Source organism: Rhinoderma darwinii, chromosome 5, assembly GCF_050947455.1.
Source record: "Rhinoderma darwinii isolate aRhiDar2 chromosome 5, aRhiDar2.hap1, whole genome shotgun sequence".
Lineage (NCBI taxonomy): Eukaryota > Metazoa > Chordata > Amphibia > Anura > Rhinodermatidae > Rhinoderma > Rhinoderma darwinii.
Genome location: NC_134691.1, coordinates 342,010,869 through 342,082,957, shown reverse-complemented (window position 1 = coordinate 342,082,957; position 72,089 = coordinate 342,010,869). Strand labels below are relative to the sequence as shown.

General features: G+C 48.4%; 1 protein-coding gene across 1 annotated transcript; it reads right to left on the bottom strand.

Annotated features, from left to right (window-relative positions):
- Positions 1-28,904: 28,904 nt before the first annotated feature.
- LOC142653090 (uncharacterized) lies at positions 28,905-54,939 on the bottom strand. The gene is made up of 5 exons (XM_075828798.1): positions 54,856-54,939; positions 49,725-49,806; positions 32,981-33,182; positions 32,027-32,121; positions 28,905-30,422 (listed from the first exon to the last, which is right to left on the bottom strand). Exons 3-5 carry the CDS (start codon positions 33,162-33,164, stop codon positions 29,307-29,309), a joined length of 1,395 nt encoding a protein of 464 aa, XP_075684913.1. The 5' UTR covers positions 33,165-33,182; positions 49,725-49,806; positions 54,856-54,939; the 3' UTR covers positions 28,905-29,306.
- Between the last annotated feature and the right edge of the window lie 17,150 nt (positions 54,940-72,089).

Genomic DNA, 72,089 nt, shown 5'->3' with positions numbered 1-72,089 from the left:
ATCCTATCATGTGTGATACTGCCTGCTGAGCGGTGTATCTAATCCTATCGTGTGATACTGTCTGCTGAGCTGTGTATCTAATCCTATCATGTGTGATACTGTCTGCTGAGCTGTGTATCTAATCCTATCATGTGTGATACTGTCTCCTGAGCTGTGTATCTAATCCTATCATGTGTGATACTGTCTGCTGAGCTGTGTATCTAATCCTATCATGTGTGATACTGTCTGCTGAGCTGTGTATCTAATCCTATCATGTGTGATACTGTCTGCTGAGCTGTGTATCTAATCCTATCGTGTGATACTGCCTGCTGAGCTGTGTATCTAATCCTATCATGTGTGATACTGTCTGCTGAGCTGTGTATCTAATCCTATCATGTGTGTTACTGTCTGCTGAGCTGTGTATCTAATCCTATCATGTGTGATACTGCCTGCTGAGCGGTGTATCTAATCCTATAGTGTGATACTGTCTGCTGAGCTGTGTATCTAATCCTATCATGTGTGATACTGTCTGCTGAGCTGTGTATCTAATCCTATCATGTGTGATACTGCCTGCTGAGCTGTGTATCTAATCCTATCATGTGTGATACTGTCTGCTGAGCTGTGTATCTAATCCTATCATGTGTGATACTGTCTGCTGAGCTGTGTATCTAATCCTATCATGTGTGATACTGTCTGCTGAGCTGTGTATCTAATCCTATCATGTGTGATACTGTCTGCTGAGCTGTGTATCTAATCCTATCGTGTGATACTGCCTGCTGAGCTGTGTATCTAATCCTATCATGTGTGATACTGTCTGCTGAGCTGTGTATCTAATCCTATCATGTGTGATACTGTCTCCTGAGCTGTGTATCTAATCCTATCATGTGTGATACTGTCTGCTGAGCTGTGTATCTAATCCTATCATGTGTGATACTGCCTGCTGAGCGGTGTATCTAATCCTATCATGTGTGATACTGTCTGCTGAGCTGTGTATCTAATTCTATCATGTGTGATACTGTCTGCTGAGCTGTGTATCTAATCCTATCATGTGTGATACTGTCTGCTGAGCTGTGTATGTAATCCTATCGTGTGATACTGCCTGCTGAGCTCTGTATCTAATCCTATCATGTGTGATACTGTCTGCTGAGCTGTGTATCTAATCCTATCGTGTGAAACTGTCTGCTGAGCTGTGTATCTAATCCTATCAGGGCCGCCATCAGGGGGGTATTAGGGGTACTACTGTAGGGGGCCCGGCCAAACTTAATTGAAAGGGGGGCCCGGCAACTGCCGCGACTTGCCTTTGGTAGAAAAAAACAGGCCCCTGCAATGGGGCCTGTTCTTTTCACCAAAGCAATGTCGTGAGCTGCGGGCCCCCCTCTCGTCAAACACCGGCGTGAGCTGCGGGCCCCCCTCTCTAACGCCGCCGCGAAACATCGCGCTCGTTACCGCAAATGCGCGCTCACGCGCGAACGACCGGACACGCCGGAAAGCAACCCGCTCGTGCCCGCCGCCGAGAGGGATGCGGTGCGCACGCACCAAAAGTACAGCGACCAATCAACTGGGAAGAACAGCCAGGACAGCGGCGCACAGTCTAATTACCTGCTGGCACGCCTCCGACTCCGCCTCGGCCTCCTCGTCCAGCGCCTCCTCGTCCGACTCCGCCTCCTCGTCCGACTCCGCCTCCTCCTCCTTCTCCAGAGCGTAGCTGCGTAAGGAGAGGGGGAGGAGTCCAGTTCTTGCGCGGCGGCAGGAGTTCTTCGATCCCCGCCATTGCCTGGAGGTGAAGGACGACATCTGGACCGAAGACATCGCCTGACGAACACTGGAGTGGGAGCATCTCTTCTGACACAGTGAGTAAAATGTCTCAAAGTGCTGTTTATGTATGGCCCTGTTCACACAGAGTATTTTGCAGGCCGAAAAAATCTGCCTCAAAATTCCTTAAAGAATTTTGAGGCAGATTTTGACCTGCCCACACTATCTTGCCGCGTTTTTTGCTGCGTTTTTTGCCTGCGGCGATTGAGGACAGCAGACAAAAAACGCAGGGAAAAATGCATTTTCTGCCCCCCATTGATTTCGATGGGAGGTCAGAGGCGGAACCGCGGCAAGAAAGGACGTGCTGCTTTTTCTTTTTTCCGCGACTGGCTCCCATTGATTTCAGATTAAATCAATGGGAGGCGGTTTTGGAAGTTGTTTGGTGCTGATTCTGACGCAGTGTCCGAGTCAATATCAAGGCCCAAAAACTCTGTGAACTGGGCCTTATTGTTAGGGCTTATTCAGACGAACGTGTAATACATCCGTGCAACGTGCGTGATTTTCACGCGCCTCGCACGGACCTATGTTACTCTATGGGGCCGTTCAGACTGTCAGTGATTTTCACGCAGCGTGTGTCCGTGTGTCCGCTGCGTAAAACTCACGACATGTCCGATATTTGTGCATTGTTCGCGCATCACGCACCCATTGAAGTCAATGGGTGCGTGAAAATCACGGCCAGCACTTCCCCAGCCGTATAAACTATGAATGAAAACAGAAAAGCACCGCGTGCTACAAACATACAAACAGAGTGTCATAATGATGGCGGCTGCGCGAAAATCACGCAGCCACGCATCATACGCTGCTGACACACGGAGATGTTATGGACCTTTTGCATGCGCAAAACGCCACGTTTTTGCGCACGCAAAAAGCACACGCTCGTGTAAATCCGGCCTTAGGGTAGGAACACACTAGGCATGAACACTGCGGATTTTATGCAACACATTTTATTGTGGATAATCCGCAGCGTATCACAGTCGCAGCAGAGTGGGTCAGATATGAACAAATCTCATCCGCACGCTGCAAAAATAATGGACCTGCCGTGTGGCTTTTTGGCTTTTTAAGCCGCAGCGTGTCAATGTATTCTGTGGAATCGCTGCTCCTCTGTTGCGGAAATGCTGCGGTTCTGCCGCAAAAATCACACATGAGAAAAAATAAGGTACTTTTTTACATTTATAAAAAAGTTTAGACTTGCCCCGGCCGTAGTCCTGGTGACGCGATCCTCTATTCTTAGCACAGCTCGGCCTCCTGTCATGACGTTTCATCCCATGTGACTGCTGCAGCGGTCACATGGTCTACAGCGTCATCCCAGGAGGCGGGGCTACATTCAGAAGAGAGAGATGCGTCGCCAGGACTACGGCCGGGGCAAGTCTAAACTTTTTTTTCCCTGCAGGATTCCCGCAGCGGACACGCCTCACGAAACCTGCGCCACTATTTGGTGCGGTTTTGCTGGCAGAATTCCCTGCGGCTACCGGGGTGGATAAGCTGTGTAGTTTTACTCCGCATATCCGCCTAGTGTGTCCCTTATGATGTCGCTCCTGGAGCTGCTGCCGCTCTCTAAATAGGAAATTGGTCCAGTAGAATTTGAAATTATTTTTTTTTGTGAACCAGCTTAAAAAAAATACAAAACTTTTGTGTTAGGGCCTGTTCACATCACCGTTCGCTTCCGCTCCGGGGTTCCGTCTGAGGTTTCTGTCGGGTGAACCCCGCAACGGAAAGTGAAAGTGACAGCACAGCTTCCGTTTCAGTCACCATTGATCTCAATGGTGACGGAAACATCGCTAATGGTTTCCGTTCGTCACCATTCCGGCTGGTTTTCGGACGGAATCAATAGCGGAGTCGACTGCGCTAATGGTGACGGAAACGGAAGCTGTGCTGTCACTTTCATTTTCCGTTGCGGGGTTCACCCGACAGAAACCTCAGACGGAACCCCGGAGCGGAAGCGAACGGTCATGTGAACAGGCCCTAACACAAAAGTTTTGTATTTTTTTAAGCTGGTTCACAAAAAGAAATAATTCTAAATTCTACTGAACCAACTGCCTATTTAGAGAGCGGCAGCAGCTCCAGGAGCGACATCATAAGGGACACACTAGGCGGATATGCTGAGAAAAACTCCACAGCTTATCCTCCCCGGTAGCCGCAGGGAATTCCGACAGCAAAACCGCACCAAATAGTGGCTCAGGTTTCGTGAGGCGTGTCCGCTGCGGGAATCCTGCAGGGAAAAAAAAGTTTAGACTTGCCCCGGCCGTAGTCCTGGTGACGCATCTCTCTCTTCTGAACGTAGCCCCGCCTCCTGGGATGATGCTGTAGACCATGTGACCGCTGCAGCAGTCACATGGTATGAAACGTCATGACAGGAGGCCGAGCTGCGCTAAGAATAGAGGATCGCGTCACCAGGACTACGGCCGGGGCAAGTCTAAACTTTTTTATAAATTTAAAAAAGTACCTTTTTTTTTTTTTTTTCTCATGTGTGATTTTTGCGGCAGAACCGCAGCATTTCCGCAACAGAGGAGCAGCGATTCCACAGAATACATTGACACGCTGCGGCTTAAAAAGCCAAAAGCCACACTGCAGGTCCATTTTTTTTGCAGCGTGTGAATGAGATTTGTTTAAACCTCATCCACTCTGCTGCGACTGTGATACGCTGCGGATTATCCACAATAAAATGTGTTGCATAAAATCCGCAGTGTTCATGCCTAGTGTGTTCCTACCCTAAGGCCGGATTTACACGAGCGTGTGAATTTTGCGTGCGCAAAAACGTGGCGTTTTGCGCATGCAAAAGGTCCATAACAGCTCCGTGTGTCAGCAGCGTATGATGCGTGGCTGCGTGATTTTCGCGCAGCCGCCATCATTATGACACTCTGTTTGTATGTTTGTAGCACGCGGTGCTTTTCTGTTTTCATTCATAGTTTATACGGCTGCGGAAGTGCTGGGCGTGATTTTCACGCACCCATTGACTTCAATGGGTGCGTGATGCGCGAACAATGCACAAATATCGGACATGTCGTGAGTTTTATGCAGCGGACACACGGACATACGCTACGTGAAAATCACTGACAGTCTGAACGGCCCCATAGAGTAACATAGGTCCGTGCGAGGCGCGTGAAAATCACACACGTTGCACGGACGTATTACACGTTCGTCTGAATAAGCCCTAACAATAAGGCCAAGTTCACAGAGTTTTTGGGCCTTGATATTGACTCGGACACTGCGTCAGAATCAGCACCAAACAACTTCCAAAACCGCCTCCCATTGATGTAATCTGAAATCAATGGGAGCCAGTCGCGGAAAAAAGAAAAAGCAGCACGTCCTTTCTTGCCGCGGTTCCGCCTCTGACCCGCCATCGAAATCAATGGGAGGCAGAAAATGCATTTTTCCCTGCGTTTTTTGTCTGCTGTCCTCAATCGCCGCAGGCAAAAAACGCGGCAAGATAGTGTGGGCAGGTCAAAATCTGCCTCAAAATTCGGTGCGCGGTTCCAGGCGGTCGCGGGTGCGCATGCGCGGGAGTTTGCGGGTGCGCGCGATCGGTCGCACTGGCGGCAGGGTTTGACGGCCCCCATGACGACCCCCATGCCACCCAGGGCCGCCATCAGGGGGGGTATTATGGGTACTGATGTGAAAGGCCCGGCCAAACCTAATTGAAAGGGGGGCCCGCAGCTCACGACATTCTTTTGGTGAAAAAAACAAGCCCCATTGCAGGGGCCTGTTTTTTTTTCTACCAAAGGCAAGTCGCGGCAGTTGCCGGGCCCCCCTTTCAATTAGGTTTGGCCGGGCCTCTCACATCAGTACCCATAATACCCCCCCTGATGGCGGCCCTGAGTACCATGATATAGTGCTGGACGGAGTACCGTTAACAGGCGGTGCCACGGTAGGGGGGCCCAGAAAATTTAGCTGTAGGGGGCCCTGAAATTCCTGATGGCGGCCCTGAATCCTATCATGTGTGATACTGTCTGCTGAGCTGTGTATCTAATCCTATCATGTGTGATACTGTCTGCTGAGCTGTGTATCTAATCCTATCGTGTGATACTGCCTGCTGAGCTCTGTATCTAATCCTATCATGTGTGATACTGTCTGCTGAGCTGTGTATCTAATCCTATCGTGTGAAACTGTCTGCTGAGCTGTGTATCTAATCCTATCATGTGTGATACTGTCTGCTGAGCTGTGTATCTAATCCTATCGTGTGATACTGCCTGCTGAGCTCTGTATCTAATCCTATCATGTGTGATACTGTCTGCTGAGCTGTGTATCTAATCCTATCGTGTGAAACTGTCTGCTGAGCTGTGTATCTAATCCTATCATGTGTGATACTGTCTGCTGAGCTGTGTATCTAATCCTATCGTGTGATACTGCCTGCTGAGCTCTGTATCTAATCCTATCATGTGTGATACTGTCTGCTGAGCTGTGTATCTAATCCTATCGTGTGATACTGCCTGCTGAGCTCTGTATCTAATCCTATCATGTGTGATACTGTTTTAAAAAAACCAACACACAGTTCTACATTCCTTATCATGATAGCGTTTTCCTGTGCTAACCTAGGAACTGTAGCACTGTAAGGGGGCGCCACCGGGAGTACATGCCCCGCGCCATGGCCACTACTCGGGATGCCAGCGGGTCAGGTGCCACTCACTTACTGCACCGACCTCATACTGGCAGCCCCGCACCCCGGACACCGCTCGTCCGCTCACCCTGTCCTGCGTCCTGAATGACGAGACAGGCGTGATGACATCATTCAGGACGCAAGACAGGGAGGAGACACCGAGGGAACATTTTCTCGAGGGCGGCTCCGGCTCCATCAGGTAAGTCACTGACTGAATGTGGGAACTGATGGGGTTCTAAAAAGGGCAATAATGGCAAATGGACAGAGGATTCAGTGCCACCTTGGTGCCCATTTGCCACTTATTGCCCCTTTAGTGTCCTATTCAGTGCCCCCTTGATGCCCATTTGCCATTTGCCATGGATTTTAATTGTGTGTGTCTGCTTTTTCTTAATCATATAGGTACTTGCTATCCCATAGTTTTGACAGCTCCCTGTGATGAGAACTCGTCCTTCCCGATCTGTATGCATTCGGAAAACGGAGGGAGAAGATTCCATGGCTATTCGTAGCCCTATCCTTTATGGAGGATATAACATTTCCCTCAACTATATGTCTACTATCTAAATACCACTTTTGTTTATACAGTGCATGTTATTTGCAATTTGACATATATATTGTTTCTGATTTTTTGTTATTTATCCTACACTTGTAAATTTATGTTATCCAGTATTGATTCTATGTGTCTGTTATGTCACCTTATGGTGTATGTAATTCACTGTCATTATTTATTTTTTATTTTTTATTATTATTTTTTATTTTTTTATTTTTTATTTATTATTTTTCTCATCTTAATCACTGTTTATGGCTACATTATTACTTCCCCTCATATTTTCCATATGGGCGGGTCTTATAAACTCACTTTCACCTTTATATTTTTACTTTTATTTTTGGGTCTGACGCTAATATATATGTCTCTTTTCATTGAGTTTTTGACACTGTATTTGTAATACTGCTTAACAGATATTTGTCTTTTCTCCTTTAAACTTATTGTATTTTCGGTTTATACTAAAGAGATTTTGACATAGTCCACTATAGGCAGTAGGACATTAATATATATCTTTCTTCTCCTCCCGTGCTCACCGTCCAATCAGGTGCGCGCGTCCTCTGCGCGACGCTGTTTTGTGGCCGGCCCTCTTCCTTGCCCCCCACAGCGCACTGCGCATGCCTGGGATCCCTGTACGCGTCGGGGATCTCTGGTGTGCGCTCGAGCGCTGGGGGCTGGAAGTGGGGCATGCCTCACTTCCGGTCTCGGCAGATGACGTGCGCCGGAATCTTTTTGGACTGAGTTTTACTCGATTCACCTGGGGCTTGCGCTACTTATACTCCTCATCTCTTTAGACACTTCACACCCCTTGAGGAAGCACATCGCGAAACGCGCGTTGGGGTTTTTCTACTCACACTAGCTCGACTCTCTGCATTTATCGTTCAGTATGGGTAAGTTGTTATATCAGTGGGTGGACGTTCGGCTTACTTAGGCTGCAGTCTGTGAATCTCCTTTCATCTTATATGACTGATGGTCTGTAACTCCTTCTAGACCTTTGCATGACTGTAGGTCATACATCACCTGTTGTTTATGGTACTGTATTTGTATAAATCTACCCATGACACTATTGTCTTACAGTATTGTTGTATATGACTTGCGTCATGATTATATTGGTCCACTCACTTTAGTCTATGTACTGTACACTGCCCTTCATTCTGCTATATAGAGATATTCCTGCTAGTTGTGTTTTAGTGTAACTATTCAGAGTCTTCAAGTCCAGCTCTGTACCTTTTTATCTTTCATACATGTTTCTATATGTATAATAAAACTATTTTCTTTTAATACTGGCTAGTATGCTCCTTTTTGTCTCTAATGTATACCATTTGCCATTTTGTTGCCCCTTTATTGTTCTTCTGTGACAAAAGATGCTAAAGGCTACAGGGGCAGCAAATGGCCATGAAGGGGCCACCAAACAGAAGGACGCTATAGTGGCAATAGGTGGCACTGAAAGGCACTAAAGTGTTAATAAATGTCAAATGGGCACAGAATCCAGTGCCCTCATAGTGCACATTTACCATTTGTTGCCCTTTTAAACCCTGTTCAGATTACGTGAAATGCTATGTACACCTTTGACATTTTTTTAAAAAAATTTTCTATAAAAATCTGTGTGTTTGGTGCAACTTTGTAATTACATTTAAGGCTCCATTCACATCTGCGTCAGGGCTCCGTTCAGGCTTCCATCTGAGCTTTCCGTCAGAACGGAGCCCTGACTGAAACAAACGTTGCATCGCCATTGATTTCAATGCTGACGGATCCGGTGCAAATGGTTTGCGTTTGTCTCCGTCGTGTGATCGATAACCGGTGGATCCTGCGTGTCAGAGACACAGGACCTGCATACACTGAACCCGTCAGTCCCACTGGCCTGACGGATTCAGGGCTCAGCGCTAGATACGGCTGCTCTGTATACAGAATACAAAGCAGCTGTATCTCAAAAAGTAAAAATAGTTTTTAATAAAAAGTATTTATTTAGAAAGTTACACAAAACACGCTGATTATTTAAAAAAACAAAGCGATTTCATAGGGGGGCATAGCCTTTATAGCGGTTGTCAGGAATACAAATTAAACATTTTGTTGAAGCAGCAGGATGAGTTAAAATAAAAAAAAGAAGTTATACTTACCTCTCTCCTCCCAGACGTTCCTGCGCTGCGGCTCCCGTCAGATCTGTTCTCTGTTTGTATATAGCGGTGACATCATGTTGATCGTACACCATCGCTGCAGCCAGTGGCGTAACTACCGCTGTAGCAGCAGTAGCGGCTGCTACGGGGCCCGCGGCACGAGGGGGCCCGAGTCGCCCGCCGGCACGGGCCCCCACCATGGCCGCAGGCTCCGCTAGCAGCCGCTATGGCTGCTACAGCGCGACGCCACTGAACACTACGGCAGAGCAGGGAGGTATCTCCCCGCTCTGCCATTAAAAAAGACATGTATCCCCTCTCCACAGGACATGTATCCCCCCCCCTCTCCACAGGACATGTATCCCCTCTCCACAGGACATGTATCCCCTCTCCACAGGACATGTATCCCCTCTCCACAGGACATGTATCCCCTCTCCACAGGACATGTATCCCCTCTCCACAGGACATGTATCCCCTCTCCACAGGACATGTATCCCCTCTCCACAGGACATGTATCCCCTCTCCACAGGACATGTATCCCCCCCCCCCTCTCCACAGGACATGTATCCCCCTCTCCACAGGACATGTATCCCCTCTCCACAGGACATGTATCCCCTCTCCACAGGACATGTATCTTCTCTCCACAGGACATGTACCCCCTCTCCACAGGACATGTATCCCCTCTCCACAGGACACGTATCCCCCTCTCCACAGGACACGTATCCCCTCTCCACAGGACATGTATCCCCTCTCCACAGGACATGTATCCCCTCTCCACAGGACATGTATCCCCTCTCCACAGGACATGTATCCCCTCTCCACAGGACATGTATCCCCTCTCCACAGGACATGTATCCCCTCTCCACAGGACATGTATCCCCTCTCCACAGGACATGTATCCCCCCCCCTCTCCACAGGACATGTATCCCCCTCTCCACAGGACATGTATCCCCTCTCCACAGGACATGTATCCCCCCCCCTCTCCACAGGACATGTATCCCCCTCTCCACAGGACATGTATCCCCTCTCCACAGGACATGTATCCCCTCTCCACAGGACATGTATCCCCCCCCCCCTCTCCACAGGACATGTATCTTCTCTCCACAGGACATGTACCCCCTCTCCACAGGACATGTATCCCCTCTCCACAGGACACGTATCCCCTCTCCACAGGACACGTATCCCCTCTCCACAGGACACGTATCCCCTCTCCACAGGACATGTATCCCCTCTCCACAGGACATGTATCCCCTCTCCACAGGACATGTATCCCCTCTCCACAGAACATGTATCCCCTCTCCACAGGACATGTATCCCCTCTCCACAGGACATGTATCCCCTCTCCACAGGACATGTATCCCCCCCCCCTCTCCACAGGACATGTATCCCCCTCTCCACAGGACATGTATCCCCTCTCCACAGGACATGTATCCCCTCTCCACAGGACATGTATCTTCTCTCCACAGGACATGTACCCCCTCTCCACAGGACATGTATCCCCTCTCCACAGGACACGTATCCCCTCTCCACAGGACACGTATCCCCTCTCCACAGGACATGTATCCCCTCTCCACAGGACATGTATCCCCTCTCCACAGGACATGTATCCCCCTCTCCACAGGACATGTATCCCCTCTCCACAGGACATGTATCCCCTCTCCACAGGACATGTATCCCCTCTCCACAGGACATGTATCTTCTCTCCACAGGACAAGTATCCCCCCCCCCCTCTCCACAGGACATGTATCCCCTCTCCACAGGACATGTATCCCCCTCTCCACAGGACATGTATCCCCTCTCCACAGGACATGTATCCCCCTCTCCACAGGACACGTATCCCCTCTCCACAGGACATGTATCCCCTCTCCACAGGACATGTATCCCCTCTCCACAGGACATGTATCCCCTCTCCACAGAACATGTATCCCCTCTCCACAGGACATGTATCCCCTCTCCACAGGACATGTATCCCCCCCCCCCTCTCCACAGGACATGTATCCCCCTCTCCACAGGACATGTATCCCCTCTCCACAGGACATGTATCCCCTCTCCACAGGACATGTATCTTCTCTCCACAGGACATGTACCCCCTCTCCACAGGACATGTATCCCCTCTCCACAGGACACGTATCCCCTCTCCACAGGACACGTATCCCCTCTCCACAGGACATGTATCCCCTCTCCACAGGACATGTATCCCCTCTCCACAGGACATGTATCCCCCTCTCCACAGGACATGTATCCCCTCTCCACAGGACATGTATCCCCTCTCCACAGGACATGTATCCCCTCTCCACAGGACATGTATCCCCTCTCCACAGGACATGTATCCCCTCTCCACAGGACATGTATCCCCTCTCCACAGGACATGTATCTTCTCTCCACAGGACAAGTATCCCCCCCCCCCCCTCTCCACAGGACATGTATCCCCTCTCCACAGGACATGTATCCCCTCTCCACAGGACATGTATCCCCCTCTCCACAGGACATGTATCCCCCTCTCCACAGGACATGTATCCCCTCTCCACAGGACATGTATCCCCCTCTCCACAGGACATGTATCCCCTCTCCACAGGACATGTATCCCCCTCTCCACAGGACATGTATCTTCTCTCCACAGGACATGTACCCCCTCTCCACAGGACATGTACCCCCTCTCCACAGGACATGTATCCCCTCTCCACAGGACATGTATCCCCCTCTCCACAGGACATGTATCCCCTCTCCACAGGATCTCCACAGGACAGGGGATACATGTGTGATCGCTGGCATTGATAGGGAGAACGGGGGACCGAAAGTCCCCCAATGTTTTCCAGACTTCCGGGGTCTGTGTCGGCAGCTCCGTAGAAATGAATGGAGCGCCGGTTGTGCTTGTGCGCATGCGTGACCAGCGCTCCTTTCATTTTTATTGAGCTGCCGACACAGACCCCGGAAGTCCGAGGTTTGTCATGGAGAAGTTCAGGGGACTTTCAGTCCCCCGTTCTCCCTATCGCTGCCGGCGATCACACATGTATCCCCTGTCCTGTTGAGATCCTGTGGATATCCTGTGGAGAGGGGATACATGTCTTTTGTAGGACACACTGTAGGTCGCATTTTTTTGGGAGGGGGGCTGTATGGCGTTCCCTACAGGGGGGGCTGTATGGCGTTCCCTACAGGGGGGGCTGTATGGCGTTCCCTACAGGGGGGGGCTGTATGGCGTTCTCTACAGGGGGGGGCTGTATGGCGTTCCCTACAGGGGGGCTGTATGGCGTTCTCTACATGGGGGCTGTATAGCGTTCCCTACAGGGGGGGCTGTAAGGCGTTCCCTACAGGGGGGGCTGTATGGCGTTATCTACAGGGGGGCTGTATAGCGTTCCCTACAGGGGGGCTGTATGGCGTTATCTACAGGGGGGCTGTATGGCGTTATCTACAGGGGGGCTGTATGGCGTTCTCTACATGGGGGCTGTATAGCGTTCCCTACAGGGGGGGCTGTAAGGCGTTCCCTACAGGGGGGGCTGTATGGCGTTATCTACAGGGGGGCTGTATAGCGTTCCCTACAGGGGGGGCTGTAAGGCGTTCCCTACAGGGGGGCTGTATGGCGTTATCTACAGGGGGGCTGTATGGCGTTATCTACAGGGGAGGGCTGTATGGCGTTCTCTACAGGGGGGCTGTATGGCGTTCCCTACAGGGGGGGCTGTATGGCGTTATCTACAGGGGGGCTGTATAGCATTCCCTACAGGGGGGGCTGTAAGGCGTTCCCTACAGGGGGGGCTGTATGGCGTTATCTACAGGGGGGCTGTATGGCGTTATCTACAGGGGGGCTGTATGGCGTTCCCTACAGGGGGGCTGTAAGGCGTTCCCTACAGGGGGGGATGTATGGCGTTATCTACAGGGGGGCTGTATGGCGTTATCTACAGGGGAGGGCTGTATGGCGTTCTCTACAGGGGGGGCTGTATGGCGTTATCTACAGGGGAGGGCTGTATGGCGTTCTCTACAGGGGGGGCTGTATAGCGTTCCCTACAGGGGGGGCTGTAAGGCGTTCCCTACAGGGGGGGCTGTATGGCGTTATCTACAGGGGAGGGCTGTATGGCGTTCTCTACAGGGGGGGCTGTATGGCGTTATCTACAGGGGGATGTATGGTGTTCTCTACAGGGGGGGGCTGTATGGCGTTCTCTACAGGGGGGGCTGTATGGCGTTATCTACAGGGGGGGCTGTGTGACATTATCTACAGGCGGGCTGTATGGAGTTATCTACAGGGGGGCTGTATGGCGTTATCTACAGGGGGGCTGTATGGCGTTATCTACAGGGGGGCTGTAAAGCGTTCCCTACAGGGGGGGCTGTAAGGCGTTATCTACAGGGGGGGCTGTATGGCGTTATCTACAGGGGAGGGCTGTATGGCGTTATCTACAGGGGAGGGCTGTATGGTGTTCTCTACAGGGGGGGGGGCTGTATGGCGTTCCCTACAGGGGGGGCTGTATGGCGTTCCGTACAGGGGAGGGGCTGTATGGCGTTCTCTACATGGGGGCTGTATAGCGTTCCCTACAGGGGGGGCTGTAAGGCGTTCTCTACAGGGGGGGCTGTATGGCGTTCTCTACAGGGGGGGCTGTATGGCGTTAACTACAGGGGGATGTATGGCGTTATCTACAGGGGGGGCTGTATGGCGTTATCTACAGGGGGGCTGTATGCCGCTATCAACAGGGGGGGGCTGTATGGCGTTATCTACGGGGGGGCTGTATGGCGTTCTCTACATGGGGGCTGTATGGCGTTATCTACAGGGGGGCTGTATGGCGTTATCTACAGGGGGGCTGTATAGCGTTCCCTACAGGGGAGGGGCTGTATGGCGTTATCTACAGGGGGGGCTGTATGGCGTTATCTACAGGGGGGCTGTATGGCGTTCTCTACATGGGGGCTGTATAGAGTTCCCTACAGGGGGGGCTGTATGGCGCTCCCTACAGGGGAGGGGCTGTATGGCGTTCCCTACAGGGGAGGGCTGTATGGCGTTCTCTACGGGGGGGCTGTATGGCGTTATCTACAGGGGGGGCTGTATGGCGTTCCCTACAGGGGGGGCTGTATTGCGTTCTCTACAGGGGGGGCTGTATGGCGTTAACTACAGAGGGATGTATGGCGTTAACTACAGGGGGGGCTGTATGGCGTTATCTACAGGGGGGGCTGTATGGCGTTATCTACAGGGGGGTCTGTATGGCGTTATCTACAGGGGGGTCTGTATGGCGTTATCTACAGGGGGGGCTGTATGGCGTTATCTACAGGGGGGCTGTATGGCGTTGTCTACATGGGGGCTGTATGGCGTTATCTACAGGGGGGCTGTATGGCGTTCTCTACAGGGGAGGGGCTGTATGGCGTTATTTACAGGGGGGCTGTATGGCGTTATCTACAGGGGGGCTGTATGGCGTTCTCTACAGGGGGGCTGTATGGCGTTATCTACAGGGGGCTGTATGGCGCTATCTACAGGGGGGCTGTATGGCGTTCTCTACATGGGGGCTGTAAAAAAGGTACTATCTACAAGGGGGGATTGTGTGACACCCAGGGGAGGGGGGCCCCGGTCAAAAGTTTGCTATGGGGCCCAGTCTTTCCTAGTTACGCCCCTGGCTGCAGCCTATTAATAGCCTCAGTGGTGTTCAGCGGAGACCAGTAATAGGCTGCGGAGCTGATGTAATGTTGGCGTGATGTCACCGCTGCAGTCACTCTGTGTACACACAGAACAGAGGTGACAGAAGCCCCCAGCGCAGGAACGTCTTGGAGGAGAGCAGTAAGTATCAGGGCCGGCTCCAAGTTTATGTGGGCCCTTGGGTGACACAAGACTTAGTAGGCCCCTTTGTAGGGGAACTCATGGCGGCAGTAAAATGGCAGAAAATTTCACATTGTACCCCCATATAGACGTTAGACCCTGTTTATGCCCCCATATAGAAGTTAGGCCCCCAGTTTGTACCCGCATAAGTTTAGCACCCTCCGTAGATAGTGCCACACAGCCCCCCCTCCCAGGTAGTGCCACACAGTCCCCCTCCCAGGTAGTGCCACACAGCCCCCTCTCCCAGGTAGTGCCACACAGCCCCCCTCCAAGGTAGTGCCACACAGCCCCCACCTCCCAGGTAGTGCCACACAGCCCCCACCTCCCAGGTAGTGCCACACAGCCCCCCTCCAAGGTAGTGCCACACAGCCCCTTCCTCCCCGGTAGTGTCACATAGCCCCCCTGCCTGGTAGTGTCACACAGCCCCCCTCCCTGATAGTGTCACAAAGCCCCCCTCCCTGGTAGTTGCTGGCATTGCTGACACTCTGGGTGGGGATTCCGCTTCAGGAGCAGCCCCTCACATCACTGTCCATATATGGACAGTGTTTTCTGAGGCAGCCCCAGAGCCATCGTCCCGGGCAGATCACTACTAGCACTCTGCCCCGGGACTCCTGCTCTGCTCCTGATATCACTGTCCATATATGGACAGTGATGCCGTGACGACGGCAGCGTCAGCACCCGGAGGCTGAGTGGGCCCCCCAAAGGTAGTGGGCCCCGGCACTCGCCTGGGTTCGCTGGGTGATGACGCCGGCCCTGGTAAGTATGGGCTGCTTTTTTATTTGAAGCCCTCCTCTCCTGCTGCAACATAAAAAGTTTAAACCTGGACAATCCCTTTAACCTCTTAACACTATCCGTGTATGTATGGCAGATGTGCATTCCAACAATATTGCATGTGCCACTGTGTGTTATCTGTGGTGTTACGTAGGACTGCAGGTAACACTAATACATTATCTGTAATCAGAGAGTTATCACTGTGTTATCTGTGGTGTTACATAGGACTGCAGGTGACATCTACTACATTATCTGTACTCAGGGATTTATCACTGTGTGTTATCTGTGGTGTTACGTAGGACTGCAGGTAACACTAATACATTATCTGTAATCAGAGAGTTATCACTGTGTTATCTGTGGTGTTACATAGGACTGCAGGTGACATCTACTACATTATCTGTACTCAGAGAGTTATCACTGTGTTATCTGTGGTGTTACATAGGACTGCAGGTAACACTACATTATCTGTACTCAGAGAGTTATCACTGTGTTATCTGTGGTGTTACATAGGACTGCAGGTAACATCTACTACATTATCTGTAATCAGAGAGTTATCACTGTGTTATCTGTGGTGTTACATAGGACTGCAGGTGACATCTACTACATTATCTTTACTCAGGGAGTTATCACTGTGTTATCTGTGGTGTTACATAGGACTGCAGGTAACATCTTCTACATTATCTGTACTCAGAGAGTTATCACTGTGTTATCTGTGATGTTACATAGGACTGCAGGTAACATCTACTACATTATCTGTAATCAGAGAGTTATCACTGTGTTATCTGTGGTGTTACATAGGACTGCAGGTAACATCTTCTACATTATCTGTACTCAGAGAGTTATCACTGTGTTATCTGTGGTGTTACATAGGACTGCAGGTAACATCTACTACATTATCTGTAATCAGAGAGTTATCACTGCGTTATCTGTGGTGTTACATAGGACTGCAGGTAACACTACTACATTATCTGTACTCAGAGAGTTATCACTGTGTTATCTGTGGTGTTACATAGGACTGCAGGTAACATCTACTACATTATCTGTACTCAGAGAGTTATCACTGTGTTATCTGTGGTGTTACATAGGACTGCAGGTAACACTACTACATTATCTGTAATCAGAGAGTTATCACTGTGTTATCTGTGGTGTTACATAGGACTGCAGGTAACATCTACTACATTATCAGTAATCAGAGAGTTATCACTGTGTTATCTGTGGTGTTACATAGGACTGCAGGTGACATCTACTACATTATCTGTACTCAGAGAGTTATCACTGTGTTATCTGTGGTGTTACATAGGACTGCAGGTAACATCTACTACATTATCTGTACTCAGAGAGTTATCACTGTGTTATCTGTGGTGTTACATAGGACTGCAGGTAACACTACTACATTATCTGTAATCAGAGAGTTATCACTGTGTTATCTGTGGTGTTACATAGGACTGCAGGTAACATCTACTACATTATCTGTAATCAGAGAGTTATCACTGCGTTATCTGTGGTGTTACATAGGACTGCAGGTAACACTACTACATTATCTGTAATCAGAGAGTTATCACTGTGTTATCTGTGGTGTTACATAGGACTGCAGGTAACATCTACTACATTATCTGTAATCAGAGAGTTATCACTGCGTTATCTGTGGTGTTACATAGGACTGCAGGTAACTATCTGTTCTGTGTATATATGTGCCTGCGTGGGTATATTTGGGCCTGTATGTCCATATATTTACCTATATGTATTTGTATAAGACCCATTATGTGTGTATACATGCCGTGTGTGTGTGTGTGTGTGTGTGTGTGTGTGTGTGTGTGTGTGTGTGTGTGTGTGTTTGTGTGTGTGTGTGTGTGTGTGTGTGTGTGTGTGTGTGTGTGTGTGTGTGTGTGTGTGTGTGTGTGTGTGTGTGTGTGTGTGTATATGTATATATATATATATAAAAAAGTCCAAATACAATGTCAGCCGCACAGCCTTGTAAATCGTAGGTGGGTGCCGACCTGCCCAGGTCAGGGCTAACAGACCTGCTGTAGTAGAATCCAAAAATCAGGCAGCACTCCAAGGTATAAGCAAGGTAGAAAAAGGTGCTTTATTGGTCCATATTCACACGACGTTTCAGCTCAACACAGGAGCCTCACTTGAGAATATGGACCAATAAAGCACATTTTTCTACCTTGCTTATACCTTGGAGTGCTGCCTGATTTTTGGATTCTATATATATAAAATGTATACTTGCCTGTATGTCCAAATATGTGCCTCTATGTATGTATAGTATATATGTTCCAGTATGTGCGTGTATTATATATATATGTGGTTAATTTTTTTGTTTTGTGGGGGGGCAGCAATAGAGAATCCCGCACAGGGCGCCATCCAACCTAAGGCCGGCACTGGTCTCACGGATAACATGCGGCTACAGAAATATATCACCCGGTCCACAGCTTCCTGCTCTATGTCCTGACTCCACTAGTAAGAAAACCTGAAAACAAATGTACAGTTACATCTAATCTTATAGTAATACTCTCATGGATACTGCACAGTACAACTTCTCCTGTCCTGTATACTGGGTGTAATTCTCAGTATCTGTATTATTCTGTATATATGGACACTGCACAGTACCACTTCTCCTGTCCTGTATACTGGGTGTAATTCTCAGTATCTGTATTATTCTGTATATACACTGCACAGTACCACTGCTCCTGTCCTGTATACTGGGTGTAATTCTCAGTATCTGTATTATTCTGCATATATGGACACTGCACAGCACCACTGCTCCTGTCCTGTATACTGGGTGTAATTCTCAGTATCTGTATTATTCTGTATATATATATACACTGCACAGTACCGCTTCTCCTGTCCTGTATACTGGGTGTAATTCTCAGTATCTGTATTATTCTGTATATATATACACTGCACAGTACCACTTCTCCTGTCCTGTATACTGGGTGTAATTCTCAGTATCTGTATTATTCTGTATATAAGGACACTGCACAGTACCACTTCTCCTGTCCTGTATACTGGGTGTAATTCTCAGTATATGTATTATTCTGTATATATGGACACTGCACAGTACAACTTCTCCTGTCCTGTATACTGGGTGTAATTCTCAGTATCTGTATTATTCTGTATATATATACACTGCACAGTACCACTTCTCCTGTCCTGTATACTGGGTGTAATTCTCAGTATCTGTATTATTCTGTATATATGGACACTGCACAGTACCACTTCTCCTGTCCTGTATACTGGGTGTAATTCTCAGTATCTGTATTATTCTGTATATATACACTGCACAGTACCACTCCTCCTGTCCTGTATACTGGGTGTAATTCTCAGTATCTGTATTATTCTGTATATACACTGCACAGTACCACTTCTGTCCTGTATACTGGGTGTAATTCTCAGTATCTGTATTATTCTGTATATAAGGACACTGCACAGTACCACTTCTCCTGTCCTGTATACTGGGGGTAATTCTCAGTATCTGTATTATTCTGTATATATATACACTGCACAGTACCACTTCTCCTGTCCTGTATACTGGGTGTAATTCTCAGTATCTGTATTATTCTGTATATATGGACACTGCACAGTACCACTTCTCCTGTCCTGTATACTGGGTGTAATTCTCAGTATCTGTATTATTCTGTATATATGGACACTGCACAGTACCACTTCTCCTGTCCTGTATACTGGGTGTAATTCTCAGTATCTGTATTATTCTGTATATATGGACACTGCACAGTACCACTTCTCCTGTCCTGTATACTGGGGGTAATTCTCAGTATCTGTATTATTCTGTATATATATACACTGCACAGTACCACTTCTCCTGTCCTGTATACTGGGTGTAATTCTCAGTATCTGTATTATTCTGTATATATGGACACTGCACAGTACCACTTCTCCTGTCCTGTATACTGGGTGTAATTCTCAGTATCTGTATTATTCTGTATATATGGACACTGCACAGTACCACTTCTCCTGTCCTGTATACTGGGTGTAATTCTCAGTATCTGTATTATTCTGTATATATGGACACTGCACAGTACCACTTCTCCTGTCCTGTATACTGGGTGTAATTCTCAGTATCTGTATTATTCTGTATATATACACTGTGTATGTACACAGTGACTCCACCAGCAGAATAGTGAGTGCAGCTCTGGAGTATAATACTGGATATAACTCAAGATCAGTACAGGATAAGTAATGTATGTATACATACCTCCCAACTGTACAGTGTTCAGCTGGACAGTCCCAAATTTCAGGCTGTGTCCCGGGCAGTCGGTGGTATGTCCCGGACTCCCTGTGTAAACTGTATCTGTTGAACCCAATGCTGAAGCAGGGAACAGTCAGCTCCCTGTTCCAGCTTTCGTACAGAGGACTCCCAGGGCACAGCGCTACTTTAAACACTGAGCCCAGGGAAGCCCTTGACGTCACTGTCCATATATATATACAGTGACGTCAGGGATTACCTTTAGGAACGGAATCGAGGTGGTTGCCACGTATTGGCGTCTCTCCTGGAGCGGAATGGCCCTAACTTTAAGGGGAGGTGCCACACTACATGGGCACTGTGAAACTATCTACAGGGGACACTGTGGTGCTATATACATGGGCACTATCTACGTGGGCACTGGCACAAGGGGCAGCTGCGGGGCATTATACTGTATGGGGCAGCTATGGGGCATTATACTGTATGGGACATTATACTGTATGGGGGCAGCTATGGGGGCATTATGCTGTATAGGGGAAGCTATAGGGACATTATACTGTGGTGGCTGCTGTGGGGGCATTATAGCGTATAGTAGCAGCTAAGGAGTTATCATACAGTATGGGGCAGCTATAGGGCATTATACTGTTTTGGGGCAGCTATTTGGCATTATACTGTGTGGGGCAGCTATGGGGCATTATACTGTATGGGGCAGCTATGGAGGCATTATACTGTGTGGAGGCAGTTATGGGGACATTATACTGTGTGGGGGCAGCTATGGGGGCATTATACTGTGTGGTGGCAGCTATGGGGGCATTATACTGTGTGGGGGCAGCTATGGGGGCATTATACTGTGTGGGGGCAGCTATTGGGGCATTATACTGTGTGGGGGCTGCTATGGGGGCATTATACTGTGTGGGGCAGCTATGGGGGCATTATACTGTGTGGAGGCAGTTATGGGGACATTATACTGTGTGGGGGCAGCTATGGGGGCATTATACTGTGTGGAGGCAGCTATTGGGGCATTATACTGTGTGGAGGCAGCTATGGGGGCATTATACTGTGTGGAGGCAGCTATGGGGGCATTATACTGTGTGGGGCAGCTATGGGGGCATTATACTGTGTGGGGGCAGCTATTGGGGCATTATACTGTGTGGGGGCTGCTATGGGGGCATTATACTGTGTGGGGCAGCTATTGGGGCATTATACTGTGTGGGGGCAGCTATGGGGGCATTATACTGTGTGGGGGCAGCTATGGGGGCATTATACTGTGTGGAGGCAGCTATGGGGGCATTATACTGTGTGGAGGCAGTTATGGGGGCATTATACTGTGTGGGGGCAGCTATTGGGGCATTATACTGTGTGGGGGCTGCTATGGGGGCATTATACTGTGTGGGGCAGCTATGGGGGCATTATACTGTGTGGGGGCAGCTATTGGGGCATTATACTGTGTGGAGGCAGCTATGGGGGCATTATACTGTGTGGAGGCAGTTATGGGGGCATTATACTGTGTGGGGGCAGCTATTGGGGCATTATACTGTGTGGGGGCTGCTATGGGGGCATTATACTGTGTGGGGCAGCTATTGGGGCATTATACTGTGTGGGGGCAGCTATGGGGGCATTATACTGTGTGGGGGGGCAGTTATGGGGGTATTATACTTTGTGGGGGCATTATACTTTATGGGGGCATTATACTGTAACTCTTGGCATGCTGCTGACATTGAGATGAGGGAGAAGGCCGCTCTTACTGCTAAGTCTGACCCCCGGAGGAGTAAGCGGAAGGATGAGCTGGATCAGGACTGAATGACGACCCCTCTGCTACATGCTGATAGGACAGCGGTCAATAAATGGCATGGTTTAGTTTGTGGCCAAGCTCCATATTTTGCATGGGGTCCTGAAGTTTTAAGCGATGCCCCTGGATATTTTGTTTCTTCATCGCTGAGATTATTCTTATGATGTTGGGTGCGTCTTTTCTTCGGCAGCTCGGTGCAGTGTATTGTGGTCTCAGCTGATGTTACACATTACCCGGCCGCCCTGTGTCTGTGCTGCCGGTGATCGCACGCACATAATGATTATAAAAGACAGAATTTAGACATAATCTGCTACGTTTTCCTTGAGCTGGGACAATAAACCAGGCATCGACTCACAGAGCAACAAAACAGCGCCCCAAGTGGTCAAATTGAAATAATTCTAACCTGTGTTTATAGAGAACATGTAATAATAATGAATGACACCACCCGCAATAATCATCATTATGGCCATTATACTAAAACAATCCGACATTTCTTCTAGAATTTTCTTGGCCGCTCCTTCTGCTGCGCTCTACACGTCAAGAGCCGTTGAGCGGCGCTGCATAGAAAACCAGGAGAGCACCATGCAAGCAAATCATGAAACTTGTGATGAAGAAGCTGCCAGATATTCTACCTGGAGGCATAGCTAATAGGTGCAGACAGAGCTGCACCCAATAGCTGGTACCTAAGGGGGCCCCCGACCCTCTGCCATATAAGACCAGCACCTAGTAAGATTTTACATGGGTGCCCATGAACTTCAAGTTACGACTATGGGGGATTCCGCCCAAATTGACCTTCTAACTTGCACCTGTCACAATGACATATCCTGAAATAACGGAGTCCGGTCCAGACACCAGATATGGAGGACGTCCTAGCGCTTCATTGATTTCTTGGATGTCGTATAAGTCGCCGTGACCCCTTTATATTGGTATAGTCAGGGCTCTGATTTTCAGGCCCCCACAACAATGTCATCTTCTCACAGGTCTATAGGACCAGTCATAGGACACATTTAGATGCAATTCTCCTTTAAGATGCAACTGCTGCAGCGGACTGTAGTTTCCCTTTAACCTACCTGAGCTTCAGATTCGCCATAAAGTCCTCCATGGTCACGTTATCCAAGAGGACAAAATCCGCTTTCCCAAACTCCAAGCTCTCCTGCTCCGCCATGCCGCCGGGCCGCCGGGTCCTCACCCGATATTGAGGCGAGAATAAGATGCAGAGAAAAAAAATTTGCAGCTGTCGACTGATGTGCACAGGAAGACGGGTGAAGGCGAGAGCCGGTCTGCGACTTCCTGGTGCGGTTTCAGGCGGGGACGTTCGAAGGGAAGTTAAGAAGTGACTGTGCCGACTGCGGAGGGATGACAGCGAATGTGACACGAGGAAACCACAACTGACCACAGATGAGGGGGGTGATCCCAGACAATGGCGGATATACCATTTTACTACTGCGGCCACTCTACGGTCATTGGTCATTGGCGCCGACTGCTGAGAAGGGCGAAAATGAAGAAACAAAGTAAATTTAAGCAAAAATTCATAGATACACTAAATCTGCAGCAGAGGAAAGTTTTTATTGATTTTCAAAAATGTTGTCACAGCCCCGCCCACTGTTACTGACATCACTGATATATAATATAATTACATTGTGATCAGACATGAGATCCACACATCTTATATACAGTGACAGCTATTCATCTATTACTACTGACAACCAGCCTGTATATCATGTGTGAGAGGTTGTCACAGCCCCGCCCCCTGTTACTGACATCACTGATATATAATATAATTACATTGTGATCAGACATGAGATCCACACATCTTATATACAGTCACAGCTATTCATCTATTACTACTGACAACCAGCCTGTATATCATTTGTGAGAGGTTGTCACAGCTCCGCCCCCTGTTACTGACATCACTGATATATAATATAATTACATGTGATCAGACATGAGATCCACACATCTTATATACAGTAACAGCTATTCATCTATTACTACTGACAACCAGCCTGTATATCATGTGTGAGAGGTTGTCACAGCCCCGCCCCCTGTTACTGACATCACTGATATATAATATAATTACACTGTGATCAGACATGAGATCCACACATCTTATATACAGTAACAGCTATTCATCTATTACTACTGACCACCAGCCTGTATATCATGTGTGAGAGGTTGTCACAGCTCCGCCCCCTGTTACTGACATCACTGATATATAATATAATTACACTGTGATCAGACATGAGATCCAAACATCTTATATACAGTAACAGCTATTCATCTATTACTACTGACAACCTGCCATTATATCATGTGTGAGAGGTTGTCACAGCCCCGCCCCTGTTACTGACATCACTGATATATAATATAATTACACTGTGATCAGACATGAGATCCACACATCTTATATACAGTCACAGCTATTCATCTACTACTACTGACAACCAGCCTGTATATCATGTGTGAGAGGTTGTCACAGCCCCGCCCCCTGTTACTGACATCACTGATATATAATATAATTACATTGTGATCAGACATGAGATCCACACATCTTATATACAGTAACAGCTATTCATCTATTACTACTGACAACCAGCCTGTATACCATGTGTGAGAGGTTGTCACAGCCCCGCCCCCTGTTACTGACATCACTGATATATAATATAATTACATTGTGATCAGACATGAGATCCACACATCTTATATACAGTCACAGCTATTCATCTATTACTACTGTCAACCAGCCTGTATACCATGTGTGAGAGGTTGTCACAGCCCCGCCCCCTGTTACTGACATCACTGATATATAATATAATTACATTGTGATCAGACATGAGATCCACACATCTTATATACAGTCACAGCTATTCATCTATTACTACTGTCAACCAGCCTGTATATCATGTGTGAGAGGTTGTCACAGCCCCGCCCCCTGTTACTGACATCACTGATATATAATATAATTACACTGTGATCAGACATGAGATCCACACATCTTATATACAGTGACAGCTATTCATCTATTACTACTGACAACCAGACTGTATATCATGTGTGAGAGGTTGTCACAGCCCCGCCCCCTGTTACTGACATCACTGATATATAATCTAATTACACTGTGATCAGACATGAGATCCACACATCTTATATACAGTAACAGCTATTCATCTATTACTACTGACAACCAGCCAGTATATCATGTGTGAGAGGTTGTCACAGCCCCGCCCCCTGTTACTAACAACCAGATATTGATTTTAATCCCACAACTTTTTTACAATCCCAAATTGTTTTGTTGGATCGTCGTGTAGCGCTTCTGTTCAGAAATGATATATTCAGATTATAAAATCGCTGGATAATAGTGCGCAACAAGGCATAATAACGTAAATCCTCATGCATGACACCATTTCCTCTCTGTCGGATGATTTCTGCGTTGCTAAATCGGTTTCTGTTCTCGCCTCTTCCTGACTTCACGTTCAGACCCCGCGGCTTCCTTATTTCCAGGTGCTCACATCAAATGTCGGCATCTTTCTAATAGACTTTCTTTTTCAATTTTTCACAGTTTTCAAGATCTCTGCTTGCTGTTAGTAAATGGGAACATTGTTGCTTACATCCAGAGGCCCGGGCTGACACATTACAACTGCACTGACACACGGTAACAAACTATAAATATTAAGATGTTATTAAACTTACAGAAAACACATGATTTGCAGCAAATTTGACCCTCTGAATAATGTGTGAAATCTGCGGCCGAGGAGTCCCGGGACCTCACAATCTGCTGCATGGACTTATAGTCATTCTACATGTATGTGGCAGTATGCTGAGCCGCGGGATGTATCTAATCCTATCATGTGTGATACTGACTGCTGAGTGGGATGTATCTAATCCTATCATGTGTGATACTGTCTGCTGAGCTGTGTATCTAATCCTATCATGTGTGATACTGTCTGCTGAACTGTGTATCTAATCCTATCATGTGTGATACTGTCTGCTGAGCTGTGTATCTAATCCTATCATGTGTGATACTGTCTGCTGAGCTTGTATTTTAGCCTATAATGTGTGATACTCTCCGCTGAGTTGGTGTATCTAAGTCTATCATGTGTGATACTGTCTGCTGAGCTGTGTATCTAATCCTATCATGTGTGATACGGTCGGCTGAGTCGGTGTATCTAATCCTATCATGTGTGATACTGTCTGCTGAGCTGTGTATCTAATCCTATCGTGTGATACTGTCTGTTGAGCTGTGTATCTAATCCTATCATGTGTGATACTGATAGCTGAGTGGGATGTATCTAATCCTATAATGTGTGATACTGTCTGCTGAGCTGTGTATCTAATCCTGTCATGTGTGATACCATCTGCTGAGCTGTGTATCTAATCCTGTCATGTGTGATACTGTCTGCTGAGCTGCTGTATCTAATCCTATCATGTGTGATACTATCTGCTGAGCTGTGTATATAATTCTATCATATGTGATACTGTCTGCAGAGCTGTGTATCTAATCCTATCATGTGTGATACTGCCTGCTGAGTCGGTGTATCTAATCCTATCATGTTTGATACTGTCTGCTGAGCTGTGTATCTAATCCTATCATGTGTGATACTGTCTGCTGAGCCATGTATCTAATCTCATCATGTGTGATACTGTTTGCTGAGCTGCTGTATCTAATCCTATCATGTGTGATACTGTCTGCTGAGCGGTGTATCTAACCCTATCATGTGTGATACTGTGTGCTGAGCTGTGTATCTAATCCTATTATGTGTGATACTGTCTGCTGAGCTGTGTATCTAATCCTATCATGTGTGATACTGCCTGCTGAGCCGCTGTATCTAATCCTATAATGTGTGATACTGTCTGCTGAGCTGTGTATCTAATCCTATCATGTGTGATACTGTCTGCTGAGCTGTGTATCTAATCCTATCATGTGTGATACTGTCTGCTGAGCTGTGTATCTAATCCTATCATGTGTGATACTGTCTGCTGAGCTGTGTATCTAATCCTATAATGTGTGATACTGTCTGCTGAGATTTGTATCTAATCCTATTATGTGTGATACTGTCTGCTGAACTGCGTATCTAATCCTATCATGTGTGATACTGTCTGCTGAGCTGTGTATCTAATCCTATCGTGTGATACTGTCTGCTGAGCTGCGTATCTAATCCTATCATATGTGATACTGTGTGCTGAGCTGTGTATCTAATCCTATCATGTGTGACTGTCTGCTGAGCTGCGTATCTAATCCTATCATGTGTGATACGGTGTGCTGAGCTGTGTATCTAATCCTATCATGTGTGATACTGTCTGCTGAGCTGTATATCTAATCCCATCATGTGTGATACTGACTGCTGAGACACTGTATCTAATCCTGTCATGTGTGATACTGTCTGCTGAGCTGTGTATCTAATCCTATCATGTGTGATACTGTCTGCTGAGCTGTGTATCTAATCCTATCATGTGTGATACTGTCTGCTGAGCTGTGTATCTAATCCTATCATGTGTGATACTGTCTGCTGAGCTGTGTATCTAATCCTATCATGTGTGATACTGTCTGCTGAGCTGTGTATCTAATCCTATCATGTGTGATACTGTCTGCTGAGCCGCTGTATCTAATCCTATCATGTGTGATACTGTCTGCTGAGCTGTGTATCTAATCCTATCATGTGATACTGTCTGCTGAGCTGTGTATCTAATCCTATCATGTGTGATACAGTCTGCTGAGCTGTGTATCTAATCCTATCATGTGATACTGACTGCTGAGCTGTGTATCTAATCCTATCATGTGTGATACTGTCTGCTGAGCTGTGTATCTAATCCTATCATGTGATACTGACTGCTGAGCTGTGTATCTAATCCTATCATGTGTGATACTGTCTGCTGAGCTGTGTATCTAATCCTATCATGTGTGATACTGTCTGCTGAGCTGTGTATCTAATCCTATCATGTGTGATACTGTCTGCTGAGCTGTGTATCTAATCCTATCATGTGTGATACAGTCTGCTGAGCTGTGTATCTAATCCTATCATGTGATACTGACTGCTGAGCTGTGTATCTAATCCTTCCATGTGTGATACTGTCTGCTGAGCTGTGTATCTAATCCTATCATGTGATACTGACTGCTGAGCTGTGTATCTAATCCTATCATGTGTGATACTGTCTGCTGAGCTGTGTATCTAATCCTATCATGTGTGATACTGTCTGCTGAGCTGTGTATCTAATCCTATCATGTGTGATACTGTCTGCTGAGCTGTGTATCTAATCCTATCATGTGATACTGTCTGCTGAGCTGTGTATCTAATCCTATCATGTGTGATAGTCTGCTGAGCTGTGTATCTAATCCTATCATGTGTGATACTGACTGCTGAGCTGTGTATCTAATCCTATCATGTGATACTGACTGCTGAGCTGTGTATCTAATCCTATCATGTGATACTGACTGCTGAGCTGTGTATCTAAGCCTATCATGTGTGATACTGTCTGCTGAGCTGTGTATCTAATCCTATCATGTGTGATACAGTCTGCTGAGCTGTGTATCTAATCCTATCATGTGATACTGACTGCTGAGCTGTGTATCTAATCCTATCATGTGTGATACTATCTGCTGAGCTGTGTATCTAATCCTATCATGTGTGATACTGTCTGCTGAGCTGTGTATCTAATCCTATCATGTGTGATACTGTCTGCTGAGCTGTGTAGCTAATCCTATCATGTGTGATACTGTCTGCTGAGCTGTGTATCTAATCCTATCATGTGTGATACTGACTGCTGAGCTGTGTATCTAAGCCTATCATGTGTGATACTATCTGCTGAGCTGTGTATCTAATCCTATCATGTGTGATACTGTCTGCTGAGCTGTGTATCTAATCCTATCATGTGATACTGACTGCTGAGCTGTGTATCTAATCCTATCATGTGTGATACTGACTGCTGAGCTGTGTATCTAAGCCTATCATGTGTGATACTATCTGCTGAGCTGTGTATCTAATCCTATCATGTGTGATACTGACTGCTGAGCTGTGTATCTAATCCTATCATGTGTGATACTGTCTGCTGAGCTGTGTATCTAATCCTATCATGTGTGATACTGTCTGCTGAGCTGTGTATCTAATCCTATCATGTGTGATACTGTCTGCTGAGCTGTGTATCTAATCCTATCATGTGTGATACTGTCTGCTGAGCTGTGTATCTAAGCCTATCATGTGTGATACTGTCTGCTGAGCTGTGTATCTAATCCTATCATGTGTGATACTCTCTCAGCGCACACGTGTTGATTGCCACATACAGAGGGACTGAGTAAGAATGAAGGATCATTTATTTTACTGAAATGACAACAGAAGTGACAGAAAAAAAATAATTTAATGAATCTCCGTTTGTTTTGATTCAGTAACTAAGATTGAAGTTATTATTTTGCTGCTTCCTGCAGATAATGTAGGAGATGTTCCCTGCAGTCCTATGTAACACCACAGATACCAGGTAATATTACATAGGACTGCAGGGAACACCTACTACTCTGCTACAATAAAGACGTCACTAGCTCTGCTACATGTATTTAAGCAGACGGTTACATCATGTGATATAGTGAGGGGTTTGCTATAGATGGCGCCCCTTTGGGTCCCACAACAACTTGGGCCGGGCACGGGTGGCATCTCTGCTGGCTATGAGGCCGTCCCCGCAGCTGCTCCGTTATATGGCCGTGCGCTCATTATAACGATATTACGGGACGTCATTTCCAGGGTTCTTGTCGCTCTTTAGCGGAGGGTTTTCCTCTAGCGGAGCCCGCGACGTCCTGCTTTTTTTCCCTTCCTCTGACGTGGGCATCATGTCCGGCCTCACGCCCTCTCCCCCTTCCCTCGGACCCCCCGGGTTGTGTGGGGTATTTGCTATTTGAAGCGGAGTGCCTACTTTCCACCCCTACCGAGGAGGCACCGGGACCCAGCGCCTCCGCAATGATACTTTCTGCCATTCTCCCTCCAGATCCTTTCCACGCCTGAATAAAGTTAAGAATAGCGCCAGACATGCCGATAACAAGCAGCGACCTGTCGGCCATTGGAAACGAACAGATCCGACGTTTAAGCAAATACCGCCGTATCGCCGCGCTGATTTCTTCATTCGAGAACCGTGGGCTGGTCGGTAACTGAATGTTATCGGCTCGAAGATGATTCTGGTAATGGTGAAAGATCTCGGTCATTTCATCGCAGGCTTTTTTAAAGCGTTCCGGTTGCTCCGGCGCCAACGAGGTCAATGTGATGCTGGCAAAGCCTTCACAATATTTGTCATTCATTTCAACATAAGGTCTTAGAATGTTTTTAATCGTCTCTTCTTCAAATGTTAGAATGTATCTGTGGACTGAGGGGTCTACAGCGAAGCTATGGGACAGTGATTTCGAGTTGGGGACTTTTTGGCCACGTGTTGGCGTTGGCGCTCTGACTCTTGAGGGTGACCCCTGAGGACTTGTCGTTGGGGATAAATGTTGGGTTGAGCCACTAAGACGGTCTTTATGATGTCTGGTGACGTTATCTTGTGCCAAGTGTCCTCTTCCTTCAGGTTGTCGTCTGCTCGGACTGGATGATGATGGTGATTGGGGGTCTAGGGTTGGGGTATCATTCTGGGGGGCTCTTCTGCCCTTCTCTTCTGATCGCAGATCCACAGGTTTCTGGCTGCGGAGGATCTTATACAGGTCCAGACGACATCTTTTCATATCACAGAAATCCCCTATGATGCTGAGTCGCGAGCTGCTCTCGTGGTACGTGGATATCTGGTGTCGCTCCAGGAGCTTCTTCACCTCCGCAACGTTGCTGAAATACGACAGGTTCAGGGACGTCTTAACGGGCATGGAGAACTGCGGAGCAAGAAACAATTAAAAAGAGGAATATGTAAGTAAAGGGTTAAAGAAGATCATCCAGTCTCCAGCTTAAAGTCAAACTCCGAAAATTCATTCTGGTCCCTTTAAATGTACGTTTTTCGAGGTGTTCTGTGCGCTGTAGGTCCCTGTCACCAAAGGAAATGAGCAGAAGTCGCTAAAACCGACATTTCCATCTGACATCACTTCCTGTTCCGCAGCGATTGGCTGAAGCTGCACCTCACATACTTCCTGCTCTTCCCGCCCCCTGCTGGTAATGCTGAAAAGTCTCTGCTCTATTTTAGCTGCTTCCTCCTGCGATTGGACTAGGAAGCAGCTCTCAATATTACCTGCAGGGGCGGCGCAGCAGGAAGTCACTGTGGTGCAGCTTCAGCCAATAGCTGCAGAGCAGGAAGTGATGTCAGAGAATGGGCGTCTTTACTTCTCAGGTACAGCCCAGTAACATACAGCTATTTTGTTATTCCTGAGGCGTTATAGAGGACCAGTCGCCTTTCCGGACATGTCTGTTTTAGTAAATAATTGTATTCCCCATAAAATAACAAATTCTGGAGCATCTTTTCTTAGAACTCTAGGTTGTACCGTTCCTCTGTTATTCCTCCTATAAATGTATGACTAAATTTACAGGTGTGGGGGGTTTGTCCCTACGCGGTCTGGCACTGTTCAATCAGTGCTCAAAGTCTAACTATGTAGGGACATGGCCCTTTGACAAGGGGAATTGTAACGGCCAGTTGTCAGCTTATTCATACATTTCCAGGAGTAATAACAGAGGAATGTTACAATGCAGAGTTTAAAGAATATGTTTCGGAATTATTTACTATAACTGACATGTCAGGGGAGGTGACCGCTCCTTTTTAAAGATTTATAGTGCACACCGCACCTCGAAAACTTGCATTTGAGGCACCAAAGTGGAAAAAGTAACGGCCTTGATATGTCACATGACCAGAGTAGCTCCATTTTACCAGAGATTAATAGGCTTTTTGTTTCAATTCCTCAGCATTTTTAAGACCTCTGCTTGCTGTTAGTGGATGGGAACATTCATATTTACATTCAAAGGCTGAAACTCTCTTCTGGCCTAGTCCAGATCACATAGCTGAGGGTTTGTTACAATGTATCAGTGTAGTAGAGCTATCAGCCTGGGGTTCAGGACAGGAGACTTGTGCTGCTGATGTGTTTAGTTCATAGAGGATTGTAACAAGCACTCAGGTGAGCAAGCAGGACTAGATCAGGACAGGGTGTCAGCCTTAGGATGTAAACAAAACATTTCCATTCACTGACAGCAAGCAGAAATCTTGGAAATGGTTGAAAACACAAAGTATATTAGAAAGTTTACAGTAAAATTCCAATTGTTCAGAGAAGAAAAATTGGGGAGAGGGTGGCACAATCAGGTGCTGGATGAGGGAGTCCTGGGCTTTTGGAAATGCCTGATAGTCCAGAAAATAATTCAGCATCCAGCTTAGTCTGCAGATTCTGGATTATTGGAATATTGCTGGATTATACAGAGAATTACACTAGATATAAACTTGTACGAGCCGTAAGGATTCATTTGTAAAAGAGCAGCGCTCAGTGGCTTGATGGAGACTTACCTGTGAGGCGCGAGGCTGCGGGCGCCTCATCTCCAGCGGGTGGGCACTGTCGCCTATTTCCAGAGTGTGTTTTCTGCTCAGAAACCTTTCCGCCACTATAATAAAATGAGCGACATTCTGTGCGTCACGCGGGGTGGAAACAGCAGCACCTCATCTCCCTACAAGATACTTTATAACTGACAGCAAATTAAAGGGGAACTCCACTTTTCATGGTTATTTTTCTAATAGGCAGTGACAGTGTGGGGGCGGAGTCCTGATAACTTTGTGGGAGGAGCAAAACATTACTGGAGCATGAAAACCCATGAACGCACCACATGTGCAGCTATAATACCACGCCAGCAGCGCCGCACTTCATGGACCCATGGCACAACCGGGTAATTTTTGCATTAATGGGTATGTAAATCTTTGCAACCAGTTCATCTAATATATAAAATGAAGTAACTTTATAAATTTTCTTAATTTCAAATTTTACATTTTCTGTCTACAGGTCATATGCAGAACTATGTGTCTCCATGGTTACAGACTACAAACAAACCTTGTGCATTCTGAGCCTGCGGTCACACTCCGATCTCCCCTATTAATATCAATTCTGGAGATCGGCAAAAAATAGTGGACAGATGAAAGGGAGTATGACTGCAGGATCAGACTACACAGAGATTGTTTGTAGTCTGTTACCATGGAGACGCATAGGAGCTGTATACACAAAACGGTGAGACATTTTTAATGAAGACTTTTTTGCAAAATTGCTTAATTTTTTATTTTATATGCATTGGAGTAATAATAATAACAAAAATTATGCAAAAGTTGATTTTCATCCCATGATTTTCAATGTCTTTCAGGTCAGAGCATTGCTGTTTCTGTAACGTTTTCTGCAGTGACATAAATGTAAAGTTTTCGGTTCATCAATCGGTGGAAAATCCAAACCTAAAACTTAATTAGCAAATAATAAATCACCTTTCTCGTCTTCAAACACCAGTAACGCCTCGCCCTCCTCCTGTGTGGGGTAATTCACAGTGACATCACATCCCCCGCCATGTCTGGGCCGCAGAAAGTACATTAAAAGCTGATCTCTGACAAAATCCTCATCGTAGAGGCGACCGGGGAGACCGGATACTTCTATAACTCGTCTGTCAGCCATGAGAGCGGCGGGTGTGACCTGGTTTACAAATAGAGATATAGCTACATTAAAGGGGGTCTCCGCTGTGGACAATCCCTACTTCTTAAAATGATGCCTTGACAATAAACTGATGACACAGTGTCCTCCTGCTGGGACCCCCAGAGATCAGTGATCACCTGTGATCTGCGGGGAAACCTGGCAGTAAGTGTTCAGTTTCCCTGCAGCGCCACCACAGGAGAAATGAAGCATTACACAGTGTCCATTCATATCAATGTGTTGTGTGTGTAATACAGGACGGATCCTCCAGAGGGAGAGACGCTCTATGTAACCGCTCTCTACTCTGACCGAGAGATGAGGATCCTGAACAGAGGACCCCCCCCCCCTATTATTTCACAATTCCCTAATATGAGAACAGGTTTTCTAAACTGGACTATCCCTTTAATAAAACCCAGCATTGACCATGATGTCTACATGCATTCTGTCAGTGAATGGAGACATTCTTGTTTACATCTGGAGGCTGAAAACGCATCGTGGCCTTGTCCTGGTCACACAGCTGATAATGTGTTACCATTGTATCCAGTCTAGACAATACCCTGTGAGCGCAACACACATCTCCCTCCTGTCCGGTTTGTTACAATGTATCAGTGCACCGGCCCGCTCCAGGCACCTGTGAAGCCTCTCCTGGTTTTCCGCTTTGTGTGTATCCAGTGAGAGTGATAGTATCAGTGCGGATAGTCCAGACTAGATACAATTGTAGCAAAGTGTTAGGCCAGGATGTGTTTTCAGAATCTGGGTATAAAAAAGAGAAAATTCTCATTCACTGATCGCAAGCAGAAATCTTGAAATAGTGCGGTATGGAAACACAAAAGTCTATTAGAAATTTGCAGAACATTTCATCCTCCAATGAACAGGACTGGATAACACTCAGATCACCCGCAGTCCCAGCCAATGGCTCCCCCTCCCAAAAGACACTGAGCTCCCCTCTATGACCCTCCTGACTGCCGGGCAGTGCAGGGATTACTGTATATATATATATATTGTCAAAAATATTTTTAATTATCTTTATATGTGTGAACATATATTGCTTTTGTGAAAGTGATTAGAATAGGTTTCAAAGATAACATTTTGCATGGACTCCATCTTGTATGGTCGGCATTCATTTTGGATCGTTGGAATCCATCTTTTGGCCTGAAGGAGCCATCTTGAGGTTAATAAGTAAAAAGTAAATATCAGCAGCGTCCTGAAGCAATTCTATGTTGTGTTCTTGAATTGAATGTTTTATTACTCTTTTAAGGAGCAGATCAAATAACCTTGGCCGAATGGACAATGACACTGTTTACCATAAGTCAGCCTTGGATTCAGGCCTCTGTTTAATTAATTTAAACTTCTCTGCAGTCTCCATTCTCTAGTGAGATAAGAAGGAGACAAATTAACTTGTGTATCTGAAATGTGTGTCTTCCCATGGGACAAGGTTCAGGCCACCGGGGGCTTGGAGGGTGAAGAATTATTATAATGCATTGATATAATTCTTATTGGCTGAATCAGAGTCATTATCATATTGTAGATGATTGGCTGAAACCAAAGCCTACACCTTTCCTGTCATTATACCATATGTGGAGTTTTGGGATATTACCATATATAGAATGTTTATGTTTGCAAGTACAAGGTTACCGCCTACTCTCATTTTCCTATAAATAAAGATGGATCCGCCCCCTAGGGCAGAGACTGTTTGAACACTGAAGCTGCGTGTCATGGTCTCTCTCCGGCCGGCCTCTCTCAGATCCACCATTGAGAGACATTCACTAATTTGGAGCTCATAGACAAATGCAGATAATGTCCAACGTTAACGGACATACTAAATTCTGCAGCGACATTACTTGGGGGCTCTTGTCCGGGATTCTCAACACAGATCGAAGGCGACAATCGAAGGTGGATGACGGCTAAGATAACGGAGAACTGCACACAAAACCGGTGAGTAAGAAATGTTATTCTTACTGTGCACTTCTCTCTTGTTTTAGCTGCCGTCCAGGTATTGTCTCTTTTGACTATTTGGGAACCATGAACACCATTTGTCTATGAGTTGTATGTATGAATTATAGGAATAGGTGTGTGAGTAGAAATGAATCTGTGAGTGTATCTGTGAGAGGCTGAGATAAGGGAGCGTTTGTTTTCTGATCCCAAATCATACAAAAACAACCAAATACCGAGAAAACACTAAACGGCCTGTCCGAAGTGTTCCCTCCGGCCCCTGGGTTTAGTATGTATTAAGATCAGGTTGCAAATTGATCCTTGCAGAAGTGAAGGGTAACCATCCCCGCCCAAGTGATTGTTAGGACTTTCGCGTATCCAGACTGTGACCCATAGGAGGCGCACCTGGCCGGAAGTAAGAGTACGTATGTGGGCTAATCCTCGGATGCCCGAACTGTATGAGTTGCTGATTATTAAGTAACATCTCTGTAACTAGAAAGTTTATGGAATATCCATGGGCCCCTGAGACAGTGAGTTATAAATCACACCCATCCCTTTAAATACAACATAAAGTAGGTTAACGTACACTGCACCGAGGGACTTGCAATAATTGTGATCTTGTTGACAATAGTTGTGATTTGGCTGCTGTTTAGGAGACAGGATCAGAGACGTGGTTGCCCAATGACAGTCTAAAATATTTAGCAGAGCGCGTGAGGGGGTAAACCCCATGACAGTCTAAAATATTTAGCAGAGCGCGTGGGGGGGTAAACCCCATGACAGTCTAAAATATTTAGCAGAGCGCGTGAGGGGGAAACCACCATGACAGACTAGAAATAGGCCCAGGATTTAGCAGAGTGCTTTGAGGAGCCCTATGGACAGACTAAACACAGGAGTTAGCAGAGTGCCTAGGGAATTCTCATTGACAGACTAAGAAAGCCGAAAGTCTAGCAGAGGGCATGGGGACTTCTGATTCAAAGTATGCCCAAGGTAAAGTGCTGGCCAGCCGGGAATGGGGGCATAACACCCAAGGTACAGGGTGTGGACAAACAGCAGCAGATATTGTTGAAAACCGATGCGGGGACGGTGCAGTAAAGAACCTGGAGAAAATAACAAAAAAGGCGGGAATGTCCGAGTAGTGGAATCCTCAGTTATACCAGCTGGGATGGTTTCTTGAGAGATGATGGGCCCTGGATTAGTAGACAGAGTTGCAGAGAACAGATAGAAGTGATTGAATGTACCAGACAAAAACAAAAAAAGACTAGGAAACACAGTTGTCAGTTGTCAGTAAGAATTAACCAGCGTCTAATTCTATAGATAGAGACATTCTAGTAGAAAATAATGTGCCAACATATAATTATTCTATGTACAGCTTTATAAACCAAAGGCTTACAGAAACAAGAGGTTTCCAGGGGTGACATGCGATCAGTTATTAGCCATACATAGCGAGAAAGGCGTCATCAGAATTCATAAAGGAATAAATTAACTCTTCACTTCCTAAAAAGGGAACATTGGGTGAAATGTTCAGGGATTATTGATAGAGAGATAGATAGACGTGGATTAGGGATTATTGATAGAGAGATAGTGAGACGTGGATTAGGGATTATTGATAGAGAGATAGTGAGACGTGGATTAGGAATTGGCTACAAATAGAGTTAAAGCCAATAGGATCATTATAAGTGTAATGACCCCGGATTGTAGAAGAAGTGAGATTGATATAGTGAAGATTCTTATGGATTTCTATCCAGATCTGGTTGTTGGAATATTCTATATATCATCTGTCCTAAATTGTCACTAATGACATTTCCTCTCGTTATAGGAGTTTTCCAAGACGTTTTAAACTTTACTGTAAATCTTTTTCCTTTTTGGTTTATTTAACAGTCATTTTAATAATTGCATGGAATGTCTAACAAGATATTGTTAATCTATAGTAACCGTGTTAGACTAATAGAACTAATGAAAACCACAAAAAAAGGCCAAACTTACTAGGTAGGTGGGTGGGTGACAACCCGTTCCCATCAGGACGCAGACGGGTCAAAGAATGCTGCAGAAGGAGTGTGCATTAAATAGTGATAGCCCCTCCCACTAGTCTTGAGGGGAGTGGCGAACTAAGTGCTCAAAGGTGTGCGATAAATGAGTGTCAGTGTAGTGCTAGGGTGTGAATGGATGGTAAAAAATAAATATGTATGTATGAAAGTGTCAGAACTGTGTAATAATGTAATAAAAATAAATAAATGTGATGAATAGGGGTCAGTGCTGTGAATAGTACATGGGGTGTCAGTACTATGTGTAATACGTGGAGGGATAATGTGCTGGTCGTCAGGCATGGCGTATCTTGCCGAATAACAGCCTATTTGTAACGCCGCTAGTGTTAGCTAAAGCGCCCACCCACCTACCTAGTAAGTTTGGCCTTTTTTTGTGGTTTTGATATCTATGTCCCATTTTTTCTGTTTGTTTTTAAATTAGGAATGAAAAGTTCTGGTTAGGGACTCGCAAGGCACTGGGGACCCTTGACGTTGGGTTGCGAGCTTTGCGTATTTTGGCCAAAATAACAACTAATACCCCATGTTTCATGGATATTTCTTACTACGTATACTACACTTTTTTTCAGGACGCAGCCGGGTCTTATATGCTGGGAGGGCATGATGTGCTGGCGTTTGGTTTGGAATGCAGAGCAGCCCGCTTTAGCTAACACTAGCGGCGTTACAAATAGGCTGTTATTCGGCAAGATACGCCATGCCTGACGACCAGCACATTATCCCTCCACGTATTACACATAGTACTGACACCCCATGTACTATTCACAGCACTGACCCCTATTCATCACATTTATTTATTTTTATTACATTATTACACAGTTCTGACACTTTCATACATACATATTTATTTTTTACCATCCATTCACACCCTAGCACTACACTGACACTCATTTATCGCACACCTTTGAGCACTTAGTCCGCCACTCCCCTCAAGACTAGTGGGAGGGGCTATCACTATTTAATGCACACTCCTTCTGCAGCATTCTTTGACCCGTCTGCGTCCTGATGGGAACGGGTTGTCACCCACCCACCTACCTAGTAAGTTTGGCCTTTTTTTGTGGTTTTGATATCTATGTCCCATTTTTTCTGTTGGTAATAGAACTAATGATAAGAGAATAACGTGTGTTAACGTGAGGATGTTTGGTCATTGATTGACAGGAGCACATGGTGACATTTTGACCTTGTAGCTCATAAGTTTTGGCTAGTAAGGGGTTAATGCTACATTCTCTGTTATCTGTAGTTTAGCTGTGTCTGCAGAAAGTGCACATTTAGTGCAAAATAAGAACTGTAACTTAAAGATTAAGAGGAAAAAAAAGCCTGATAAGAACACAGGATTGAGTATTATATGTTTTATGTTTATATGTTATATGTTATGTTATTTGTGTTTTATGTGTCGTCCACAATGAAAAACGTCATTCATATTTAAATTTAATATGATGCGCATTACTAAATGAAGATTATAGTTCATTGGATGAATAATCCAAGATTAGGAGTTTATACACAGTCACTCTAGTTATATACTTGTTTTACCAAAGGTACACACATAAGGTATACACGTGTGAGATTGGATTCTCAGCACTGAGAGTGTCTGGGAACAGCTGGTATTGTGAGTGGCCGGTGTGTGAGTGGCCGGTGTGTGAGTGACTGGTGTGTGAGTGACTGGTGTGTGAGTGACTGGTGTGTGAGTGACTGGTGTGTGAGTGACTGGTGTGTGAGTGACTGGTGTGTGAGTGACTGGTGTGTGAGTGACTGGTGTGTGAGTGACTGGTGTGTGAGTGACTGGTGTGTGAGTGACTGGTGTGTGAGTGACTGGTGTGTGAGTGACTGGTGTGTGAGTGACTGGTGTGTGTGAGTGACTGGTGTGTGAGTGACTGGTGTGTGTGTGACTGGTGTGTGAGTGACTGGTGTGTGAGTGACTGGTGTGTGAGTGACTGGTGTGTGAGTGACTGGTGTGTGAGTGACTGGTGTGTGAGTGACTGGTGTGTGAGTGACTGGTGTGTGAGTGACTGGTGTGTGAGTGACTGGTGTGTGAGTGACTGGTGTGTGAGTGACTGGTGTGCGCTGAACTTTTTTTAAAGGGAAATGGTTTCTTTGAAATCACCACATGATAAGTGATTCGACAAGAAATATTTTTTTATCTCATTGTTACATTTTAGGTTATTATTATTTGATATGAAAAGTTTCTATTGGCATATGATGACACATATAGTGCACGATATGTTTCATCATTTGTCTTAATAGATTGGTTTATTTAATAATTGACATAAACTAATTAAGGAAAGAAATATTTTGCAAACCTCTTATTAATTTATAAGAGTATCCTTTCTGTTTAATGATGGTATATACACATGACACACACACACACACACACACACACACACACACACACACACACACACACACACACACACACACACACACACATATATTGGGAATATATTTTATGAAAATGCAAATAAGATGACAGCATTCACAGGAGCTGTTGTCACGTGTATGGTGTCAGATTCCTGTCCAGTCAATCTTATAGTTTCTGACATCCTTGCAGCAATGTAGGTTGCCATTGGATATAAGTCTGATGGACAGATTGAAGTTACTGATATGCTAAATTTTGTGTGTGCTGCACTCTATGGGGATTGCACTGAGAGGAGGACCTCACACCTCAGGTATTATTGAGGGTGGTCCTGTCCTCCTTCTGGGCACAGGGTAAACAGATGTAGGACGCATGTCTGTGGCCCCTGTGACTGTTAAAATTGTTTGCAAACAGCCCCAAACCCCAGTTGAAGCCGTGCCCTCCGAGCCTCCCACAGTTGAAAAGTATTGATAACCGAACCATACATTGATGTACAGTGTTACAGTGTTAAACCCTACTACATTGCTTCCGCAGGGTTCAACAGAGGAGGAAGAGAAGGTTATATGATCAATGGGAGACTTGAGAGGGAATGGGATAAGTCACAGGAAACAGTAGACACTGAATTTCCAGCCTGGTGGGAAGTTGGTTTCCCAGCACATTTGATTCCCCAGGTCACAGGTCACCAACATAATTGTATTGAATTAATGAAAATAGAGATGAAAACATTAGAAAATGTAACAGGGGATCCAATATCTAATCCAGCTTTTGAGTTTTTCTTTTGTAGATGGTTCCAGGTACCACCATGAAGGATGCTACAAGACTGGGTATATACTGTCACCACCGAAACAGAGGTAATAAAGTAACAACCACTCCCATCCTCCGTGTCAGCACAGGAGGTGGAGGTACTCGCTGAGGTGTGTAGACTGGCTGAAGGTAAATTTATATATACTGACTCTAGATATGCTTTTGGTATTGCACATGATTATGGCCTAATCGGGGGAGCAGAGATTTTGCTGGATCCACGGGTAAACCCATAATGTTGAGAGTGAGAGAACTGATTGAGGCTCTGACACTGCCAAAGCATGTAGGTATACTCAAAATGCAAGCTACCCCTGAAGCGAGGGGGAATAGACTAGTAGACAAGGCTGCGAAAGCTGCGGCTCTCATATCCCTCATAGAGGAGGACGTAGTATTCTTGACCAGCATAGTATCTGGTCCCATAGACATGATAATATTAAGTAGACTACAAAGTCAAGCCATATAAGAGGAAAAAGAACATTGGCAGACAAAAGGTGCCAGTGAAGGGGAGGATGGAATATGGAAGGTGGGTAACAGGATGTGCCTACCCAGAGTCCTCTTCCCCATGATAACCCAACTAATGCACGGACCAACGCATGTGTCGAGAGAAGGAATGAGTGCAATGGTGGGTACCCCCGGGGGTTCAGCAAGTGCCGCTGCCAGATTTGTCCAGAGGTGCATGATATGTGTCCGCCATAACATAGGCAAAACTATGCGGGTTGCAAAAAGGCATATGGTAAAGGCAGACTACCCGTATCAGCGATTGCAGATTGACTCAGTTACCAAAGGTGGGACAGTATGAACATGTAGCGGTCTGTGTAGATCTGTTCTCGAGGTGGCCTGAGGTGTGGACAGTAACGAGGGCCACAGCAAAAGTAAAAGATTGCTCTCAGAAGTGGTATGTAGATATGGGGTCTCTGAGACAATAGAAAGTGATAGAGGAACTCACTTTACTGGAAGATACTCCAAGAAATCTTGCAGGTCCTGGGTATAGAGCAGCTTTTCACACCCCGTACCCCAAGAGCAGTGGGAAGGTAGAAAGGTTGAATGGGACCTTGAAGTTAAAAATCCAGAAGGTCATGTCTGAAACCCATAAACCCTGGACTGAGCGCCTGCCCATTGCCCTCTGACCTCACCAGTTATGTGGGAGCTCTGGAGAAACAGCTCACGCAGATGTATAAATATGTTTATGATTCCATTCCAGATCCTAAGTGATAGGAGGACATTGTTTACAGCCGGGGACTGGGCGTGTTTAAAAAGACACCGTAAAGCACCACAGCCGCACTGTGACGTCCGTACCAAGTCCTGCTCACAACTTCCACATCCGTTACATTGGAAGGAAAGAACTTGGACACGCCGGTCACTGCTGACAGGTCCTCAATCACGATGAACTGTGGGTCTCGTCAAGCTCCGGCTGACCGCCATCTTCTCTGTCATCTCTACTTTACCTATTGTCTAAATGATGAGCTAGAAGAAGAGTTTAATGACAAGTTTATCAAACATCAAGTGATACCAGTATTGACTAAATTGCTGGACTATTGTATATGTCTCCATTCAGAAACTATGCCATATGGGAAGATAGATGAAGTTATTGCCTTGGCCTTGCAGTCCCATCTCTTTTCTCTAGCGCTTAACCCTCACTCTCCTGGAGTTGTCCTTCGTGTAATAGCAGCGGGGGCGGGGGGGGGGGGGGGGGCATTGGTTCCCTGGCTGTTTACCCGTGTAAGATATTCAAAGAGGGAAGCGCTGCGGAAAACAGATCTCAGGCCAGGAATACCGCCGTCCATGATTAGATGTTACCCCAATGACAGTGTGTGATGTGTAAACATGGGTCAGGTTAATAAAAATGACATGTTGTTTGATGCTGTAAACCTCACCGGCTGTGAGGGAAGAGACACAGAATATGTACAGTCTGGGGATAAGAGCAACTGGCAGCTCCTAGTGTTCCGAGACAGCTAGAAAATGGATGACGCAGGGTCTAGAGGGTGTAACACGAGGTAATCTAACTGATAAAGGGGGGGCATCGATGAATGCCACCGAACGGGACATGATCTTGTCCTCCTGGATTGCAGGAGTTTCATCACTCCAGGGATGTGCTTCACCCAACATGTATGTCATATATGTGGTTGTAAAGCATATAAGTGGTTGCCACCCAGGAGACCATGAGTATGTACCCGAGCCAGACCACAACCAGCTACTTAGATAGAGATATTTTATGTTTAAACTTGTAACATGTTTTATTGCAAAAGTATCAGCAGTTAAGAAAACAGCACAGGATATAAAAGTGAATGAGGTCCAGACCACCCACCACCCTAAGAACCGAGGTGGGAGGAAACATTCAGAGCCACCTGTTTACGTGACACTAAATGCTTCCATACCTGATAAAGTCATCTGTCAAGCCGTAGAAAACCACCAAGATAGATGGTATTGCCCGAATTGTGAAACCTGTAACTCCCTAACTCTTCAGGTGTGTACAGTATGTAACGCTGTGCACTCACCTATTGCTAGACACGTATCCTGAGTATTCATCTCGAGGTGAATGGCATAAAGAGGTGCCCTGGTCTAGGGGATCTAGCCAGAACGTAATCTCGGGTGAATATTCGAATACATGGCTAAGCAAATTTATGTTCAAAAGAAGGGAATTGTCAAAAATATTTTAAATTATCTTTATATGTGTGAACATATATTGCTTTTGTGAAAGTGATTAGAATAGGTTTCAAAGATAACATTTTGCATGGACTCCATCTTGTATGGTCGGCATCCATTTTGGATCATTGGAATCTATCTTTTGGCCTGAAGGAGCCATCTTGAGGTTAATAAGTAAAAAGTAAATATCAGCAGTGTCCTGAAGCAATTCTATGTTGTGTTCTTGAATTGAATGTTTTATTACTCTTTTAAGGAGCAGATCAAATAGCCTTGGCCGAATGGACAATGACGTTGTTTACCATAGGTCAGCCTTGGATTCAGGCCTCTGTTTAATTAATTTAAACTTCTCTGCAGTCTCCATTCTCTAGTGAGATAAGAAGGAGACAAATTATCTTGTGTATCTGAAATGTGTGTCCTTCCCATGGGACAAGGTTCAGGCCACCGGGGGCTTGGAGGGTGAAGAATTATTATAATGCATTGATATAATTCTTATTGGCTGAATCAGAGTCATTATCATATTGTAGCTGATTGGCTGAAACCAAAGCCTACACCTTTCCTGTCATTATACCATATGTGGAGTTTTGGGATATTACCATATATAGAATGTTTATGTTTGCAAGTACAAGGTCACCGCCTACTCTCATTTTCCTATAAATAAAGATGGATCCGCCCCCTAGGGCAGAGATCATTTGAACACTGAAGCTGCGTGTCATGGTCTCTCCGGCCGGCCTCTCTCAGATCCACCATTGAGAGACATTCACTAATTTGGAGCTCATAGACAAATGCAGATAATGTCCAACGTTAACGGACATACTAAATTCTGCAGCGACAATACATAGAGACTGGCAGTGCAGGGATTACTGTACATAGAGACTGGCAGTGCAGGGATTACTGTACATAGAGACTGGCAGTGCAGGGATTACTGTATATAGAGACTGGCAGTGCAGGGATTACTGTATATATAGACTGGCAGTGCAGGGATTACTGTATATATAGAGACTGGCAGTGCAGGGATTACTGTATATATAGAGACTGGCAGTGCAGGGATTACTGTATATACAGAGACTGGCAGTGCAGGGATTACTGTACATAGAGACTGGCAGTGCAGGGATTACTGTACATAGAGACTGGCAGTGCAGGGATTACTGTATATAGAGACTGGCAGTGCAGGGATTACTGTATATATAGAGACTGGCAGTGCAGGGATTACTGTATATAGAGACTGGCAGTGCAGGGATTACTGTATATAGAGACTGGTAGTGCAGGGATTACTGTATATAGAGACTGGCAGTGCAGGGATTACTGTATATATAGAGACTGGCAGTGCAGGGATTACTGTATATATAGAGACTGGCAGTGCAGGGATTACTGTATATATAGAGACTGGCAGTGCAGGGATTACTGTATATAGAGACTGGCAGTGCAGGGATTACTGTATATAGAGACTGGCAGTGCAGGGATTACTGTATATATAGAGACTAGCAGTGCAGGGATTACTGTATATATATAGACTGGCAGTGCAGGGATTACTGTATATAGAGACTGGCAGTGCAGGGATTACTGTATATAGAGACTGGTAGTGCAGGGATTACTGTATATAGAGACTGGCAGTGCAGGGATTACTGTATATATAGAGACTGGCAGTGCAGGGATTACTGTATATATAGAGACTGGCAGTGCAGGGATTACTGTATATAGAGACTGGCAGTGCAGGGATTACTGTATATAGAGACTGGTAGTGCAGGGATTACTGTATATAGAGACTGGCAGTGCAGGGATTACTGTATATATAGAGACTGGCAGTGCAGGGATTACTGTATATATAGAGACTGGCAGTGCAGGGATTACTGTATATAGAGACTGGCAGTGCAGGGATTACTGTATATATAGAGACTAGCAGTGCAGGGATTACTGTATATATATAGACTGGCAGTGCAGGGATTACTGTATATAGAGACTGGCAGTGCAGGGATTACTGTATATAGAGACTGGTAGTGCAGGGATTACTGTATATAGAGACTGGCAGTGCAGGGATTACTGTATATATAGAGACTGGCAGTGCAGGGATTACTGTATATATAGAGACTGGCAGTGCAGGGATTACTGTATATATAGAGACTGGCAGTGCAGGGATTACTGTATATATAGAGACTGGCAGTGCAGGGATTACTGTACATAGAGACTGGCAGTGCAGGGATTACTGTACATAGAGACTGGCAGTGCAGGGATTACTGTATATAGAGACTGGCAGTGCAGGGATTACTGTATATATAGAGACTAGCAGTGCAGGGATTACTGTATGTATATATATAGACTGGCAGTGCAGGGATTACTGTATATAGAGACTGGCAGTGCAGGGATTACTGTATATAGAGACTGGTAGTGCAGGGATTACTGTATATAGAGACTGGCAGTGCAGGGATTACTGTATATATAGAGACTGGCAGTGCAGGGATTACTGTATATATAGAGACTGGCAGTGCAGGGATTACTGTATATATAGAGACTGGCAGTGCAGGGATTACTGTATATAGAGACTGGCAGTGCAGGGATTACTGTATATAGAGACTGGCAGTGCAGGGATTACTGTATATATAGAGACTAGCAGTGCAGGGATTACTGTATATATATAGACTGGCAGTGCAGGGATTACTGTATATAGAGACTGGCAGTGCAGGGATTACTGTATATAGAGACTGGTAGTGCAGGGATTACTGTATATAGAGACTGGCAGTGCAGGGATTACTGTATATATAGAGACTGGCAGTGCAGGGATTACTGTATATATAGAGACTGGCAGTGCAGGGATTACTGTATATAGAGACTGGCAGTGCAGGGATTACTGTATATAGAGACTGGTAGTGCAGGGATTACTGTATATAGAGACTGGCAGTGCAGGGATTACTGTATATATAGAGACTGGCAGTGCAGGGATTACTGTATATATAGAGACTGGCAGTGCAGGGATTACTGTATATATAGAGACTGGCAGTGCAGGGATTACTGTATATAGAGACTGGCAGTGCAGGGATTACTGTATATATAGAGACTAGCAGTGCAGGGATTACTGTATATATATAGACTGGCAGTGCAGGGATTACTGTATATAGAGACTGGCAGTGCAGGGATTACTGTATATAGAGACTGGTAGTGCAGGGATTACTGTATATAGAGACTGGCAGTGCAGGGATTACTGTATATATAGAGACTGGCAGTGCAGGGATTACTGTATATATAGAGACTGGCAGTGCAGGGATTACTGTATATATAGAGACTGGCAGTGCAGGGATTACTGTATATATAGAGACTGGCAGTGCAGGGATTACTGTATATAGAGACTGGTAGTGCAGGGATTACTGTATATAGAGACTGGCAGTGCAGGGATTACTGTATATATAGAGACTGGCAGTGCAGGGATTACTGTATATATAGAGACTGGCAGTGCAGGGATTACTGTATATAGAGACTGGTAGTGCAGGGATTACTGTATATAGAGACTGGCAGTGCAGGGATTACTGTATATATAGAGACTGGCAGTGCCAGCGATTACTGTATATATATATAGACTGGCAATGCAGGGATTACTGTGTATATATAGAGACTGGCAGTGCCAGGGATTACTGTATATATAGAGACTGGCAGTGCAGGGATTACTGTATATATAGACTAGCAGTGCAGGGATTACTGTGTGTGTATATATAGAGACTGGCAGTGCAGGGATTACTGTATATACAGAGACTGGCAGTGCCAGGGATTACTGTATATACAGAGACTGGCAGTGCAGGGATTACTGTATATATAGACTGGCAGTGCAGGGATTACTGTATATATAGAGACTGGCAGTGCAGGGATTACTGTATATATAGAGACTGGCAGTGCAGGGATTACTGTATATAGAGACTGGCAGTGCAGGGATTACTGTATATATAGAGACTAGCAGTGCAGGGATTACTGTATATATATAGACTGGCAGTGCAGGGATTACTGTATATAGAGACTGGCAGTGCAGGGATTACTGTATATAGAGAGACTGGCAGTGCAGGGATTACTGTATATATAGAGACTGGCAGTGCAGGGATTACTGTATATATAGAGACTGGCAGTGCAGGGATTACTGTATATATAGAGACTGGCAGTGCAGGGATTACTGTATATATAGAGACTGGCAGTGCAGGGATTACTGTATATATAGAGACTGGCAGTGCAGGGATTACTGTATATAGAGACTGGTAGTGCAGGGATTACTGTATATAGAGACTGGCAGTGCAGGGATTACTGTATATATAGAGACTGGCAGTGCCAGCGATTACTGTATATATATATAGACTGGCAATGCAGGGATTACTGTGTATATATAGAGACTGGCAGTGCCAGGGATTACTGTATATATAGAGACTGGCAGTGCAGGGATTACTGTATATATAGACTAGCAGTGCAGGGATTACTGTGTGTGTATATATAGAGACTGGCAGTGCAGGGATTACTGTATATACAGAGACTGGCAGTGCCAGGGATTACTGTATATACAGAGACTGGCAGTGCAGGGATTACTGTATATATAGACTGGCAGTGCAGGGATTACTGTATACAGAGACTGGCAGTGCAGGGATTACTGTATATATAGAGACTGGCAGTGCAGGGATTACTGTATACAGAGACTGGCAGTGCAGGGATTATTGTATATATAGACTGGCAGTGCAGGGATTACTGTATATATAGAGACTGGCAGTGCAGGGATTACTGTATATAGAGACTGGCAGTGCAGGGATTACTGTATATATATATATATATATATATAGAGACTGGCAGTGCAAGGATTACTGTATATACAGAGACTGGCAGTGCAGGGATTACTGTATATACAGAGACTGGCAGTGCAGGGATTACTGTATATAGAGACTGGCAGTGCAGGGATTACTGTATATAGAGACTGGCAGTGCAGGGATTACTGTATATATAGAGACTGGCAGTGCAGGGATTACTGTATATATAGAGACTGGCAGTGCAGGGATTACTGTATATAGAGACTAGCAGTGCAGGGATTACTGTATATATAGAGACTAGCAGTGCAGGGATTACTGTATATATAGAGACTGGCAGTGCAGGGATTACTGTATATAGAGACTAGCAGTGCAGGGATTACTGTATATATAGAGACTGGCAGTGCAGGGATTACTGTATATATAGAGACTGGCAGTGCAGGGATTACTGTATATATAGAGTCTGGCAGTGCAGGGATTACTGTATATATAGAGACTGGCAGTGCAGGGATTACTGTATATACAGAGACTGGCAGTGCAGGGATTACTGTATATACAGAGACTGGCAGTACAGGGATTATCGTATATAGGGACTGGCAGTGAAGGGATTACTGTATATAGAGACTGGCAGTGCAGGGATTACTGTATATAGAGACTGGCAGTGCAGGGATTACTGTATATATAGAGACTGGCAGTGCAGGGATTACTGTATATATAGAGACTGGCAGTGCAGGGATTACTGTATATAGAGACTGGCAGTGCAAGGATTACTGTATATATAGAGACTAGCAGTGCAGGGATTACTGTATATATAGAGACTGGCAGTGCAGGGATTACTGTATATAGAGACTAGCAGTGCAGGGATTACTGTATATATATATAGACTGGCAGTGCAGGGATTACTGTATATACAGAGACTGGCAGTGCAGGGATTACCGTATATATAGACTGGCAGTGCAGGGATTACTGTATACAGAGACTGGCAGTGCAGGGATTACTGTATATATAGAGACTGGCAGTGCAGGGATTACTGTATACAGACTGGCAGTGCAGGGATTACTGTATATATAGAGACTGGCAGTGCAGGGATTACTGTATACAGAGACTGGCAGTGCAGGGATTACTGTATATACAGAGACTGGCAGTGCAGGGATTACCGTATATATAGACTGGCAGTGCAGGGATTACTGTATACAGAGACTGGCAGTGCAGGGATTACTGTATATATAGAGACTGGCAGTGCAGGGATTACTGTATACAGAGACTGGCAGTGCAGGGATTACTGTATATATAGAGTCTGGCAGTGCAGGGATTACTGTATATATAGAGACTGGCAGTGCAGGGATTACTGTATATAGAGACTGGCAGTGCAGGGATTACTGTATATAGAGACTGGCAGTGCAGGGATTACTGTATATATAGAGACTGGCAGTGCAGGGATTACTGTATATATAGAGACTGGCAGTGCAGGGATTACTGTATATATAGAGACTGGCAGTGCAGGGATTACTGTATATAGAGACTGGCAGTGCAGGGATTACTGTATATAGAGACTGGCAGTGCAGGGATTACTGTATATATATATATATATAGAGACTGGCAGTGCAGGGATTACTGTATATAGAGACTGGCAGTGCAGGGATTACTGTATATAGAGACTGGCAGTGCAGGGATTACTGTATATATATATATATATAGAGACTGGCAGTGCAGGGATCACGTGGTGTTCGGATTTCCCAGATTTTAAACGCGCTGAGTCTGTAACCAATAGCGACCACTCAGCGGTGACTCGTGTGACTGTCCCGCTCGCTGATTGGCTGATAAAAGTTACAATGTATCTACAGTACAAGAGACTTCTGCGGGCCCTTTTTAACCCTTCATCTTCTAGTTTGTAATTGTAGAGAAATTCACACAAATAGACGATAACGCAGCAGCAATGTGTACTGTGTCCTGAGCCCCCTGATAACTGCCCCAGGACCGTCCTACCCCTCCGTGCCCCCTCCCCTGACCCCCGCCCCCTCACCTGACCTCTGCTCCCGGGGTGCGGCGGCCGCAGGGTTTGGGGTGCAGCACGGGGATCTCCACAAGGCAGACGCGACTTTTTCCTTCAAGAAATGAAAGTGAAAGTGTAAACAAACAGTAACCGCCCCCAATATAACCGCCACCCAGAGCTCCCCTCCCCCCGCCTGGTATATACAGGAGCCGGGCAGTATACAGAGGCTGGCAGTGCCATGTGTGTGATGTATATACAGGAGCCGGGCAGTATACAGAGGCTGGCAGTGCCATGTGTGATGTATATACAGGAGCCGGGCAGTATACAGAGGCTGGCAGTGCCACGTGTGATGTATATACAGGAGCCGGGCAGTATACAGAGGCTGGCAGTGCCATGTGTGATGTATATACAGGAGCCGGGCAGTATACAGAGGCTGGCAGTGCCATGTGTGTGATGTATATACAGAAGCCGGGCAGTATACAGAGGCTGGCAGTGCCATGTGTGATGTATATACAGGAGCCGGGCAGCATACAGAGGCTGGCAGTGCCACGTGTGATGTACATACAGGATCCGGGCAGTATACAGAGGCTGGCAGTGCCACGTGTGATGTACATACAGGAGCCGGGCAGTATACAGAGGCTGGCAGTGCCACGTGTGATGTACATACAGGAGCCTGGCAGTATACAGAGGCTGGCAGTGCCACGTGTGATGTATACACAGGAGCCGGGCAGTATACAGAGGCTGGCAGTGCCACGTGTGATGTAAATACAGGAGCCGGGCAGTATACAGAGGCTGGCAGTGCCACGTGTGATGTATATACAGGAGCCGGGCAGTATACAGGGGCTGGCAGTGCCACGTGTGATGTATATACAGGAGCCAGGCAGTATACAGAGGCTGGCAGTGCCACGTGTGATGTATATACAGGAGCCGGGCAGTATACAGAGGCTGGCAGTGCCATGTGTGATGTATTTACAGGAGCCGGCAGTATACAGAGGCTGGCAGTGCCACGTGTGATGTATATACAGGAGCCGGGCAGTATACAGAGGCTGGCAGTGCCATGTGTGATGTATATACAGGAGCCGGGCAGTATACAGAGGCTGGCAGTGCCATGTGTGTGATGTATATACAGAAGCCGGGCAGTATACAGAGGCTGGCAGTGCCACGTGTGATGTATACGCAGGAGCCGGGCAGTATACAGAGGCTGGCAGTGCCACGTGTGATGTACATACAGGATCCGGGCAGTATACAGAGGCTGGCAGTGCCACGTGTGATGTACATACAGGAGCCGGGCAGTATACAGAGGCTGGCAGTGCCACGTGTGATGTACATACAGGAGCCGGGCAGTATACAGAGGCTGGCAGTGCCACGTGTGATGTATACACAGGAGCCGGGCAGTATACAGAGGCTGGCAGTGCCACGTGTGATGTACATACAGGAGCCGGGCAGTATACAGAGGCTGGCAGTGCCACGTGTGATGTATATACAGGTGCCGGGCAGTATACAGGGGCTGGCAGTGCCACGTGTGATGTATATACAGGAGCCAGGCAGTATACAGAGGCTGGCAGTGCCACGTGTGATGTATATACAGGAGCCGGGCAGTATACAGAGGAGGGCAGTGCCATGTGTGATGTATATACAGGGGCCGGGCAGTATACAGAGGCTGGCAGTGCCACGTGTGATATATATACAGGAGCCGGGCAGTATACAGAGGCTGGCAGTGCCACGTGTGATGTATATACAGGAGCCGGGCAGTATACAGAGGCTGGCAGTGCCACGTGTGATGTACATACAGGAGCCGGGCAGTATACAGAGGCTGGCAGTGCCATGTGTGATGTATATACAGGAGCCGGGCAGTATACAGAGGCTGGCAGTGCCACGTGTGATGTATATACAGGAGCCGGGCAGTATAGAGAGGCTGGCAGTGCCATGTGTGATGTATATACAGGAGCCGGGCAGTATACAGAGGCTGGCAGTGCCATGTGTGTGATGTATATACAGAAGCCGGGCAGTATACAGAGGCTGGCAGTGCCACGTGTGATGTACATACGGGAGCCGGGCAGTATACAGAGGCTGGCAGTGCCACGTGTGATGTACATACAGGAGCCGGGCAGTATACAGAGGCTGGCAGTGCCACGTGTGATGTATACACAGGAGCCGGGCAGTATACAGAGGCTGGCAGTGCCACGTGTGATGTACATACAGGAGCCGGGCAGTATACAGAGGCTGGCAGTGCCACGTGTGATGTATACACAGGAGCCGGGCAGTATACAGAGGCTGGCAGTGCCACGTGTGATGTACATACAGGAGCCGGGCAGTATACAGAGGCTGGCAGTGCCACGTGTGATGTATATACAGGAGCCGGGCAGTATACAGAGGAGGGCAGTGCCATGTGTGATGTATATACAGGGGCCGGGCAGTATACAGAGGCTGGCAGTGCCACGTGTGATGTATATACAGGAGCCGGGCTGTATACAGAGGCTGGCAGTGGCACGTGTGATATATATACAGGAGCCGGGCAGTATACAGAGGCTGGCAGTGCCACGTGTGATGTATATACAGGAGCCGGGCAGTATACAGAGGAGGGCAGTGCCATGTGTGATGTATATACAGGGGCCGGGCAGTATACAGAGGCTGGCAGTGCCACGTGTGATATATATACAGGAGCCGGGCAGTATACAGAGGCTGGCAGTGCCACGTGTGATGTATATACAGGAGCCGGGCAGTATACAGAGGCTGGCAGTGCCACGTGTGATGTACATACAGGAGCCGGGCAGTATACAGAGGCTGGCAGTGCCACGTGTGATGTATATACAGGAGCCGGGCAGTATACAGAGGCTGGCAGTGCCACGTGTGATGTATATACAGGGGCCGGGCAGTATACAGTATACAGGGATTACTGTATATATAGACTAGCAGTGCAGGGATTACTGTGTGTGTATATATAGAGACTGGCAGTGCAGGGATTACTGTATATACAGAGACTGGCAGTGCCAGGGATTACTGTATATACAGAGACTGGCAGTGCAGGGATTACTGTATATATAGACTGGCAGTGCAGGGATTACTGTATACAGAGACTGGCAGTGCAGGGATTACTGTATATATAGAGACTGGCAGTGCAGGGATTACTGTATACAGAGACTGGCAGTGCAGGGATTATTGTATATATAGACTGGCAGTGCAGGGATTACTGTATATATAGAGACTGGCAGTGCAGGGATTACTGTATATAGAGACTGGCAGTGCAGGGATTACTGTATATATATATATATATATAGAGACTGGCAGTGCAAGGATTACTGTATATACAGAGACTGGCAGTGCAGGGATTACTGTATATACAGAGACTGGCAGTGCAGGGATTACTGTATATAGAGACTGGCAGTGCAGGGATTACTGTATATAGAGACTGGCAGTGCAGGGATTACTGTATATATAGAGACTGGCAGTGCAGGGATTACTGTATATATAGAGACTGGCAGTGCAGGGATTACTGTATATAGAGACTAGCAGTGCAGGGATTACTGTATATATAGAGACTAGCAGTGCAGGGATTACTGTATATATAGAGACTGGCAGTGCAGGGATTACTGTATATAGAGACTAGCAGTGCAGGGATTACTGTATATATATAGAGACTGGCAGTGCAGGGATTACTGTATATATAGAGACTGGCAGTGCAGGGATTACTGTATATATAGAGTCTGGCAGTGCAGGGATTACTGTATATATAGAGACTGGCAGTGCAGGGATTACTGTATATACAGAGACTGGCAGTGCAGGGATTACTGTATATACAGAGACTGGCAGTACAGGGATTATCGTATATAGGGACTGGCAGTGAAGGGATTACTGTATATAGAGACTGGCAGTGCAGGGATTACTGTATATAGAGACTGGCAGTGCAGGGATTACTGTATATATAGAGACTGGCAGTGCAGGGATTACTGTATATATAGAGACTGGCAGTGCAGGGATTACTGTATATAGAGACTGGCAGTGCAAGGATTACTGTATATATAGAGACTAGCAGTGCAGGGATTACTGTATATATAGAGACTGGCAGTGCAGGGATTACTGTATATAGAGACTAGCAGTGCAGGGATTACTGTATATATATATAGACTGGCAGTGCAGGGATTACTGTATATACAGAGACTGGCAGTGCAGGGATTACCGTATATATAGACTGGCAGTGCAGGGATTACTGTATACAGAGACTGGCAGTGCAGGGATTACTGTATATATAGAGACTGGCAGTGCAGGGATTACTGTATACAGAGACTGGCAGTGCAGGGATTACTGTATATATAGAGACTGGCAGTGCAGGGATTACTGTATACAGAGACTGGCAGTGCAGGGATTACTGTATATACAGAGACTGGCAGTGCAGGGATTACCGTATATATAGACTGGCAGTGCAGGGATTACTGTATACAGAGACTGGCAGAGCAGGAATTACTGTATATTTAGAGACTGGCAGTGCAGGGATTACTGTATACAGAGACTGGCAGTGCAGGGATTACTGTATATATAGAGTCTGGCAGTGCAGGGATTACTGTATATATAGAGACTGGCAGTGCAGGGATTACTGTATATAGAGACTGGCAGTGCAGGGATTACTGTATATAGAGACTGGCAGTGCAGGGATTACTGTATATATAGAGACTGGCAGTGCAGGGATTACTGTATATATAGAGACTGGCAGTGCAGGGATTACTGTATATATAGAGACTGGCAGTGCAGGGATTACTGTATATAGAGACTGGCAGTGCAGGGATTACTGTATATAGAGACTGGCAGTGCAGGGATTACTGTATATATATATATATATAGAGACTGGCAGTGCAGGGATCACGTGGTGTTCGGATTTCCCAGATTTTAAACGCGCTGAGTCTGTAACCAATAGCGACCACTCAGCGGTGACTCGTGTGACTGTCCCGCTCGCTGATTGGCTGATAAAAGTTACAATGTATCTACGGTACAAGAGACTTCTGCGGGCCCTTTTTAACCCTTCATCTTCTAGTTTGTAATTGTAGAGAAATTCACACAAATAGACGATAACGCAGCAGCAATGTGTACTGTGTCCTGAGCCCCCTGATAACTGCCCCAGGACCGTCCTACCCCTCCGTGCCCCCTCCCCTGACCCCCGCCCCCTCACCTGACCTCTGCTCCCGGGGTGCGGCGGCCGCAGGGTTTGGGGTGCAGCACGGGGATCTCCACAAGGCAGACGCGACTTTTTCCTTCAAGAAATGAAAGTGAAAGTGTAAACAAACAGTAACCGCCCCCAATATAACCGCCACCCAGAGCTCCCCTCCCCCCGCCTGGTATATACAGGAGCCGGGCAGTATACAGAGGCTGGCAGTGCCATGTGTGTGATGTATATACAGGAGCCGGGCAGTATACAGAGGCTGGCAGTGCCATGTGTGATGTATATACAGGAGCCGGGCAGTATACAGAGGCTGGCAGTGCCACGTGTGATGTATATACAGGAGCCGGGCAGTATACAGAGGCTGGCAGTGCCATGTGTGATGTATATACAGGAGCCGGGCAGTATACAGAGGCTGGCAGTGCCATGTGTGTGATGTATATACAGAAGCCGGGCAGTATACAGAGGCTGGCAGTGCCATGTGTGATGTATATACAGGAGCCGGGCAGCATACAGAGGCTGGCAGTGCCACGTGTGATGTACATACAGGATCCGGGCAGTATACAGAGGCTGGCAGTGCCACGTGTGATGTACATACAGGAGCCGGGCAGTATACAGAGGCTGGCAGTGCCACGTGTGATGTACATACAGGAGCCTGGCAGTATACAGAGGCTGGCAGTGCCACGTGTGATGTATACACAGGAGCCGGGCAGTATACAGAGGCTGGCAGTGCCACGTGTGATGTAAATACAGGAGCCGGGCAGTATACAGAGGCTGGCAGTGCCACGTGTGATGTATATACAGGAGCCGGGCAGTATACAGGGGCTGGCAGTGCCACGTGTGATGTATATACAGGAGCCAGGCAGTATACAGAGGCTGGCAGTGCCACGTGTGATGTATATACAGGAGCCGGGCAGTATACAGAGGCTGGCAGTGCCATGTGTGATGTATTTACAGGAGCCGGCAGTATACAGAGGCTGGCAGTGCCACGTGTGATGTATATACAGGAGCCGGGCAGTATACAGAGGCTGGCAGTGCCATGTGTGATGTATATACAGGAGCCGGGCAGTATACAGAGGCTGGCAGTGCCATGTGTGTGATGTATATACAGAAGCCGGGCAGTATACAGAGGCTGGCAGTGCCACGTGTGATGTATACGCAGGAGCCGGGCAGTATACAGAGGCTGGCAGTGCCACGTGTGATGTACATACAGGATCCGGGCAGTATACAGAGGCTGGCAGTGCCACGTGTGATGTACATACAGGAGCCGGGCAGTATACAGAGGCTGGCAGTGCCACGTGTGATGTACATACAGGAGCCGGGCAGTATACAGAGGCTGGCAGTGCCACGTGTGATGTATACACAGGAGCCGGGCAGTATACAGAGGCTGGCAGTGCCACGTGTGATGTACATACAGGAGCCGGGCAGTATACAGAGGCTGGCAGTGCCACGTGTGATGTATATACAGGTGCCGGGCAGTATACAGGGGCTGGCAGTGCCACGTGTGATGTATATACAGGAGCCAGGCAGTATACAGAGGCTGGCAGTGCCACGTGTGATGTATATACAGGAGCCGGGCAGTATACAGAGGAGGGCAGTGCCATGTGTGATGTATATACAGGGGCCGGGCAGTATACAGAGGCTGGCAGTGCCACGTGTGATATATATACAGGAGCCGGGCAGTATACAGAGGCTGGCAGTGCCATGTGTGATGTATATACAGGAGCCGGGCAGTATACAGAGGCTGGCAGTGCCACGTGTGATGTACATACAGGAGCCGGGCAGTATACAGAGGCTGGCAGTGCCATGTGTGATGTATATACAGGAGCCGGGCAGTATACAGAGGCTGGCAGTGCCACGTGTGATGTATATACAGGAGCCGGGCAGTATAGAGAGGCTGGCAGTGCCATGTGTGATGTATATACAGGAGCCGGGCAGTATACAGAGGCTGGCAGTGCCATGTGTGTGATGTATATACAGAAGCCGGGCAGTATACAGAGGCTGGCAGTGCCACGTGTGATGTACATACGGGAGCCGGGCAGTATACAGAGGCTGGCAGTGCCACGTGTGATGTACATACAGGAGCCGGGCAGTATACAGAGGCTGGCAGTGCCACGTGTGATGTATACACAGGAGCCGGGCAGTATACAGAGGCTGGCAGTGCCACGTGTGATGTACATACAGGAGCCGGGCAGTATACAGAGGCTGGCAGTGCCACGTGTGATGTATACACAGGAGCCGGGCAGTATACAGAGGCTGGCAGTGCCACGTGTGATGTACATACAGGAGCCGGGCAGTATACAGAGGCTGGCAGTGCCACGTGTGATGTATATACAGGAGCCGGGCAGTATACAGAGGAGGGCAGTGCCATGTGTGATGTATATACAGGGGCCGGGCAGTATACAGAGGCTGGCAGTGCCACGTGTGATGTATATACAGGAGCCGGGCTGTATACAGAGGCTGGCAGTGGCACGTGTGATATATATACAGGAGCCGGGCAGTATACAGAGGCTGGCAGTGCCACGTGTGATGTATATACAGGAGCCGGGCAGTATACAGAGGAGGGCAGTGCCATGTGTGATGTATATACAGGGGCCGGGCAGTATACAGAGGCTGGCAGTGCCACGTGTGATATATATACAGGAGCCGGGCAGTATACAGAGGCTGGCAGTGCCACGTGTGATGTATATACAGGAGCCGGGCAGTATACAGAGGCTGGCAGTGCCACGTGTGATGTACATACAGGAGCCGGGCAGTATACAGAGGCTGGCAGTGCCACGTGTGATGTATATACAGGAGCCGGGCAGTATACAGAGGCTGGCAGTGCCACGTGTGATGTATATACAGGGGCCGGGCAGTATACAGAGGCTGGCAGTGCCACGTGTGATGTATATACAGGAGCCGGGCTGTATACAGAGGCTGGCAGTGCCACGTGTGATATATATACAGGAGCCGGGCAGTATACAGAGGCTGGCAGTGCCACGTGTGATGTATATACAGGAGCCGGGCAGTATACAGAGGAGGGCAGTGCCATGTGTGATGTATATACAGGGGCCGGGCAGTATACAGAGGCTGGCAGTGCCACGTGTTATATATATACAGGAGCCGGGCAGTATACAGAGGCTGGCAGTGCCATGTGTGATGTATATACAGGAGCCGGGCAGTATACAGAGGCTGGCAGTGCCACGTGTGATGTACATACAGGAGCCGGGCAGTATACAGAGGCTGGCAGTGCCACGTGTGATGTACATACAGGAGCCGGGCAGTATACAGAGGCTGGCAGTGCCACGTGTGATGTATATACAGGAGCCGGGCAGTATACAGAGGCTGGCAGTGCCACGTGTGATGTATATACAGGGGCCGGGCAGTATACAGAGGCTGGCAGTGCCACGTGTGATGTATATACAGGAGCCGGGCAGTATACAGGGGCTGGCAGTGCCACGTGTGATGTATATACAGGAGCCGGGCAGCATACAGAGGCTGGCAGTGCCACGTGTGATGTATATACAGGAGCCGGGCAGTATACAGAGGCTGGCAGTGCCATGTGTGATGTATATACAGGAGCCGGGCAGCATACAGAGGCTGGCAGTGCCATGTGTGATGCATATACAGGAGCCGGGCAGCATACAGAGGAGGGCAGTGCCATGTGTGATGCATATACAGGAGCCGGGCAGTATACAGAGGCTGGCAGTGCCATGTGTGATGTATATACAGGAGCCGGGCAGTATACAGAGGCTGGCAGTGCCATGTGTGATGTATATACAGGAGCCGGGCAGTATACAGAGGCTGGCAGTGCCATGTGTGATGTATATACAGGAGCCGGGCAGCATACAGAGGCTGGCAGTGCCATGTGTGATGTATATACAGGAGCCGGGCAGCATACAGAGGCTGGCAGTGCCATGTGTGATGTATATACAGGAGCCGGGCAGCATACAGAGGCTGGCAGTGCCATGTGTGATGTATATACAGGAGCCGGGCAGCATACAGAGGCTGGCAGTGCCATGTGTGATGTATATTCAGGAGCCGGGCAGCATACAGAGGAGGGCAGTGCCATGTGTGATGTATATACAGGAGCCGGGCAGTATACAGAGGCTGGCAGTGCCATGTGTGATGTATATACAGGAGCCGGGCAGTATACAGAGGCTGGCAGTGCCATGTGTGATGTATATACAGGAGCCGGGCAGTATACAGAGGCTGGCAGTGCCATGTGTGATGTATATACAGGAGCCGGGCAGCATACAGAGGCTGGCAGTGCCATGTGTGATGTATATACAGGAGCCGGGCAGCATACAGAGGCTGGCAGTGCCATGTGTGATGTATATACAGGAGCCGGGCAGTATACAGAGGCTGGCAGTGCCATGTGTGATGTATATACAGGAGCCGGGCAGCATACAGAGGCTGGCAGTGCCATGTGTGATGTATATACAGGAGCGGGGCAGTATACAGAGGCTGACAGTGCCACGTGTGATGTATATACAGGAGCCGGGCAGTATACAGAGGCTGGCAGTGCCACGTTTGATGTATACGCAGGAGCCGGGCAGTATACAGAGGCTGGCAGTGCCACGTGTGATGTACATACAGGATCCGGGCAGTATACAGAGGATGGCAGTGCCACGTGTGATGTACATACAGGAGCCGGGCAGTATACAGAGGCTGGCAATGCCACGTGTGATGTACATACAGGAGCCGGGCAGTATACAGAGGCTGGCAGTGCCACGTGTGATGTACACACAGGAGCCGAGCAGTATACAGAGGCTGGCAGTGCCACGTGTGATGTACATACAGGAGCCGGGCAGTATACAGAGGCTGGCAGTGCCACGTGTGATGTATATACAGGAGCCGGGCAGTATACAGAGGCTGGCAGTGCCACGTGTGATGTATATACAGGAGCCGGGCAGGATACAGAGGCTGGCAGTGCCACGTGTGATGTATATACAGGAGCCGGGCAGTATACAGAGGCTGGCAGTGCCATGTGTGATGTATATACAGGAGCCGGGCAGTATACAGAGGCTGGCAGAGCCACGTGTGATGTATATACAGGAGTCGGGCAGTATAGAGGCTGGCAGTGCCGCGTGTGATGTATATACAGGAGCGGGGCAGGATACAGAGGCTGGCAGTGCCACGTGTGATGTATATACAGGAGCCGGGCAGTATACAGAGGCTGGCAGTGCCACGTGTGATGTATATACAGGAGCCGGGCAGGATACAGAGGCTGGCAGTGCCACGTGTGATGTATATACAGGAGCCGGGCAGTATACAGAGGCTGGCAGTGCCACGTGTGATGTATATACAGGAGCCGGGCAGTATACAGAGGCTGGCAGAGCCACGTGTGATGTATATACAGGAGCCGGGCAGTATACAGAGGCTGGCAGTGCCATGTATATACAGGAGCCGGGCAGCATAGAGGCTGGCAGTGCCACGTGTGATGTATATACAGGAGCCGGGCAGGATACAGAGGCTGGCAGTGCCATGTGTGATGTATATACAGGAGCCGGGCAGCATACAGAGGCTGGCAGTGCCATGTGTGATGTATATACAGGAGCCGGGCAGCATACAGAGGCTGGCAGTGCCATGTGTGATGTATATACAGGAGCCGGGCAGCATACAGAGGCTGGCAGTGCCATGTGTGATGTATATACAGGAGCCGGGCAGCATACAGAGGCTGGCAGTGCCATGTGTGATGTATATACAGGAGCCGGGCAGCATACAGAGGCTGGCAGTGCCATGTGTGATGTATATTCAGGAGCCGGGCAGCATACAGAGGAGGGCAGTGCCATGTGTGATGTATATACAGGAGCCGGGCAGTATACAGAGGCTGGCAGTGCCATGTGTGATGTATATACAGGAGCCGGGCAGTATACAGAGGCTGGCAGTGCCATGTGTGATGTATATACAGGAGCCGGGCAGTATACAGAGGCTGGCAGTGCCATGTGTGATGTATATACAGGAGCCGGGCAGCATACAGAGGCTGGCAGTGCCATGTGTGATGTATATACAGGAGCCGGGCAGCATACAGAGGCTGGCAGTGCCATGTGTGATGTATATACAGGAGCCGGGCAGCATACAGAGGCTGGCAGTGCCATGTGTGATGTATATACAGGAGCCGGGCAGCATACAGAGGCTGGCAGTGCCATGTGTGATGTATATTCAGGAGCCGGGCAGCATACAGAGGAGGGCAGTGCCATGTGTGATGTATATACAGGAGCCGGGCAGTATACAGAGGCTGGCAGTGCCATGTGTGATGTATATACAGGAGCCGGGCAGTATACAGAGGCTGGCAGTGCCATGTGTGATGTATATACAGGAGCCGGGCAGTATACAGAGGCTGGCAGTGCCATGTGTGATGTATATACAGGAGCCGGGCAGCATACAGAGGCTGGCAGTGCCATGTGTGATGTATATACAGGAGCCGGGCAGCATACAGAGGCTGGCAGTGCCATGTGTGATGTATATACAGGAGCCGGGCAGTATACAGAGGCTGGCAGTGCCATGTGTGATGTATATACAGGAGCCGGGCAGCATACAGAGGCTGGCAGTGCCATGTGTGATGTATATACAGGAGCGGGGCAGTATACAGAGGCTGACAGTGCCACGTGTGATGTATATACAGGAGCCGGGCAGTATACAGAGGCTGGCAGTGCCACGTGTGATGTATACGCAGGAGCCGGGCAGTATACAGAGGCTGGCAGTGCCACGTGTGATGTACATACAGGATCCGGGCAGTATACAGAGGATGGCAGTGCCACGTGTGATGTACATACAGGAGCCGGGCAGTATACAGAGGCTGGCAATGCCACGTGTGATGTACATACAGGAGCCGGGCAGTATACAGAGGCTGGCAGTGCCACGTGTGATGTACACACAGGAGCCGAGCAGTATACAGAGGCTGGCAGTGCCACGTGTGATGTACATACAGGAGCCGGGCAGTATACAGAGGCTGGCAGTGCCACGTGTGATGTATATACAGGAGCCGGGCAGTATACAGAGGCTGGCAGTGCCACGTGTGATGTATATACAGGAGCCGGGCAGGATACAGAGGCTGGCAGTGCCACGTGTGATGTATATACAGGAGCCGGGCAGTATACAGAGGCTGGCAGTGCCATGTGTGAAGTATATACAGGAGCCGGGCAGTATACAGAGGCTGGCAGAGCCACGTGTGATGTATATACAGGAGTCGGGCAGTATAGAGGCTGGCAGTGCCGCGTGTGATGTATATACAGGAGCGGGGCAGGATACAGAGGCTGGCAGTGCCACGTGTGATGTATATACAGGAGCCGGGCAGTATACAGAGGCTGGCAGTGCCACGTGTGATGTATATACAGGAGCCGGGCAGGATACAGAGGCTGGCAGTGCCACGTGTGATGTATATACAGGAGCCGGGCAGTATACAGAGGCTGGCAGAGCCACGTGTGATGTATATACAGGAGCCGGGCAGTATACAGAGGCTGGCAGTGCCATGTATATACAGGAGCCGGGCAGCATAGAGGCTGGCAGTGCCACGTGTGATGTATATACAGGAGCCGGGCAGGATACAGAGGCTGGCAGTGCCATGTGTGATGTATATACAGGAGCCGGGCAGTATACAGAGGCTGGCAGTGCCACGTGTGATGTACATACAGGAGCCGGGCAGTATACAGAGGCTGGCAGAGCCACGTGTGATGTATATACAGGAGCCGGGCAGTATACAGAGGCTGGCAGTGCCACATGTGATGTATATACAGGAGCCGGGCAGTATACAGAGGCTGGCAGTGCCATGTATATACAGGAGCCGGGCAGTATACAGAGGCTGGCAGTGCCACGTGTGATGTATATACAGGAGCCGGGCAGTATACAGAGGCTGGCAGAGCTACGTGTGATGTATATACAGGAGCCGGGCAGCATACAGAGGCTGGCAGTGCCACGTGTGATGTATATACAGGAGCCGGGCAGTATACAGAGGCTGGCAGTGCCACGTGTGATGTATATACAGGAGCCGGGCAGTATACAGAGGCTGGCAGTGCCACGTGTGATGTACATACAGGAGCCGGGAAGTATACAGAGGCTGGCAGTGCCACGTGTGATGTATACACAGGAGCCGGGCAGTATACAGAGGCTGGCAGTGCCACGTGTGATGTACATACAGGAGCCGGGCAGTATACAGAGGCTGGCAGTGCCACGTGTGATGTATACACAGGAGCCGGGCAGTATACAGAGGCTGGCAGTGCCACGTGTGATGTACATACAGGAGCCGGGCAGTATACAGAGGCTGGCAGTGCCACGTGTGATGTATATACAGGAGCCGGGCAGTATACAGAGGCTGGCAGTGCCACGTGTGATGTATATACAGGAGCCGGGCAGTATACAGAGGAGGGCAGTGCCATGTGTGATGTATATACAGGGGCCGGGCAGTATACAGAGGCTGGCAGTGCCACGTGTGATGTATATACAGGAGCCGGGCTGTATACAGAGGCTGGCAGTGCCACGTGTGATATATATACAGGAGCCGGGCAGTATACAGAGGCTGGCAGTGCCACGTGTGATGTATATACAGGAGCCGGGCAGTATACAGAGGAGGGCAGTGCCATGTGTGATGTATATACAGGGGCCGGGCAGTATACAGAGGCTGGCAGTGCCACGTGTGATATATATACAGGAGCCGGGCAGTATACAGAGGCTGGCAGTGCCATGTGTGATGTATATACAGGAGCCGGGCAGTATACAGAGGCTGGCAGTGCCACGTGTGATGTACATACAGGAGCCGGGCAGTTTACAGAGGCTGGCAGTGCCATGTGTGATGTATATACAGGAGCCGGGCAGTATACAGAGGCTGGCAGTGCCACGTGTGATGTATATACAGGAGCCGGGCAGTATACAGAGGCTGGCAGTGCCACGTGTGATGTATATACAGGAGCCGGGCTGTATACAGAGGCTGGCAGTGCCACGTGTGATATATATACAGGAGCCGGGCAGTATACAGAGGCTGGCAGTGCCACGTGTGATGTATATACAGGAGCCGGGCAGTATACAGAGGAGGGCAGTGCCATGTGTGATGTATATACAGGGGCCGGGCAGTATACAGAGGCTGGGAGTGCCACGTGTTATATATATACAGGAGCCGGGCAGTATACAGAGGCTGGCAGTGCCACGTGTGATGTATATACAGGAGCCGGGCAGTATACAGAGGCTGGCAGTGCCACGTGTGATGTACATACAGGAGCCGGGCAGTATACAGAGGCTGGCAGTGCCACGTGTGATGTACATACAGGAGCCGGGCAGTATACAGAGGCTGGCAGTGCCACGTGTGATGTATATACAGGAGCCGGGCAGTATACAGAGGCTGGCAGTGCCACGTGTGATGTATATACAGGGGCCGGGCAGTATACAGAGGCTGGCAGTGCCACCTGTGATGTATATACAGGAGCCGGGCAGTATACAGAGGCTGGCAGTGCCACGTGTGATGTATATACAGGAGCCGGGCAGCATACAGAGGCTGGCAGTGCCACGTGTGATGTATATACAGGAGCCGGGCAGTATACAGAGGCTGGCAGTGCCACGTGTGATGTATATACAGGAGCCGGGCAGCATACAGAGGCTGGCAGTGCCATGTGTGATGTATATACAGGAGCCGGGCAGTATACAGAGGCTGGCAGTGCCATGTGTGATGTATATACAGGAGCCGGGCAGTATACAGAGGCTGGCAGTGCCATGTGTGATGTATATACAGGAGCCGGGCAGCATACAGAGGCTGGCAGTGCCATGTGTGATGTATATACAGGAGCGGGGCAGTATACAGAGGCTGAAAGTGCCACGTGTGATGTATATACAGGAGCCGGGCAGTATACAGAGGCTGGCAGTGCCACGTGTGATGTATACGCAGGAGCCGGGCAGTATACAGAGGCTGGCAGTGCCACGTGTGATGTACATACAGGATCCGGGCAGTATACAGAGGCTGGCAGTGCCACGTGTGATGTACATACAGGAGCCGGGCAGTATACAGAGGCTGGCAATGCCACGTGTGATGTACATACAGGAGCCGGGCAGTATACAGAGGCTGGCAGTGCCACGTGTGATGTACACACAGGAGCCGAGCAGTATACAGAGGCTGGCAGTGCCACGTGTGATGTACATACAGGAGCCGGGCAGTATACAGAGGCTGGCAGTGCCACGTGTGATGTATATACAGGAGCCGGGCAGTATACAGAGGCTGGCAGTGCCACGTGTGATGTATATACAGGAGCCGGGCAGGATACAGAGGCTGGCAGTGCCACGTGTGATGTATATACAGGAGCCGGGCAGTATACAGAGGCTGGCAGTGCCATGTGTGATGTATATACAGGAGCCGGGCAGTATACAGAGGCTGGCAGAGCCACGTGTGATGTATATACAGGAGTCGGGCAGTATAGAGGCTGGCAGTGCCGCGTGTGATGTATATACAGGAGCGGGGCAGGATACAGAGGCTGGCAGTGCCACGTGTGATGTATATACAGGAGCCGGGCAGGATACAGAGGCTGGCAGTGCCACGTGTGATGTATATACAGGAGCCGGGCAGTATACAGAGGCTGGCAGTGCCATGTGTGATGTATATACAGGAGCCGGGCAGTATACAGAGGCTGGCAGAGCCACGTGTGATGTATATACAGGAGTCGGGCAGTATAGAGGCTGGCAGTGCCGCGTGTGATGTATATACAGGAGCGGGGCAGGATACAGAGGCTGGCAGTGCCACGTGTGATGTATATACAGGAGCCGGGCAGTATACAGAGGCTGGCAGTGCCACGTGTGATGTATATACAGGAGCCGGGCAGGATACAGAGGCTGGCAGTGCCACGTGTGATGTATATACAGGAGCCGGGCAGTATACAGAGGCTGGCAGTGCCACGTGTGATGTATATACAGGAGCCGGGCAGTATACAGAGGCTGGCAGAGCCACGTGTGATGTATATACAGGAGCCGGGCAGTATACAGAGGCTGGCAGTGCCATGTATATACAGGAGCCGGGCAGCATAGAGGCTGGCAGTGCCACGTGTGATGTATATACAGGAGCCGGGCAGGATACAGAGGCTGGCAGTGCCATGTGTGATGTATATACAGGAGCCGGGCAGCATACAGAGGCTGGCAGTGCCATGTGTGATGTATATACAGGAGCCGGGCAGCATACAGAGGCTGGCAGTGCCATGTGTGATGTATATACAGGAGCCGGGCAGCATACAGAGGCTGGCAGTGCCATGTGTGATGTATATACAGGAGCCGGGCAGCATACAGAGGCTGGCAGTGCCATGTGTGATGTATATACAGGAGCCGGGCAGCATACAGAGGCTGGCAGTGCCATGTGTGATGTATATTCAGGAGCCGGGCAGCATACAGAGGAGGGCAGTGCCATGTGTGATGTATATACAGGAGCCGGGCAGTATACAGAGGCTGGCAGTGCCATGTGTGATGTATATACAGGAGCCGGGCAGCATACAGAGGCTGGCAGTGCCATGTGTGATGTATATTCAGGAGCCGGGCAGCATACAGAGGAGGGCAGTGCCATGTGTGATGTATATACAGGAGCCGGGCAGCATACAGAGGCTGGCAGTGCCATGTGTGATGTATATACAGGAGCCGGGCAGCATACAGAGGCTGGCAGTGCCATGTGTGATGTATATTCAGGAGCCGGGCAGCATACAGAGGAGGGCAGTGCCATGTGTGATGTATATACAGGAGCCGGGCAGTATACAGAGGCTGGCAGTGCCATGTGTGATGTATATACAGGAGCCGGGCAGTATACAGAGGCTGGCAGTGCCATGTGTGATGTATATACAGGAGCCGGGCAGTATACAGAGGCTGGCAGTGCCATGTGTGATGTATATACAGGAGCCGGGCAGCATACAGAGGCTGGCAGTGCCATGTGTGATGTATATACAGGAGCCGGGCAGCATACAGAGGCTGGCAGTGCCATGTGTGATGTATATACAGGAGCCGGGCAGTATACAGAGGCTGGCAGTGCCATGTGTGATGTATATACAGGAGCCGGGCAGCATACAGAGGCTGGCAGTGCCATGTGTGATGTATATACAGGAGCGGGGCAGTATACAGAGGCTGACAGTGCCACGTGTGATGTATATACAGGAGCCGGGCAGTATACAGAGGCTGGCAGTGCCACGTGTGATGTATACGCAGGAGCCGGGCAGTATACAGAGGCTGGCAGTGCCACGTGTGATGTACATACAGGATCCGGGCAGTATACAGAGGATGGCAGTGCCACGTGTGATGTACATACAGGAGCCGGGCAGTATACAGAGGCTGGCAATGCCACGTGTGATGTACATACAGGAGCCGGGCAGTATACAGAGGCTGGCAGTGCCACGTGTGATGTACACACAGGAGCCGAGCAGTATACAGAGGCTGGCAGTGCCACGTGTGATGTACATACAGGAGCCGGGCAGTATACAGAGGCTGGCAGTGCCACGTGTGATGTATATACAGGAGCCGGGCAGTATACAGAGGCTGGCAGTGCCACGTGTGATGTATATACAGGAGCCGGGCAGGATACAGAGGCTGGCAGTGCCACGTGTGATGTATATACAGGAGCCGGGCAGTATACAGAGGCTGGCAGTGCCATGTGTGAAGTATATACAGGAGCCGGGCAGTATACAGAGGCTGGCAGAGCCACGTGTGATGTATATACAGGAGTCGGGCAGTATAGAGGCTGGCAGTGCCGCGTGTGATGTATATACAGGAGCGGGGCAGGATACAGAGGCTGGCAGTGCCACGTGTGATGTATATACAGGAGCCGGGCAGTATACAGAGGCTGGCAGTGCCACGTGTGATGTATATACAGGAGCCGGGCAGGATACAGAGGCTGGCAGTGCCACGTGTGATGTATATACAGGAGCCGGGCAGTATACAGAGGCTGGCAGAGCCACGTGTGATGTATATACAGGAGCCGGGCAGTATACAGAGGCTGGCAGTGCCATGTATATACAGGAGCCGGGCAGCATAGAGGCTGGCAGTGCCACGTGTGATGTATATACAGGAGCCGGGCAGGATACAGAGGCTGGCAGTGCCATGTGTGATGTATATACAGGAGCCGGGCAGTATACAGAGGCTGGCAGTGCCACGTGTGATGTACATACAGGAGCCGGGCAGTATACAGAGGCTGGCAGAGCCACGTGTGATGTATATACAGGAGCCGGGCAGTATACAGAGGCTGGCAGTGCCACATGTGATGTATATACAGGAGCCGGGCAGTATACAGAGGCTGGCAGTGCCATGTATATACAGGAGCCGGGCAGTATACAGAGGCTGGCAGTGCCACGTGTGATGTATATACAGGAGCCGGGCAGTATACAGAGGCTGGCAGAGCTACGTGTGATGTATATACAGGAGCCGGGCAGCATACAGTGGCTGGCAGTGCCACGTGTGATGTATATACAGGAGCCGGGCAGTATACAGAGGCTGGCAGTGCCACGTGTGATGTATATACAGGAGCCGGGCAGTATACAGAGGCTGGCAGTGCCACGTGTGATGTACATACAGGAGCCGGGAAGTATACAGAGGCTGGCAGTGCCACGTGTGATGTATACACAGGAGCCGGGCAGTATACAGAGGCTGGCAGTGCCACGTGTGATGTACATACAGGAGCCGGGCAGTATACAGAGGCTGGCAGTGCCACGTGTGATGTATACACAGGAGCCGGGCAGTATACAGAGGCTGGCAGTGCCACGTGTGATGTACATACAGGAGCCGGGCAGTATACAGAGGCTGGCAGTGCCACGTGTGATGTATATACAGGAGCCGGGCAGTATACAGAGGCTGGCAGTGCCACGTGTGATGTATATACAGGAGCCGGGCAGTATACAGAGGAGGGCAGTGCCATGTGTGATGTATATACAGGGGCCGGGCAGTATACAGAGGCTGGCAGTGCCACGTGTGATGTATATACAGGAGCCGGGCTGTATACAGAGGCTGGCAGTGCCACGTGTGATATATATACAGGAGCCGGGCAGTATACAGAGGCTGGCAGTGCCACGTGTGATGTATATACAGGAGCCGGGCAGTATACAGAGGAGGGCAGTGCCATGTGTGATGTATATACAGGGGCCGGGCAGTATACAGAGGCTGGCAGTGCCACGTGTGATATATATACAGGAGCCGGGCAGTATACAGAGGCTGGCAGTGCCATGTGTGATGTATATACAGGAGCCGGGCAGTATACAGAGGCTGGCAGTGCCACGTGTGATGTACATACAGGAGCCGGGCAGTTTACAGAGGCTGGCAGTGCCATGTGTGATGTATATACAGGAGCCGGGCAGTATACAGAGGCTGGCAGTGCCACGTGTGATGTATATACAGGAGCCGGGCAGTATACAGAGGCTGGCAGTGCCACGTGTGATGTATATACAGGAGCCGGGCTGTATACAGAGGCTGGCAGTGCCACGTGTGATATATATACAGGAGCCGGGCAGTATACAGAGGCTGGCAGTGCCACGTGTGATGTATATACAGGAGCCGGGCAGTATACAGAGGAGGGCAGTGCCATGTGTGATGTATATACAGGGGCCGGGCAGTATACAGAGGCTGGGAGTGCCACGTGTTATATATATACAGGAGCCGGGCAGTATACAGAGGCTGGCAGTGCCACGTGTGATGTATATACAGGAGCCGGGCAGTATACAGAGGCTGGCAGTGCCACGTGTGATGTACATACAGGAGCCGGGCAGTATACAGAGGCTGGCAGTGCCACGTGTGATGTACATACAGGAGCCGGGCAGTATACAGAGGCTGGCAGTGCCACGTGTGATGTATATACAGGAGCCGGGCAGTATACAGAGGCTGGCAGTGCCACGTGTGATGTATATACAGGGGCCGGGCAGTATACAGAGGCTGGCAGTGCCACCTGTGATGTATATACAGGAGCCGGGCAGTATACAGAGGCTGGCAGTGCCACGTGTGATGTATATACAGGAGCCGGGCAGCATACAGAGGCTGGCAGTGCCACGTGTGATGTATATACAGGAGCCGGGCAGTATACAGAGGCTGGCAGTGCCACGTGTGATGTATATACAGGAGCCGGGCAGCATACAGAGGCTGGCAGTGCCATGTGTGATGTATATACAGGAGCCGGGCAGTATACAGAGGCTGGCAGTGCCATGTGTGATGTATATACAGGAGCCGGGCAGTATACAGAGGCTGGCAGTGCCATGTGTGATGTATATACAGGAGCCGGGCAGCATACAGAGGCTGGCAGTGCCATGTGTGATGTATATACAGGAGCGGGGCAGTATACAGAGGCTGACAGTGCCACGTGTGATGTATATACAGGAGCCGGGCAGTATACAGAGGCTGGCAGTGCCACGTGTGATGTATACGCAGGAGCCGGGCAGTATACAGAGGCTGGCAGTGCCACGTGTGATGTACATACAGGATCCGGGCAGTATACAGAGGCTGGCAGTGCCACGTGTGATGTACATACAGGAGCCGGGCAGTATACAGAGGCTGGCAATGCCACGTGTGATGTACATACAGGAGCCGGGCAGTATACAGAGGCTGGCAGTGCCACGTGTGATGTACACACAGGAGCCGAGCAGTATACAGAGGCTGGCAGTGCCACGTGTGATGTACATACAGGAGCCGGGCAGTATACAGAGGCTGGCAGTGCCACGTGTGATGTATATACAGGAGCCGGGCAGTATACAGAGGCTGGCAGTGCCACGTGTGATGTATATACAGGAGCCGGGCAGGATACAGAGGCTGGCAGTGCCACGTGTGATGTATATACAGGAGCCGGGCAGTATACAGAGGCTGGCAGTGCCATGTGTGATGTATATACAGGAGCCGGGCAGTATACAGAGGCTGGCAGAGCCACGTGTGATGTATATACAGGAGTCGGGCAGTATAGAGGCTGGCAGTGCCGCGTGTGATGTATATACAGGAGCGGGGCAGGATACAGAGGCTGGCAGTGCCACGTGTGATGTATATACAGGAGCCGGGCAGTATACAGAGGCTGGCAGTGCCACGTGTGATGTATATACAGGAGCCGGGCAGGATACAGAGGCTGGCAGTGCCACGTGTGATGTATATACAGGAGCCGGGCAGTATACAGAGGCTGGCAGTGCCACGTGTGATGTATATACAGGAGCCGGGCAGTATACAGAGGCTGGCAGAGCCACGTGTGATGTATATACAGGAGCCGGGCAGTATACAGAGGCTGGCAGTGCCATGTATATACAGGAGCCGGGCAGCATAGAGGCTGGCAGTGCCACGTGTGATGTATATACAGGAGCCGGGCAGGATACAGAGGCTGGCAGTGCCATGTGTGATGTATATACAGGAGCCGGGCAGTATACAGAGGCTGGCAGTGCCACGTGTGATGTACATACAGGAGCCGGGCAGTATACAGAGGCTGGCAGAGCCACGTGTGATGTATATACAGGAGCCGGGCAGTATACAGAGGCTGGCAGTGCCACATGTGATGTATATACAGGAGCCGGGCAGTATACAGAGGCTGGCAGTGCCATGTATATACAGGAGCCGGGCAGTATACAGAGGCTGGCAGTGCCACGTGTGATGTATATACAGGAGCCGGGCAGTATACAGAGGCTGGCAGAGCTACGTGTGATGTATATACCGGAGCCGGGCAGCATACAGAGGCTGGCAGTGCCACGTGTGATGTATATACAGGAGCCGGGCAGTATACAGAGGCTGGCAGTGCCACGTGTGATGTATATACAGGAGCCGGGCAGTATACAGAGGCTGGCAGTGCCACGTGTGATGTACATACAGGAGCCGGGAAGTATACAGAGACTGGCAGTGCCACGTGTGATGTATACACAGGAGCCGGGCAGTATACAGAGGCTGGCAGTGCCACGTGTGATGTACATACAGGAGCCGGGCAGTATACAGAGGCTGGCAGTGCCACGTGTGATGTATACACAGGAGCCGGGCAGTATACAGAGGCTGGCAGTGCCACGTGTGATGTACATACAGGAGCCGGGCAGTATACAGAGGCTGGCAGTGCCACGTGTGATGTATATACAGGAGCCGGGCAGTATACAGAGGCTGGCAGTGCCACGTGTGATGTATATACAGGAGCCGGGCAGTATACAGAGGAGGGCAGTGCCATGTGTGATGTATATACAGGGGCCGGGCAGTATACAGAGGCTGGCAGTGCCACGTGTGATGTATATACAGGAGCCGGGCTGTATACAGAGGCTGGCAGTGCCACGTGTGATATATATACAGGAGCCGGGCAGTATACAGAGGCTGGCAGTGCCACGTGTGATGTA

Coding starts and splice junctions, on each gene's coding strand:
- LOC142653090 (XM_075828798.1), bottom strand. CDS start 33,164: ATGGCTGACAGACGAGTTATAGAAGTATCCGGTCTCCCCGGTCGCCTC. Junction 32,122..32,980: donor GGTGTTTGAAGACGAGAAAG/GTGATTTATTAT, acceptor ATTTTATTATAG/TGGCGGAAAGGTTTCTGAGC. Junction 30,423..32,026: donor CGCAGCCTCGCGCCTCACAG/GTAAGTCTCCAT, acceptor CTTGCTCCGCAG/TTCTCCATGCCCGTTAAGAC.